Source organism: Mustela putorius, unplaced genomic scaffold, assembly GCF_011764305.1.
Source record: "Mustela putorius furo isolate JIRA1106 unplaced genomic scaffold, ASM1176430v1.1 tig00000281_pilon_pilon_pilon, whole genome shotgun sequence".
Lineage (NCBI taxonomy): Eukaryota > Metazoa > Chordata > Mammalia > Carnivora > Mustelidae > Mustela > Mustela putorius.
Window position 1 is genome coordinate 14710300 of NW_025421343.1, and position 60426 is coordinate 14770725.

Here is a 60426-nt window from a genome sequence, read left to right on the forward strand (position 1 = left end):
AGGTGCTGGGCCCATGATGAGTGCTAAATAACTGGTACCTGTTTTTTTATTTAAGTCACTGAAACATAAGAACAAATGACACCTACAGATCACAACCATCTAAGGGAGAGCAGAAGAGGGGGGTTGTCCGAAGGGATGGGGACCTCAGGAGGTGCTGAGAGGACAGATAGTAGAGCTCATGCTTCTACTCTGCAAGCCTTATCCGGCTGCTCTGAGGATGGTAGAGCTCTCTTGCAGGAGGGCATTGGGGGACCTGGGGGGCTGGCCCTCAGCATGTGAGACTGATGGGAGCTTCAGTGACAGAGCCAAGGCTGTGTGTATCTGGGACTGAGCTCTCTCAAGGTGAGATGTGTGTGAAGGGTTGTCTTTTTTAGCACTGGGAGGAAGAGATCCCTGGGTGTATGCACAATGTGTTTCTGTCAGAAATGGTTACTCTTTCTGAGAATAGAAATTGGGGGAATCAGACAGAATTGGCTGCATTCTGAGTGTAATGGGTTCTATGCTGGTTTTGAAAAAATGCAGTACGTTGTTTTCAGTATACGGTTGGTTACTGTGTTCCAGGAGCTCTTCTAGCACTTAAAAATACATATAAACTCATATATTCTTCCCAACAACCCTTTGAGGTCGGGATTATCATTACCCCCACGTCACAAGTGGGGAAACCAAGGTTTTGAGACCTGACGTCACTTGCTAGAGAACACAAGGCCAGGAAGCTGCTTTCAGAACTCTGCATTCAACCTAATCGTAGGCACTTGTGGCCTCCGTCAGTTCCTTTGGTGGAGAAACATATCTCAAGCCCGCCTTTAGGAGCAGAGTAAGTGTTGCCTGCCCCTGGTGGTCACAATATTAGGGTGGCGATGGTGGGGGGGATGTGGGAGATATTTACACACAGCCCTGGGCTGGACAGAGGGGTGGCTTCTTGCTGGTGGAAAAGAGAGACTTCTCCCCATGCCGCTGGTTGAAGAGTCATGGGGGATGTTCAAGTGTGGCATGGGTTCTTCGAATGGCAGTGTCGCAACTGGAGAAACAAACGACGATGTTCTCCGGTTTCTTTTTTCCACAAAGGGAATATGTTTTTTGTTGAATGAATGAATATTTATTCACTGAACCACCAAGCTAACTGCATGATAGAGAAGTCATTTCTCTAATTCCTGTTTCTCAGGGTCCAAAAAATGTGTCGTGGGCATCTTGCTCATGGGGAAATTTTTAGAGTCAGTGCTCGGGCTAGAAGCCGGCAAGTGAAATATGACTTGGACTTGAGTCTGCCAGCTTTGAACTGTCAGGTGCTCTTTCCGCATGTGCAGAATGAACAGTTGGATGTTTGTGGTCACCGGCAAGCCCTGAGCCTAAATTCACAGCCACCTTTCATGTTTTCAGCCTCAGCCTGCAGCTTGTTTTTCTGTTTTCTCCCTGGATCTGAGGGCCAACTCTGATGAATTCCTTTCTCTATTTAGTTCTTGTTTTTTGTTTTGTTTTGTTTTGTTTTTTAAGTAGCCTCCACGCTGAGCGTGGAGCCCAGCACAGGGCTTGAACTCACGACCCTGAGCTGAGATCAAGAGTCGGACACCCAACCAACTGAGCCACCCAGGCGCCCCCCACCATGTCGATATTTTTAATCTCCAAAATAGTGTTTACCTTTTTAGTTATGGCAAGTGAAACTTCTTTGGGGGCATGAGAAAATCAGTAAGTATTCCACCCTTTCCGAGCCTCCCCAGGGTGGCTTCCCAGCCACTCATTAGCTGTGTTGCAAGTGAAAGAGGAAAAGCCCTTTTCTTCTGTTCATGCTAGCCCGGGTTCTTTAAGATTGACCTTCCACAGCCATCCTCTCAAGTGTCTCGCATAAGCAAGCAAGATGTTCCTTGTCGCCCCTCCCAGGAAACCCAGGGACAGGCAGCCTCAGAGCCCTGGAGCCCGCTCTAAACTGGGTCTCAGTCCCTGCAGTGGCTCCTGGTTCTGTCACTGGATTGGTTTGGGGAGGAAAGGGACAAGGGCAGGACTTTGTCTCATGGGAACTTTCTTAGCTTTCACTTCTGCTTTCTCACACTTGAGGCACTTTTTCTGTTCTTTAAAAGTGTCTTGGTTTTTATAAGTGACTCTTAATCTCACAAAACAAACAGGGTTGCTAGGGGGAGGGGGGTTGGGAGAAGGGGGTGCGATTATGGACATTGGGGAGGGTATGTGCTTTGGTGAGTTCTGTGAAGTGTGTAAACCTGGTGATTCACAGACCTGTACCCCTGGGGATAAAAATATATGTTTATAAAAAATTAAAAATTAAAAAAAAAAGTGTCTTGGTTTTTAAAAGTGAAGGTTGCAAAAGGCAGTTTCAAGGCAGGGAAAGTTCTCTCTTGACCCGGTGCTGGCTATGTGAGTGTGTTCGCTTGATGATGTCTTGGAGCTGCTGTGCACTTAGGATTTGGGGACTTTTCAGTATGTATATTTTACCTCAACAAGGGTAAAGATTTTGTGATTTATTACAAGAGAAGTATCAGTGGTGTCAGGAGAGGCTAATCAGTTCTAGCTGATGGGAAAACAGGGAGTCCACAGTGAAAGTAGTGACTGGCCTAATAATTTTACATTTAGGGTTTTATCCTAAAGATATCCTAAAGGCACATACGTGCCAAAGTTTTGGCAGTGGTATTAGAGTAATGAAACACTGGAAACTGGAAAATTAAATGCTGAGTAATAAATAAAAGTTGGCACACTAAAAAATGGTGTGCTATTTTGTCATTAAAAACAATGCCATCCTAAAATTAACAAGTCAGGAAATGACAGATGCTGGTGAGGATGCGGAGAAAGGGGAACCCTCCTACACTGTTGGTGGTAATGCAAGCAACCATTCTGGAAAACAGCATGGAGGTTCCTCAAAAAGCTGAAAATAAAGCTACCCTATGACCCAGCAATTGCACTACTGGGTATTTACCTTAAAGATACAAACGTAGTGATCCGAAGGGGCACGTTCACCCGAATGTTTATAGTAGCAATGTCTACAATAGCCAAACTATGGAAAGAACCTAGATAACCGTCAACAGATGAATGGATAAAGAAGATGTGGTATATATATATATATATATATATATATATATATATATATATATATACACACACAATGGAATACTATACAGCCATCAAAAGAAATGAAATCTCGCCATTTGCAATGATGTGGATGGAACTACAGGGTATCATGCTTAGCGAAATAAGTCAATCAGAGAAAGGCAACTATCATATGATCTCCCTGATATGAGGAAGTGGAGATACAACGTGGATGGTTTGGGGAGTAGGAGAAGAATAAATGAAACAAGATGGGATTGGGAGGGAGACAAACCATAAGAGACTCTTAATCTCACAAAACAAACTGAGGGTTGCCGGGGGTAGAGAGGTAGAGACAGGGTGGTTGCGTTATGGACATTGGGGAGGGTATGTGCTATGGTGAGTGCTGTGAAGTGTGTAAACCTGGCTATTCACAGTCCTGTACCCCTGTGGCTAATAATACACTATATGTTTATTAAAAAAAAAAACACAAAAACAAAACAAAACCGATGCCATCAATGTTTTTTATTAAAGCCATTTATAAAAAGCAGAGCAATTGTATTTTTTTACAGTCAGAAGTATATACTTCACATATATGCACAGAAAATCATCAGGAAGAATGTACACCACACTATTAACAATGGATTACACCTGAGGTAAAGAATTATGGGTGATTTTTACTTCCTCATTTGAGTTTTTTCTTCCAGTGAGGACTCAATTCTTGTTCAACTCTGGACGAGAGGAAACGCACGTGTGGAAGGCAGCCGGTTTGGCTGTCCGCCTCCTCACCAGAGTGTCTCCGGTCCCAGCCCCTCATCTGCCATCGAGGGGAGGCCAGGGCCGGTGCTGGCAGCTCTGTAACCATTCTGCCTTTCCGCACCATCAGAAGTCATGATGTTCCAGGAGCACGAGCGGATACGGTGTTCAGAGGCTCAAGAGGACAGCCGTTCCACCGTGCTGATGCTCAGATCATGATTGTCACAGGGTGGTCTCTCCTCTTTCACGGGCCCCTCTGCACTGTGGGGGGCTGGGAGAGCAATTCAGCCTCCACTGGGGGAGTTCCCACAGATTGTCTTTAAAGGTGGAGTTTCTCATTTTCCAGGATTCAGCTGACCCCTTCCACTTTAGTTGAGGACTTCCCACACCATGGAGTTCCACATGTCGTTATTAAAAAAAAAAAAGTCTGATAGGATTCAACCACCTTAGAGAACTCTGTGAAAGGCAGAAGTTCTCCTAGAACCCCCTTAGGGCTGTGGGTGCAGTTGTGGGCCTAGCGCTGCTGCTCAAGAAATCACCTGTGCTCCTAGGGTTTGAGACACAGCACCCCCACACTGAGACAGACACCTCCAGAAGACCTGAATGGCTGGAAAAAGAGCCCTGAGACTTGCTGTGACTCTGCTCAAGCTGCTCCCCATCCCTGAATGTCAACCAAAGAGGTCTGGACTGCATCATGCTGAGCAAATCCCCCCTCCCACCCCAGCTCAAACCACCAGATTCTGAGAACACGGCTCGCGGTAGCCCTGGCCTTCCCACCCTTCACCCCAGTGGGAGCACACAATGGTATCAGAGCCCTTGTGGTGTACTGAAGACGTACAGTCTTGTTTTGTGTCAACCAAGGAAAACACATAAGAAGAAGTCACCCTTCCCACCCCACCCCCACAAAAATAATAATGAGAATGGATATATAAGGAAGGAAGGACTGTTGCTGTTCTCACAGAGAGAATTCTGTTCGGTCTTGTAGTGGCTGTCGCACAGGGTCCATCTCCATGTTAGACATATTTCTCTGAAGGGCTGGGCTTGCCTCCTGGTCCTCCTTGTCTGGGCATTGGCCTGAAAGAGAGGCAGATCATGATTGCAGCAAGAGCCCCCAAAGTGCGCTAACTGCCTCCATCCACATCTGGCTCGCCTGCCCCAGCCTCCTAGCCCCTGCAGGGTCTGCGAACTTGTCCCTGGAATACCAGCGGGGGACTGAGTGAATGACGTCAGAAAGTGTCAAGTGCCTTACGTTTGCCATCTTGCTGTCACAGCAACCCGGGGGCGGGGCGGGGGGGGAGGCCACTGGGAAATAGATGAGAGAACTTGCCCAAGTTCTAACATAATGAGGAGGTGATGGAGCCAGGATCAGAGTCCAGTTAGTCTGGCTTCCGGGAGCCTTTGTCAGGTGCCTGATGACCGAAGTTACCGGTTGAGCTGATTCTCGGTCCCCCAGAACGATGTGAGCAAATGACCATCATCAGCCAAGCAGAGCTACTTTATCGCACACAGACAACTCAAATTTGATGTCCTACTAAAAATGTGTGTTAATTCAGGACTGGGCTAACACCTCATGATTCATCATGAATGTCAGGTCTACGCACACCATCCTCCAAACCTCTCTGAAAGCTGAGCTGTCCTCGGTCATCACTGAGTGTGTTAACTCAGGCACGTGGGTCCCTCGGATATGTTCACTCCGCGTAGCTTTGTATTCCAAGGGCAGGGTTTTGTTCTTGGTTCATTTCAAAATGAGAATTTTCAGAGAACTTAAAGATAAGGGATGATTCTCCTGCCAAAACTCCCAACTGCACCCCAAGTACTTGCAAATGCTAAAAATCTTTTTCTGTTTTTAAAGGGTCTTCGTCCCCCTTGTTACACCATTCATAATACAGGCATTAGAATACATTATTACAATTCATTACAATATATTCATTACATTTCTGTTATTAAAAATACTGATACATATTTTTAAAAATAACATTATATGAGATATTGGAATTGTCTTCCTGCAGAGAGACACCAAGGAGTGGGAAATGCAAACCCTAGGTATAAAATTTGAAGTATTTTCATCCACTGAAAGGAACTGATTATCCTTAAACATTCCCATCCCCCAAGCAGGAAGGAGCCTGAGCTTGGATAGAGAAGTCTGAGCTCTGCTATTTGGCATCAGTGTGGCCTTAGACGAGTCACTAAATGTCCTAACCATCAGTTTCCTCTTCTGAAAAAGTGGTGATCATGGTAACTACTTGAAAGATTGTTATGAAACTCAATATTTAAAAAGAAATATATAGGGGTGCCTGGGTGGCTCAGTGGGTTAAAGCCTCTGCCTTTGGCTTGGGTCATGATCTCAGGGTCCTGGAATCAAGCCCCACATCGGGCTCTCTGCTCAGCAGGGAGCCTGCTTCTCCCCCCTACCCTCTCTCTCTCTGCCTGCCTCTCTGCCTACTTGCAATCTCTGTCGAATAAATAAAATATTTAAATAAATAAATAATAAAAATATATGTAAAACAAGGAACTGGTACTCTGTAGGCTTTTATTAAATGATGTATTATTTTGATAATCTGAGAGTCATCACATCTCTGCAGGGTTGCGTAGATTTCCTGATCTGAGCTGCTCAGCTGTGAGATGGGACTGTGGCATCTATCACATGCCGTTGCTGGAGAAGAGAGAACCTGCATGTAACCCCCATCATGGTGCAGGGCCAGAGTGGGGTCAGTTAGATGTTAGCACAGGCTGCCTCAGCCTAAGTTCAAAGGACAGAAAAGACAGACTTCTCTTCCCACTCACTGGTCTTTGTTTTTGTTTTTGTTTTTGTTTTTCCTGATCATCTCAGAATGATCACGGGTTGGAATTGGATTGGGGAGTCACTTGGGCTGCCAGATAGCTAACTGCTCCTGCCTCTGTTTCCCTTCTAGTCCTTGGTGGTAAATCAAGGCACTACACTGACACAGGGAAATTAGGAGCCTAAGCCATTGCTTATTTGGTTCTCCAATGAAAGACTGGCTCTTAAAAACACTAATCACTCAAAAATCTAGAACAAACAATAGAAAAAAAGTTTTCTTAAAAAAACAATAAAACTCAGTTGGAATCATCCAGGTAAAGAGACCTCAAGGCTGTGGAGAACTAGGACTAATAGGGGGAATCCTGTCTGGGATTTTTGGAGCCAGGTCAGAGAATATGGAGACTTACAGAAGTCGTACTGTTCTCCCCATGAGTCCAGGCCATGCCTCCCATTTCCTCACCTTTCCAGCCTTGTGCCGCTCTTTGCTCAGAAACTGTGCTGACTCCCTGCCCCCAGAATTCTCCATGGCCTCTCTCTGGGAAAGGTTCCCACCAAAGGCTGCTTGGGAAGCTAGGACCTGTGCAGAGGGCTGGCCAGTGTTAGCAGCCCTATGGGTTATAAGACTCACCTGGGACATTTGCAAACACGTCTTCTGTTCCCTGGATAAGAAAAAGAAGAAGTAAAATGACTGCCTCACCACCACCAATAGTCCGCAAATAGATTTACTTCCTCCTTCCCTTTTCCTATTTCCTTAGAACTATAACTCTTGAAAACCAAGTAAGAGCTGCTTTTCCATCCCTCTTCTCATCAATTTTAAAAGCATTGCAAATACACATGTGGGCTAAGATAGGTTAGTACAGTCACCTACAGTGGGACCCAAAGTAGTAGGGGTTCACTGAGAGGTTGCCGAGGGTAAATCTCAACAAGTCACGGTTTTGATCCAGTCTTCCTGAGCACTAGTCCGAGGGCCACAGGGGCACACTCTCTGCGGGGGGTGGGTGGGTGTAATAAGCCAGAAACTGCACTCTCTACCTCCTTCTCCTTGGCCAATGGAACACAATGCTCCTGTCCATCCTGGAATAGGGCTCTGTCTCCCTAAGAACGCCCCAGAGAGTGGAAAGAGGAGTGGGAAGGGGTTTCACGAGTTCTGTCTCCAGGAAAGAAATGGGCTGTGCCTACAGTACAGCTCAGGTTCCAGAAACCATCCTATCTCGGGGCAAGCTGCCTGGAGCAAGCCGCGCAGGAGGAAGTGGAGCAAACCCCCCCCCCCCCCCCCCCCGTCCCCTTCCCCTGCCACTCCGAGCGGCCCTAGAACTTACTATGGTTGCAGATGACGGTGATGACCAGTGACAGTAGAAGGACCGCGCAGGTCCCAGCCAGCGGTGCCCAGATGTAGATTTCACAGGCAAAGCCAAGCACACCTTTTTCCACTGAAGACACCGAAGACGCCGACGTTTAGGAACTGGCCGGGATTCTCTAATCCACACCCCCAGCTCGGGCCTGTCCCTCGGGTCCGGTCTCGGTTTCCCCACCACTTGAACAGGTTTTGGCTCTATCTCCACGATCAGGGCTGAGCCCGGTGGGGGCTCTCCCCCACCACCCCCCCGCCCCCTACCCGCACCGCCCCTGGCGGGTCCCGGTCCCGGGACCCCTGCGCGGGTCTCACCTGGCTTGCCCGCCGGCGGCCGGCAGATCCCGGGGCGCTGAGACACCGGCTGCGACGTGTTGGTGGGCGCCCTCGTGGGTAATCGCGGCGCGGGCGTAGGGGTGGGCTTGACTGCGGGAGAAACAGAGCGTGGTTGGAGTCGGACAGGGGACATCGACACTAACCCTCCGCACGGCTTCGCGCGCCTTTGCCCAACGGGGCGCCTCCTTCGCCCGCGCGGACCTCTGCACTGAGAGAGAGGAGATGGATTGGGGACCTCCAGGATGCGCGCTCTCCGCTTCGCCGCGCGCGCGGTAGCCTGCTGCGTCCCGGGCGGGGCCGAGCACACCTGGCGCCTCGGACGGGAACGCAGGAGCCCGCTCCCGGTCTCCCAGCCTCTCTCCAGGGCTCAACCTGCAGGCTTGAGGGCTTGGGTTGGTAGCCAAACGCAGGCTCACAGAATTTAAGGAACTATCCAGGGGCAGACAAGCACCTGAACTCAAGCCCAAATCCGCGGGACCTAAGAAGCCATCTTCAGCCCCTACCCAGCCGCACCTTGGCCTCAGTTCCCTTGTCTGTGAAATGGAAGCAGTATTAAGTAGTCCCCACGCCCCCCAAGGGCGCTAAGAGGCTCAAAAGCGGGGCTCCGTATGAAAAAAAAAAACGGGTTCATAGGTGAGCCCTAAACCCCACACCGAGAGGTGCCGCGCCCCGGGCGCCCGGACCTGGCAGGAAGACCGGCACGAAGGAGCTGAAGTACAGCACCGAATTGCTCAGGACGGAGCAGAAATAGTAGCCTTCGTCCTCCTTGCGGAAGCGGCGCAGGGTGAGGCTGTAGAGGGTGTCACGGATCTTCTTGCCCGAAATCTGTTCGGAGTCCAGTCCGTCGGCCAACTTGGTCCGGGTTTGGGAGAGGTACATGAGGAAGACGGGGCGGGCGGCAGGTTCGTTCTTCTGGAGGAGCCAGGAACAGCCCGGCGCCGCGGAGGGCAGCAGCACCTCGCACTGCAGCTCCACTTTCTCTCCCAGCTGTCCGACCACCTTCGCCGGCGACAAGCGGAACTGGCTCGGCCCGGCGGCCGCGACGGCATCTGCGGGCGGCAGGCATCGAGGCTGAGCCGGGAACGCCGCGCTCCTCGTCTGCCCCGTCCCCCGCCCTCCCCAAGGGTCGCTAACTCACGGAGCAGCAGGGCCAGCGGCAGGAGCAGGGGGGTCACCCAGGAGGCCATGGCGCGCTCTGCGCTGCACGACGCGTACCGACGCGCGCTGGAGCGGGTGGGATGCGGAGGGGGCAAGTCACGCCCTTGGGCCAGACGAGGAGCCAGATTTCGAGTTCGGAGGATGTGATGTCATCCGAAGCCCCGCAGGGGAGAGTCGCCCTCTTTTTCGCGGTTACCACCTTCCAGCCCAGGGAGCAGACTGGGGTCCATGATCTGGGCCTGGGCCGTCGAAGCGGGCTTCTAGGGCCGCTGGGGACGGTTAAAACTGCGGGCTTGAGGACGAAGACAGAGGCTCGCAAATGACCTTTGGAATAGGCTCTCCTGTGGGGGCTGCAGAGACAGAGGGTAAGGAGAGTTTACAAGAGGTGAAGAAGGTGAGAGTAAGCAGGAAAGCAGAGTGTCCACTTCCTTTGTAGTCACTCATAATGGCTCTAGCAAGACCGGCGCTGAGGGCTGAGGAGGGAGAGGCGTTGGTGACTTGCACACCACTCCGCAGGGTAGTCTGGGTGCTCAGCAGGAAGGAGAAGACCATGAGGCAACAGCCACCTGCCTTGTGTGGGACCGAAGGTCCTCTGGCAACCACACCCAGTCCTCCCCACTGCCACACATCACCCGACAGCCTCAAGATTTTTTCTTGGGGCTGCTGCAACAGCCTTCACATGAGTCCCTTTCTTGGCCACACCTTTAGCCACCCTGCCATGATCATTATTCTTCTAAAGGGGATCTGACAGGGTCACTCTTGCAGACTTCTATGACTTGCAAGACAGGATGGAAGCTCAAACAGGGCTTGGCTCAGAGCTTTTGGGTGCTAGCTCCTCCTAGCCTCCGCCCAGGCCCCTGGCCTTCCATTCTCACTCAACTTGAAGCTGTCTAAACTCTGGGCTCCTGTCCTTGCTGTTCCCTTTGCCTGAAATTCCGTTCTGTTTAAGGCTGGCGGCCAGCTTCTGTGCTGTAGGACACAGACGTCATTCCTCTTTATCCTTGGCTTTAGGCGCTGGCCGGGGCCCCATGTGAAGCCTGGGTGAATGCCTGGGAGCATCCTTCACTCTTCTCTCTCAGGCTCTGGCGCATCATATCCCCTTCCTGAAGCCTTCCAGCCCCAGTGGATGCCCGCCTCTCATTACTTCAGGGTGCCCTAGCCTTTCCACTTTGAATCCCAGAACAAATACACCTCACACTGTTGCTACCTGAGTCTAGAGTCAAGCCACGTGGCATTATCTGTTCCATGTGTCTGCCCCACCCATGGATTTTGCCTGGTGAGGACTGGTGAGACACCCCTCCCCGCCATGTCATAACATAACTTGGGCTGAGCTGTGTTGGTAGAACTTAAGTGGTGGATGGGTTTTAAAAAATTACTACTAGTACTTTGATTTTAATGTGTGCTCCCCAGCCTTCTCAAATCATCCGAGGCACCTACCCCTAGGTGGAACATTTAACATATTTTATTTTAGTTCCAGTGTAGTTAACATATAGCGTTATATTAATTTTCAGTGCACAGTTCAGCCCTTCCATCCATCATCCAGTATTCATCACATCCTTCATCCCCATCCCCTATTTTGTCCATTACCCTCACCCACCCCGCCTCCAGTAACCACCAGTGTATTCTCTATAAAGGAGTCTGTTTCTTGGTTCCTCTCTCTCTCTTCCTCTCTCTTTTTCTTTTGCTTATTAGTTTTGTTTCTCAAATTCCACATATGAGTGAAATCATATGGTATTTGTCTTTCTCTGATTTATTTCCCTCAGCATTATACTCTCTAGCTCCATCCATGTCATTGCAAATGGTAAGATTTCATTCCTTTTTGTGGTTGAATAATAATCCATGTATAAATGTACCACATCTTCTTTTTCCATTCATCTATTGACGGACATTGGGCTGCTTCCATAATTTGGCTATTGTTAATAACGCTGCTATAAACATAGGGGTGCATGTATCCCTTTGAATTAGTGGTTTTGTATTTTTGTATTTTTTTTTTTTTTTTTATTTTTTATTTATTTGACACACACAGAGAGATCACAAGCAGGCAGAGAGGCAGGCAGAGAGAGAGGAGCGGTTTTGTATTTTTTTAAAGTATTTTATTTACTTATTTGACAGACAGAGATGACAGGTAGGCAGAAAGGCAGGCAGAGAGAGAGGAAGGGAAGCAGGCTCCCCGTTGAGCAGAGAGCCCGATGCGGGGCTCAATCCCATGACCCTGGGATCACGACCTGAGCCGAAGGCAGAGGCTTTAACCCACTGAGCCAATCAGGACCCCCAGTGTTTTTGTATTTTTTTTTTATAAAGATTTTGCTTATTTATTTTAGAGAGAAAGAAAGCATGACTGGGCGGAGAGTCTGAAGGAGAAGGAGAGACAGAATCCCAAGCAGACTCCCCACTGAGCCTGAAGCCCAACGTGGGGCTCGATCCCAGGACCCCAAGACCATCACCTGGCTGGAAATCAAGAGTCAGAGGCTCAACTGACTGAACCACCCAGGTTCCTCTGTTTTTGTAATTTTGGGGGTAAATACTCAGTAGTTTGATTACTGGAACATAGGATAATTCTATTTTTAACTTTTTGAGGCACCTCCATACTGTTTTCCACTGTGACTATGCCAGGAATCTCCAGGAGACTCCCCCCTGAGTGCGGAGCCTGAGGCAGGGCTCTCTCTCGCAACCCTGAGATCATGACGTGAACTGAGAGCAGGAGTCGGTTGCTCAAGCAACTGACACGGGGTTGTATGACACCTGCATTTTTTGCAACCTCCCTTTCTTAGCTAATAGTAGAAGAAGGAAAGCTCTTCCTATCAGCACGTGTAGATCTATCTCATTCTTCTTAATGGGTGCATTCTCTATGGGTGTTCCAGAATTTAGTTTTCCTGCTAATGGACATTTAAGTGGGCTGCAGTAGACACAATATGTCTACACTACTGGGGACTTGCTCACTACATGTTAGATTTTCATATGGAAGACGAGGGAGACTGGGGAAAGAAAATGCTTTGTAATGATGGTTACGACTGTGACTCACAGCAGGGCATCCCTGGCATGTAGATGTACACATGTATGGTGTGTCCCTGGCTGTGTAGACACAGGGCTGTCCCTTAACCCACAGGACTGAGCGTGGCAAGGAAACAGTCAAGTCCAGGCCGGCCATCTTGGTCACCTGAAAGAGAGCTGCAGCTGGCTTGGAGGCCTTCCAGCCTTGCAGCTAAGAAAAGTGTCAGCCATGGGGGTGGCAGCCCCTTTGTACAGAGCATGACAGAGGGTGGGGGGCATGCCAAGGCAACATATGAAACCTACCAAGGAGGCTTTGTGACCCCAATGATATTTTTTACAGAATGTGGTGGATTCTCAATGCAACCACAACGACATCCGCCTTGCAGCAGGTGGGAGAGCAGATGCAATTTGGAGAATTCTGGGGATGCTTGCTTGCAGCAGGGCCAGGTGTGCAGAAGGCTGGGCGGGGCCCGCTCCTCGATGCCAGGTGAGCTCCCCAAGTACCTCAAGTACCCCAAGTACTTGAGTACCCCAAGCTGCGGCACTCACGTGGGATGGCATGAAGGCATGGGCACAACGGCAATGACTTGCACGCTGTCAAGCAAGTCCCTTATTTTTAAAAGCATCCAGAGAGAGATAAGGTAAGAGAGTCTCCAGTATCTGTGCTAAATTTAAGTTAAGTCTTTGTTTCTCTCGAAGGTGTTTGTTCTTAAAACATGGAAATAAAGTAATTTTAATTTACATGAATTGAAGGCATTCAGAGCACATTAACTGGACTGCGCACTGGTAAGAAATTCATCAGGGCTCAGTACCGTGGCTCATAAGACACTGACTGCAGGGGCGACTTGGAATCAATGGCCAGCTGCCTCCTCTTGCCAGTCTTGAACTGTGGAGAAGATACTGTCTCCTTGGAAGGGGTTAGCTTGTCTGGGGCTAGAAAGGCCTTTCTTTGAGCTCTAGAGTTAACAGGGCCTTGCTTTATCTCCATGCAAATACCTGTCAATTCCACCCACCTGTGCCACTCCCACTTTTTCTGGAGAATGTTTCAATGTACAGAAACGTGGTCATACCATATGTCTTTGAGTTGTGTTGATAAAGAGAGGCTTAGTTTTTAATTTTAAATGCTGTGTAGTGGTATTGTGAATATTCCACAGTTCAGTGGTCCTCCAACCAGAGGATTCATACCCTGGGGGGGTCAAGGAGGCTGGCTGTCTTTGGGGATACACGTAATTTTTAGGGGCTCATTTCCAGATTTTCAGTTCCCATTGATTCTCTTTTCTAAGACAGATCTGCCCAGGAGCAAATGTCTGTGTCTAGTCTTTGTGCTGATTCGCTTTCCCTGCCTCCCCTTTCATAATCTCTCTTTTCTTGCTTTAAAACAAAAAGGCAGACAGGCAGTCCTGTAGGTTACTATGGTGCAATGCCCAGTGGGGTCAAAACTCCATGCGGCAATAATCAAGGGGAAACACCCAGATAGTTTTCCTTTTACATCCATACCGTTAGCTGTGGATAAGCATTTCTCCTGGGGAAAGTTCCCAAGATCCTTGCAAAGAGGGTGTCTGGGAGAAATGCTGGAGCTAGACCACCTTATGGCCAACTCCTGGCCCTCATCACTTTACTCAACTCTCTCTGTAGAGCTAGAATGCAGAAGCCAGAGAGGTATTATGGGATGTATGCTCATTCCTAGTGTGCTCAGCAGCATTGCAAAAGGAACCACACTTCCTTTTTTGACACAAAGTCTGATTTGCTAATTGTTTTGACATTGACGACTGACTTTGCCAAAGCGGTTAGCTGGCAGAATTTTTATTTGCAATGAATCAAATGAGGTAAAACCTTAGCTCCAAAGTTTTGATGAAAACAAAGTTTAGGGCGCCTGCGTGGCTCAGTCGTTAAGCGTCTGCCTTTGGCTCAGATCATGATTCCAGGGTGGTGGGATCCCACCACCTTCCCAGGATCCCTGCTCCATGGGAAGCCTGCTTCTCCCTCTCCCACTCCCCCTTTTTGTTTTCCCTCTTTCACTGTCTCTTTCTCTGTCAAATAAAATCTTTAGGGGTGCCTAAAGGCTTAGTAGGTTAAGCCTCTGCCTTTGGCTCAGGTCATGATCTCAGGGTGTTGGGATTGAGCCCCACATCGGGCTCTCGGATTGGTGGGGAGCCTGCTTCCCCCCACCCCCCGACCCTGCCTTCCTCTCTGCCTATTTGTGATCTGTCACATAAATAAATAAAATCTTTTAAAGAATTTTTAAAAATCTTAAATAAAAACCTCACAAAGTTTAAAGTCTGATAAAATGAAAACATTAAATTAAAATATTATTTTGGCAAATTTGTGTTGAAATTAAAAATATTTCCATTTCCCCAACCCCTTCAAATTTCATCAGTGAAGGCAGTTGCTTCTAGGTGAGGTAAGAATGGTACAAGTTCATGGCTACCCAATAGACGTGGTAAAGCCTATTTGAGTCTGCTTCCAGCAACTGAGCAGTGAATAAATCTAACAATGATAATCAATCCACTTACAGGTTAGTGGTTCCCAAGTCTTTGCTTTCAACACAATTGAAAGAAGACCCACTCTAGTTGGCAGCTGTTATGGGTTGGATTGTTTGTGTCCTCCTGAAAATCGTATGTTGAAGTCCTAACCCCCAGTACTTTAGAGAGTAACCTTATTTGGAGATTGGGTTTTATCGGAGGTAAAGTCAAGTTAAGATGAGGTCATTAGGACCTTATTATGGCAGGTTGTAATCTGGTATAACTGGTGTCCTTATAAAAAAGGGAAATGTGGACACAGAGACATACCTTGGGGGAGTGTCATGCAGAAATACAGACATCAGGCTGGTGCTTCCACAAGCCAAGAACCCCAAAGATGGCTGGCAACCTGCTGGAAGGGGAGAGGCACGGCGCAGATTCTTCCTCACGGTCCTCAGAGGGAACTAACTCAGCCTTTGTCTCTGACTTCTAGCTTCCACACTGTGAGACCATACATTTCTCTTGTTACAGCAGCCCTAGTAAACTAATACAGCAACTAATAGATCACTAAGATGAATTTTTTTTTTTTTTTTTTTTTAAAGATTTTATTTATTTGTCAGAAAGAGAGACAGCACGAACAAGCAGGAAGAGCAGCAGGCAGAGGGAGAAGCAGCTTTCCTGCTGAGCAAGGAGCCTGACATGGAGCTCAATCCCAGGACCCTGACATCATGACCTGAGTAGAAGGCAGACGCTTCACTGACTGAGCCATCCGGGCACCCCTAAGGTGAACTTCTGGTGGTAGTTCACCATTGTGGTTTTTGTTTGGGGAAAGAAAAAAAAAAAAAAATATATATATATATATATATATACATATATATATATATATATATGTATATATATATATATATATTTAGTTAAAAGATTTAGTGACTCTGCTATAATAAAACCAACTATTTATAGGGACAAAATTTCTCAGTGCTTACATTGTATTTTTTTAAAAAAGGGGGTGGCATCTGGGTGGCTCATTCATTAAGCGTCTGCCTTCGGCTCAGATCATGATCTCAGGGTCCTGGGATCAAGCCCTGCATTGCATTGCTTCTCCCTCTCCCAGTCCCCCTGCTTGTGTTCCTTCTCTTGCTGTGTATCTCTCCGTTAAAAAAAGAAATAAAATCTTAAAAAAAATAAAAGTAGGAAAGTAATTGGTGTTGTACCTTTTTTAGCAATACGTAATAGTTTTCTGTGAGTTCATTAACTGGGTACTCTCCATCTCATTAAGAGCTAAAATTTCCCTCAAAGTTATTTTTTTACAAAAATTCTTATTTTGAGATAATTATAGGTTGATACTGCAGTTATAAGAAGTAATACAGAGCTCTCATACACTCTACCCAGTACCCCCCAATGGTAACATCTTGCAACTCTAGTACAATATCACCAATGACTACTTTATGTTTAATTCTTAATTTTCAATGTTCATAATTTATGTTCTCTTTGAACCATCTACACTACTCATAGCTGTAATAATGGCATAATCTAAACAACTTTTTGATACTTAGAAATTCATGGTTACAGGAAATTAAATTTTCAATTTATGCGTTTTTCTGGCCGAGAAGATCAATCAAAGATCTTCAAGCATAAAAACATATTACATTAAAATAAACTTCTAGGCAGGAAGATGGATAGAATTCACAAATTAGAGGGGAGAAAGGAATGACAAAAAATTTCCAAAAGTTAAAGAACTTGTTTTTGCTTTTAAAAACAGGTGATGGCTGAAATAAAAATCAATATATTATTTATTTACATTTTATCAGAAACAATTAAAAAGAGTGATGGAAAGGTCTTACCTTTAAACATCAATATTTACAAGACATTGGAAACTATATATTTTACAACTATTTATGATGAAAAATGCTTGACGTCAAGTTAAAATGGAGGGAAGGAGTATACCGATGGTCATAGCAACCCAACCGCCCTCCCCTCCTCCCCCACAGATGAAAGGATAAGCAAATTGGTGTAGCCACACAATGGAATATTATTCAACTTTAAAAAAGGAAGGAAGGACATTTTGACCCATACCACAACATGGATAAAGCCTGAGAACCTTATGTTGAGTGAGATAAGCCAATGACAAAAAGACAAGTCCTGTGTGATGCCATTGACATGAGGTACATTGTGTATTCGATTCACTGGACAGAAAGTAGATAGGCAGTTGCTGGAAGCTGAGGGCCAAAGAGATGGAGAGTTATTATTTAATAGGTGCAGAGTTTCAGTTTTGCAAAATAAGAGTTCTGGAGATGGAGGGTGGTGTTTGTACAACAATGTGAACGCACGTAATACCACTGAACTTTACGCTTAGAAGTGGTTAAGATGGTAGATGTTATATGTATTTTACCACAATAAAAACTTTAAAAAAAATGAGTGAAGGAGCACATCGTCTTTCATATTTGTGGGGGATACAAGAGCAATGAGATGTGATGAGAACTGCCACTGTTTATCCATTCCTTTGTTAATGCAGCTTTAGGCTGTTTCCAGTCTTTGCTCTTACAAACAACGCTATAGTGAACACCCTGGTAAGTATTTCCTATGGTCCATGTGCAAGATCTTCCCTAGGGTGTCAGCTTGGAAGGAACAGCTTCAAGAGGATATTGACCTTGAGAGCAGTGACTTACTTGGAACATGAGCTTGTCTTCAACCTCCATAGCTATTGGCAAACTTTTCTCCAAAGCGATGGTACCAGTTTATCCTCACAGCAGCTGTGCACGACTTTCCGTTTACCCACATGCTTTATGATTCTTAGTTTTGTCAGTCTTTTCGATTCTGTCACTCTGAATGTCATTTTGTTGGTGCTTAGAGAACCGGATTTATTTCTGACCAGTTGTCCGGTACTAATTTCCGCAATAAATGAGGCTTTAGCTCCTTTTTTTTGTTTGTTTGTTTCTGGACTGTCCTGGGTCCTGCTGTACTCACAGTTAAGGCTCTGACAGTCACAAAATAAACCTTAAAAAGGCTCACTTCTCCTTGTTTCCTCCCCCACCTTCTTCGATTCTCCCTTTTCCTTTCTTCCTACCTTCCTTCCTTCCCTTCTTTCTACAACTTGTTATCTGGATCCAGTGTATCCATAACAGAAACTTTAGTGTTTTTTTTTTTTTTTTGAAGATTCTAAAAACTTTATTTCAAAGAGAGAGTGAGCGCCTGAGCAGGGTAGTGGGCAGAGGGAGGAGCCGGGAGTAAAAAGTCAGGGGGAAATTTTTCTTTTCGCAAAGACGGTTCACTCTTTCTCTGGGCGCTGGTGGAGGATCCATGAAGTAACCTCAACTCAACCGGAAAGCTTTCACTCCCACGTTCTATAAACTGTGACCTTGCCGGTGGGAAGCCCCCCACCGTGCAAGTGTCTGAGGGGATCTTAGCGGTTCTCTTCACGTGCCTGCGGGGTGAGCCGTGGAAGCTGGAGGACGCAGCAATGGAAACAGTGCGAGAGAAGAGGGCGGTTGTTTCCACAGCTCGCCACCAACGCCCGAGCGCCGGCGGAAAGGGCTCCAGCTCGCCCTGCAGCCCACTGACCCAGTTAGAAGAGTGTTCTCCTCCGGGAGGAGGGGGGCCGGAGTAGTGAAGGCAGAAAAGGCGAAGCTTGGGAAGGGAAGAAAAGACGGAGAAACCCAAGGCTTTGCCCTCCTCCTCCTCCAGCCCTCCAGCTCCTCCTCCCTCTGTTTCGGTGGGGGCGGGATGAAGGGGTTAGAGGGCTTTCCAGGGTGGTTTGCTCCTTCTCAGCTCAGCAGGAATGAAAGAAATGAGCTGCCTCTCCACACCTCAGACACCAGCTGAGCTGTCCATCAGGAATGTTCCTACAGGTGCCCAGAGGCAGAACCTGGAAAGAGGACTCCCCGCACCCCACCCCCCGCCCCGGCCTCAGCTTCTCCCTTGGACTGGGGACAATGTGAATGTGTCCATGGCGGTGGAGAGGAGCTACATGGAGCTGGGGTGTGGGTGGGGTGTGCAGTTGGTGTCCTGCTTCAGGGGACCTCTTCCAGTTCTGAGGGTCCCCATGCTGAGAGACACACCAGCAGTGGGGACAGGCAAGGAAACACGTGACTCCTGATGACGGGGGTGCCAGGATGTGGTGGGTGCAGCGAGGACAGGAGCTTAGCCCAAGTCACCACCTTTAGCAGGGGGCGGAGGGAGGCTGGGGGAGGGCGGGCGACCAGGGAGACCTGCACTGCTGCTGTGCCTGAACCCAGCTAAAGGAGGCCAGGTGCAGAGCTGGGGAGCCAGGCTGAAGGCACAAATTGTTGCAAAGGAACCATGGCTAGAAGTGTGTTTGGGGAACACGCAACAGCCAGGTCCCTGGAGACAGAGTTGATGGAGAGGTGGTGGGGTCATTGTGAGGACAACAAATCGTCCACTCCCCCCACCCACCCCTACTCCCTTCTCAGTTGCTCATTCAGCACCATTTCTGGGTTAACCCGGGCAGAAGTCTAAAATATCCATCCTGGTTGATCCAGAGCCTGAAGCCTTCCCACCATCTCCCACAGAATTCATTTTTCTCTGCATAGCAAGCCCCTTAACAGGGTAGCCAGCACACTTCCCACTCTTACCCCAAGAAACAGTGGGCCCTTTAGAAGGTCAGGGTCTCATTTTCTTAGACCACATACAAAAATAAACTCAAAATGGATGAAAGACCTCTCAGCGTGAGACAGGAGTCCATCAAAATCCTGGAGGAGAACACAGGCAGCAACGTCTGTGACCTCAGCCACAGCAACTTCTTGCTAGACACGTCTCCAAAGACAAGGGACACAAAAGTGAAAATGAACTATTGGGACTTCATCAAGATAAAATGTTTTTGCACAGCAAAGGAAACAGTCGACAAAACCAACAGACAGCCGACACAATGGGAGAAGATATTTGTAAATGTCTTATCAGATAAAGGGTTAGTATCTAAGATCTATAAGGAACTTACCAACTCAACACCCAAAAAGCCCAAATAATCCAGTCCAGAAATGGGCAGACGACATGAGCAGACATTTCTCCAAAGAAGACATCCAAATGGCCAATAGACACATAAGAAAAGTGCTGAACATCACTTATCATCAGGGAAATACAAATCAAAACCACAATGAGATACCACCTCACGCCAGTCAGAATGGCTAAAATTAACAAGTCGGGAAATGACAGATGCTTTCAAGATGTGGAGAAAGGGGAACCCTCATACACTGTTGGTGGGAATGCAAGCTGGTACAGCCACTCTGAAAAACAACATGGAGGTTCCTCAAAAAGTTGAAAATAGAGCTACCCCGTGACCCACGAATTGCTCCACTGGGTTTTTACCCCAAAGATACAGATGTAGTGATCCGAAGGGGCCCCTGCACTCCAATGTTTATAGAAGCAATGTTCACAATAACCAAACTATGGAAAGTGCCCAGATGTCCATTGACAGATGAATGGATAAAGAAGATGTGGTATATACATACATATATACACAATGGAACATTATTTGGCCATCAAAAAACAAAGGGAATCTTGCCATTTGCAATGATGTGGCTGGAACTAGGGGGTATTATGCTAAGCAAAATAAGTCAGTTAGAGAAAGACAAGTACCATATGATTTCACTCATATGTGGAATTTAAGAAACAAAACAGATGAGCATAAGAGAAGGAAGGGAAAAATAAAATAAGATGAAAATCAAGAGGGAGGCAAACCGTTAAGTAAGAGATGCTGAACTCCAGGAAGCAAACTGAGGGTTCTTGGAAGGGAGGTGGGTGGAGGAGTGGGGTAACTGGGTGGTGGGCATTAAGGAAGGCACATGATGTAATGAGCACTGGGTGTTCTATACAACTGATGAATCACTAAATTCTACTTCTGAAACTAATAATATATGTTAATTAATTGAATATATTATATGTTAATTAATTAAAAAAAAAAAAAATAATGGTCGGGTCCTGGCCTCATGCCCCTGCCCCTGTAGGGCACAGAGCTCAGCGCAGCACAGAAGCTGAAACTGGGTTGCCATAGTGGGGTGGACAGGACCACAAGGTGGGGGTGGGGAGCGCGCTCAGGGCCTCCGGCAGGGGAAGCAGAGAGGAAGGATCTAGAAGGTAGAGCTGGAGATGAACTCAGAAAAGACCTAGTCGAAAGCATTTATGTTACAGAAGTTCCAGAAGGGTGCGCATTTTACTACAAGTCCCTCAGGGAGGCCCTCCCTGAGCGGGGATTAACCTGCGACTCACTCCCCACTAGGCCCACCGGTTTCCCACCTTGAATGAAAGCTCAAGGTCACTGGGTCCAGCAGGGGGCGATGTTGCTCTAGTTTCCACCCGGTTGGGGGGGTTGGGGTGGGGCTGGGGCTGGGGTTGGGGGTGGGGGGAGGGGTGAGGGGAGGGGTGGGAGGAGGGGGGTAATCCGAAATCAGTCGGCGCTGGACCACTAACAAAACTGAAGCAGGTGCCAAGTTCCTGCCCAGCCACGCGGTGCCCGCGCCCGTTGAACCTCGCCACCCAGCCCCAGTAATCCCGCGGCTGTAGCTCCCGCCCCTGCCTTTCTCAAGATCGCCACCCCGACTCCCAAGTCCTCTTACAGGCTCCTTCCAGCCCCACTTTTCTTTGGTGACCCGGATTACTACAGGAGAGCGGGGGGGGGGGTTGGGGGGGTGGAGGGCGGGATCTGCCTTTTTACAGCGGACCAAACGACTAGTTAAAGATGGAATTTCTGGGGGCACCTGGGTCGCTCAGTGGGTTAAAGCCTCTGCCTTCAGCTCAGGTCATGATCTCAGGGTCTTGGGATCGAGCCCCACATCGGGCTCTCTGCTCAGCAGGGAATCTGCTTCCTCCTCTCTCTCTGCCTGCCTCTCTGCCTACTTGTCATCTCTGTCTGTCAAATAAATAAATAAAATCTTTAAAAAAAAAAAAAGATGGCATTTCTGGCCTTTTGTTGGGCGGGGAGATACCTGGGTAGACTGTTAATCGCCTCCAGTGCTTGCCACCTTTAGTCTTAAGCCATCTGTGCAATGCCTCGTCCCTAGAAATAGCTAGAATGTCAACGTTTCAAAGGAGGGTAGGAATCACCAATTTGAGAACCCCTCTTCTTTGGGCCAGGCTAGGATTTCTCCCCATTCTCCATCCTGAAAAGGGACCGACTGAAGATCCTGGTGGGCCGGACCGGAGATCCTGGGCCCTTCCAGGAGCCAGGAGGCCCAGCCGGGGGATGGTGGTCTGGTCGCGGCCCGGGGGTCCCCCGGAGGGGACGGCATGGCCGAGGCGCGGAGAAGCCGCGGGCGGGGATCCTCTCGCTCTCTCCTTGGGACATGCAGCCCCGAGAGGAGGTCTGGACCGGTGGGTGGGGGGAAGAGTAGGAAGAGGGCAGCATAGGGCAGGAAGTGGATGGGGTCTGTGGAGCGGGGAGGTGTGTTGGCGGGGGGTGGGGGGGGTGCTCGGGGAGTCCTGGGGCAGATGGAGCATCCGGTCCCCGGCCTCCCGTGCGGGACGCAGAGGTCGCTGTGCGGAGATGGGACCCCGCGGCAGGTGCAGGCTGGCACCACCGGGCTCGGGCGGGTGTGGGAGTGGGAGAAACCTCGGAGCACTAAGGTGGGAGGTTCCTTTGGCCTTTCCATTGATTTCATTCCGCGTTCGGTTTTAGCTAACTTGGAAGGCGGTGCTTGGAGCCCAGCCCCATGGTCAAAATGCGTCATGCTGTCAGCCACTAACACGTCACTAGGCCCAGTCTGTTACTTCTGGTGACAGGAATCCTCGTTTATTGTTATTCGCGTGGATCCAGAGCTGATTAGACCCGGGGGACAGGGGCTGCAGTGTGTCTGTGGTGGGCTGGGGGGGGGGGGGGCGTGTCCTGCTGCACGAAATTTGTGGATTGGCAGATCCCTAAATCTCTCTTTACCACAGATGTATACAATCAATATTTAACCTAAAAAGTTTTGCCTTCTTTTCCAGGCTACAAATATTTTGCAAAATAGAAAATAGAAAAGGGAAGGAAAAATAATCACCCATCGTGCCAATATGGAACTATAATCACTCTCAATAGTTGCTCCTCCTCCTCCTCCTCCTCCTCCTCTTCTTCTTCTTCTTCTTCTTCTTCTTCTTCTTCTTCTTCTTCTTCTTCTTCTTCTTCTTCTTTTGGTATTATTTTTTGTCTTTTTGTGTTCTAAGCCTGTACTGATGTGTCTTTTAAATTTTCCCCCCATCATTTTCATCCTATTTTCTATTCAGATTTCTAGCCTGCTTTTAAAAATCTTATGCCATACACATTTCTTTTATAACATGATTGTCATGAATCTCACCTGATACCGGCATAAAAGTCTGCTCATATTTTGCCCAATTAGTCCCCAATTAGTTGGACATTTAGGGTGTGTCTATTTTGTTCATTATGATACAGTGATTTCTAAATAGCATGTAATTTTCTTTTTTTTTTTTAAAGATTTTATTTATTCATTTGACAGAGAGAGATCACAAGTAGGCATAGAGGCAGGCAGAGAGAGAGAGAGAGAGAGAGAGAGAGGAGGAAGCAGGCTCCCTGCTGAGCAGAGAGCCCAATGCGGGACTCGATCCCAGGACCCTGAGATCATGACCTGAGCTGAAGGCAGCAGCTTAACCCACTGAGCCACCCAGGTGCCCGTAATTTCTTTTTTTAATTCTTTCTTTTTTCTAAATAGTATGTAATCTCAATTTTTATTTCTTAATTACCCTGAGAGTTCTTAAAAAGGGTTAACAATTTTTTAAGTGGATAGATTCATTTTAAATTTTATTTTTAAATTTATTTTTATTTATTTTTAATTTTAAGTGGTCTGAGAATGTGGCCCCTATTTAAGTTTCCTGGAATTTTTTGAGCTTTTGATTGGTGATTGATTTTGTAAATTACTTTAAGCATGGTGTTGAATGAATGATTGGGTACAAAATTCTTATACATTAGGTGAAGCTTCATCAAATGTTATCCATAACTACTATGTCCTTTATTTTTATCTATTTGATCTGCTACTTTCTGAAAGAACTATAAGTTGTCAAACTATGTGGATTTAATATTTCCTTTTTATATTCCTAATAGTTTGTGCTTTATATATTTTACTTATTTATTAAAATGTTTTCCAGCTTTATTGAGATATAATTGACATGTAACATTGTATAAGTTTAAGGTGTCCAATATGATGATTTGATATGTGTATTGTGAAATGGTTATCACAATAAGAAGAGTTAACACAGCCATCACTTCACATAGTTACATTTTCTTCTGTGCAAGTTGAGAACATTTAAGATTTACTCTTAGCAACTTTCAAACGTACAACAGTATTGTTGATTATGGTCGCCATGCAGTATATTACATTACCCAGAACTTATTTATCTGATAACTGGATGTTTATATCTTTTAATCATTTTATTTCCATATTTTAAAGTGATGCTGTATAGTGTGAAAAGCACATGGCTCTTACAATGGCAAACAGACAAATTGGCATATGTATCTTTTTTGGCTTTTAAATTATTTTCCTTGGGGAGGGGGGCATCTGAATGGCTCAGTGGGTTGAAGCCTCTGCCTTTGGCTCAGGTCATGATCCCAGGGTCCTGGGATCAAGCCCTGCATTGGGCTTTCTGCTCAGCAGGGAGCCTGCTTCCCTTTCTCTCCTTGCCTACTTGTGATCTCTGTCAAATAAAATTTTTAAAATTTAAAAAAAAATCTTAAAAAAAAAATTATTTTCCTGCGGTGCTGGGTGGCTCAGTTGGTGGAGCGTCTGCCTTCACCTCAGTCATGATCTCCTGGCCCTGGGATTGAGCCCTGAGTCAGGCTTCCTGCTCAGTGTGGAGTCTGCTTGAGATTCTCTCTCTCTCTCCCTCTGTCCCTCCCCACCGCTTTTTTTTTTTTTTTCCTCTCTCTCTCTCAAATGAATAAAGTCTTCAAAAAAAAAAAAAAAATAAAAGAAGAAATTATTTTCTTGGTCTGAATTTTGGAGGGAAATGGCATCAAAAGTCAAATTGGCCTCTAAAGGACTTGACAAACACTCATGGTTGGCTGCCACATGGGAGTGCTTGCTTCACTGAACTTCACTGAACTCCACAGCAGGTGTCAAATTAACAAAGCCAAAAGCAGGACAGTTTTATTTTTAAGATAAGAAATGGGATACTGCAGGGGTGCCTGGGTGGCTCAGTGGGTTAAACTTCTGCCCTTGGCTCAGGTCATGATCTCAGGGATGGAGCCCCACATCAGCAGGGAGCCTGCTTCCCAATGCCCCTCCCCCGCCATCCCTGCCCCGCCTGCCTCTCTGCCTACTTGTTATCTCTGTGAAATAAATAAATAAATATCTTTAAAAAAAAAAAAGAAGCAGGATACTGTGAAAAAATTTGCTTTTTTTGAGGTTGCTTTTCTGCCTGCAACTACGATGACTATTGTCTTTGTTGTATGTGGGTAGTTTGTACTTGTCCTTTTGTACTTCTGTTTTCTGACTTGTAACGTGAAGAGGTTAATCTCTTTCAAGTCTTACATTCTAGGAATTATGCTTATGTTTATGCTACGGCAAAACACCTTATTGACAAAAAAAAAAAAAATAAAAATCCAGCCCATCAAACCAGATACCACAAATTCTCCCTCTCTGCTGCCTGTGGTCCTAAGCAGAACTTTCAGTGTGGCACACAAACCAGGTAGAGGTACTGTGGAGCCTCAGGCTTATACAACTGAGGTGGTGTGTGTGTGTGTGTGTGTGTGTGTGTGTGCTGCTTAAAAAGCATTTTTTAGATTGGTGAGATCTTAGGGTAATTGGGCTGAAATATGGGGGAAAGTGATGCCCAGTGAGATTACATGATTTTTCTGGAATTGATAGATTCTTCTTTCATTGTCCTTAAGGTAACGAAAGTTTGGTGGAGATAGAGGGGAAGTAAGATATAGGAAGCTGAACTCATTGCTTTTTTCCGGGATTATTAAGAAGATGAGGGATGGTCCAGTCTGTCATACGCAAGTGGCCCCATCCATTTATAATATACCTTCAGTATCTTTTATGGTCCACGTGATCAGTAGAGATAACCCTTCTTTCATTTCTGGTATTAGTAATCAGTGTCTTCTCCCTTTCTTTCTTGATAAGCCTGGCTAGCGATTTATCAATTTTATTGATCTTTCCTAAAGACCACCTTTTAACTTTATTGATTTTCTCTATTGTTTCCCTGTTTTCCATTTTATTGATTTCTGCTCTCATTTTTCTTTTCTTCTGCTTGTTTTAGGCTTAAATTGCTCTTCTTTCATTTCTTAAGGTGGAAGCTTAAATTATTGATTTTAGATCTTCCTTCCTTTTTAAGACCCGTATTTAATGCTGTAGATTTCCCTCAAAGCACAGCTTTTGCTCCATCCCACACATTTTGATAAGCTGTATTTTCATTTTCATTTCATTCAAAATTAGTTTTAAATTTCTTTTGAGATTTATTCTTTGACTCACGTGTTTGTTGTTTAATCTCCAAATATTCACAAATATTTAGGGATTTTCCAGATATCTTTCTGTTACTGATTTGTAGCTTAATTTCATTATAGTCTGAGACCATGCTTTGTATTATTTCTATTCTTTTAAATTTGTTAAATGTGCATTATGGCTCAGAATGTGGTCTGTTTTGGGAAATATTCTGTGTGAACTTGGGAACATTTTGTATTCTGCTATTGTTTGATAGGGTATTCTATAAATGTCAGCTAAATCAATCAAGTTGTTAATAGTACTGTTCATGTTGATTAACTCATTACTGATTTTCCCCCTGCTGGACCTATCAATTGCTTATCAAAGATTCGAAATATCCAACAATGGTGGATTTGTCTTTTTGCCGTCAGATCAGTTTTTATCTCACAGATTTTGACAATCTGTTGTTAGGTGCATACATGTTAGATTTTTAAGTCTTCGACATTATGTAATGCCCCTTTTTAATCCTGAGACTTTTTCTTATTCTGAAGTCTGCCCTATCTGAAGTTAATATAACTCTAAAAGAAACAGCTTTCTTTTGGTAAGTATTAGCATGATACAGCTTTTCCCATGGTTTTGCAACCTATCTGGACTTTACCTTTAGGCTTCTTGTAGACAGTATATGCTTGCATCTTGTTTTTTATATACTGACACTCTGTCTTTTAGTTGGTATATTTAGACCATTCCCACTGAAAGTGACTACGGATGTGGTTGGATTAATATCTATCACATATGTAACTGTTTTTATTTGTTGCCCCGTGGCATCCAGTAACTATTTCTCAATGTTTTTCCAGCATGTGCCTGAATAACACTGAAGTGAGTGAACCATACCTTTGGTGATCCACAGTGATCCCTGGGCCAGAGATGCCAGAACAGCCATGTCTCTGAGCACTTTCCAGTTCCAGCGCTGCCTTTTCCCCCAGCCTCTTGGACTTGGGGCAAATTTACTAAAGGTGGACACTCTGTAGGTCACAGGGACAGGGGACACCGCTCACCAGGGCAGAGCTAGAGTCTCTTACCTAGAGTCTGACTCACCTAGAGTCAGAGCTAGGACTTGGGATGGGGGCGAGGAGCTGGAACACACTGAGGGGAGGGGGAGGGATTCTGGTAAAAATGGGAAAGATCCACTCACATTGACCTGCATATCTTGCTGCTGATCCTCAGGGACCCTGGGGCCAAGCAGCTGTGGTGAGGTCACAGTGTGGCTGTACTTTGCAGGTGGGCATCATGAGGCGGGGATTACTGAAATGCCTTCTCTTTGGGGCCCTGCACAGGATAGGAGGGCCCAGTACATGCCCTGAATTGGCAACAGGCTGTGAGTTACTTGCTAAGAACAATGGATGATTTACTCTGTGACTCAGTTGACCAGTTCCATGTTGTGTCAACTTACAGAGAAGGAGCCAGGACTGTAGCACTCCACAAGCCTAGGGCACCTAAGAGGATCCACCCTCAACTAATTTAGGAGCCTGAAGCCAGAAGAGGCAGTTTCTGTTTCTTCTGAATTCTCCTCAAAAGGAGGAAATCACACACACTGAATCACTTATTGTAATTATGCTGCCAAAATAAGCAAGTTCATCTCGTTTGGGAAAGGAGGCGTCATCGTGGGTTTCATCCCATAGTTAGTCAAGGTGAATTTCAGTAGCGTGTGACTTGCAGTTTAGTTCCCTGACGTTTGGGATTGAAGGTGCAAGGGTGTGTATGTGCAAGAGACATCCTCATCCCTTTTTAAAAAAAAAATTTTTTTTTAAAGTCTTATTTATTTGACAGAAAAGAGAGAGAGAGAGAGAAAGAGAGCATACGTGGAGGAGGGGTAGAGGGAGAAGCAGGCTTCCCAAGGAGCAAGGAGCCCGATGTGGGACTTGATCCCAGGACTCGAGGATCATGACCCAAGCCAAAGACAGACGCTTAGCCAACTGAGCCACCCAGGTTGTCCCAACACTTCATCATGCTTTTAAAATTTCTCCCACCTGAGTTGTGAGGTGGGTTGGTCTTGTCATCTCAGGTTGGAAGACAAGCGAGTCTGTCCCTGACATCAATGAACTTGTTCTGACAAAAACTTCCTCTCAGAGATAAACCATATTAGATATGAAGACACAGCTTCAAGATATCAGTGTTCCCAGCTAATATGCAGAGTCTGTGTACTCTGAAGGTCTACTAGATATTAACAGACTGATTATAAACATCTAGTGGAAGTCTAAAGGGGCAAAAAAAGTTAAGGTAATTTCATTGATGGGTAAGGGGAGAACTTGCTTTTCCAAATATCAGGATTTATAAACTATAGTAATTTTAATAGTAATAAAGTGATAGAAGAGAGTAGAGGACCCAGAAAAAATATATATGAGAATGTTCGAGTTGGTTGTACCCATCGGTAGTCATGTTGCTGTGACTATTGGCTTTCCTTGGGAAAAATATAAAATTTGACCTCTATCTCCAATCATTCGCAAAAGTATATCCCTGATGGAGAGAGGCGAAATGTGAAAATAAGTGCTTTAAAATTTTTGAAGAACAATATTTTTTAATGACATAGGATAAGGGCAAGATTTGCTGATCCAGACATAAAAACAAAACCCATAAAGGTCTGATGATATATCACATCAAAATTTAAAAAAAGAATGTAGGACAAAAACTAGTAAGTACAAAGTTCAAGGACAGATCTCAGATTAAGGAAAGATAATTGCAATGCATAGAAGCAACAGAAGATCATGATCCATTATATATAAGATGATTACAAATTGAAAAGAGAAAGACGTGTGGCTCAATTAAAAATGAACTAAGTACGGGGTGCCTGGGTGGCTCAGTGGGTTAAAGCCTCTGCCTTCCACTCAGGTCGTGGTCCCAGGGAGCCTGCTTCCTCCTCTCTCTTTGCCTGCCTCTCTGCCTACTTGTGATCTCTGTCTGTTAAATAAATAAAATCTTTAAAAAAAAAAAAAAAGAAGAACTAAGTACATGAGCCAACCGGTATCCATATAAAAAGATACTAAACCTTAAGTGGATAAGGAAAATGCAAATTAAAACAACCAATATCACTTTATACCCAGATTAGCAAAAATTAACAAGACTATTCATATCCAGTATGAGGAGAGGACCCAAGAGCTCATAGGCAGTGTTGATGGGAATGTGAATTGGTGCTTCCACTTTGGAGTTGATTCGGCAAAACCTAGCAAAATTGAAGCTTCTCACGATTTTCCCTCAATCCACCCTCCCTCTCCAATCCCAACACCTGTGCTTTCAGGTTCATTCCTCAGAGAAACTGTGAAGTATAAGAATGTTCACAAAAATAACAAAGAACAGAAACTGGAAATTTATAATAAAAAAAATTGGAATTAATTTAAATATCGAATAATAAAGGAATGGACAAATAAATCGTGATAAGTTAAATAACAAAGTGAGCGAACTGGGTCCACAGACATCAGCACAGATATATCTCAAAACGCGCCGTTCTAAGAAAAGAAGCGAATTTTCAAAGTGTATGTACAATATGGCATCATTTATAAAACATAAAATCACATGCCAAATAATGGTCTGCATTATTTCTTCTCATTATTGTTTATAAATAGATACTATAGAAGAAAGGTATTGTGAGCATAAAAATACAAAAGCCTGAGTGGGGTCAGGTGAGTCCACAAACTTGGGGTGAGGATTCCTTCGGTGACGAGCGGTAATGGAGGGCGGAAGGGGGTAAAGTATTAACATTTTACATCTTGAGATAAAAAACTGAAAATTTGGTGAAATGTTAAACTGTGTAAATCTGACAAGGCTAAACTGTATCCTGGGCATCGACTATAGGACTTTCAGTGCTTTTCTTTATATTCGAAGTATTTAATAATTTAAAACAAAGTACTTGAAAATTCTGTCCTCTTTAGAAGGTTAATAGACTAATCATGTAATGAACATCTGCTATGTTCGAGGCTCTGTTTAAAGTACTAGAATTTCCAGAAAATAAAAAATAAATAAAATAAAGTACTAGAATTTCCAAGGTTAATGAAACAGACTTCTCTGGCCTTGAGTGAGGGTAAACTTTAGGCGATTTGAAATCAGCCAGGCAAACCATCTATCTGAGAAGGGGCTAGAATCCAAAAAATATAAAGAACTCATACAACTCAATAGTGAAAAAACAAACAATCCTGTTTAAAAATGGGCAGAGAATAGAATAGACATTTTCCCGAAGAAGACATTTGGGTGGCCAATAGTTACATGAAAAGGCGCTCAACATCACTAATCCTTAGGGAAACGCAGATCAAAAATGAAATATCACCTAGCACTTGTTAGAATGGTGCTGATCAGAAAGACAAAGATAAAAATGCTACTGAAGATGTGGGGAAGGGGAACCTTTGTGTACTGTTGGTGGGAATATAAATTGGTGAAGCCAGTATGGATAACAATATAATGATTCCTCAAAAAATTAAAAATAGAACTACCATATGACCCAGCAACTCCACTTCTGGGTGTATATATATATATATATATATATATATATATATATATATGTTTGGTATAATATTTATATTTAGCATATGCTTCTGTATACACACACACACACACACGTATGTATATATACACCAAAGAAAATTAAATCACTATCTTGAAATGGTATCGACATTCCCACATTCAATGCAGCATTGTTTAAAATAGCCAAGATATGGAAACAATCTAAGTGTCAATGGGTGAATGGAGATATATCTATAGATATAGATATAGATTAGATACAGACATAGATATAGACATATCTACATATATATATATCACAGTGAAATATTTAGCCATTTAAAAGAAGGAAATCCTGGGGTACCTGGGTGGCTCAGTGGGTTAAAGCCGCTGCCTTCGGCTCAGAGTCATGATCTCAGGGTCCTTGGATGGAGCCCGCATCGGGCTCTTTGCTCAGCAGGGAGCCTGCTTCCTCCTCTCTCTCTGCCTGCCTCTGCCTCTCTGCCTACTTGTGATCTCTGTCTGTCAAATAAATAAATAAAATCTTTTAAAAAAATTTAAAAAAATAAAAGAAGGAAATCCTGCCATTTGTGATAACATGGATCGACCTTGAAGGCATTATGCTAAGTGAAATAAGGCAAATGTAGAAAGACAAATACTGTATGAGGTGGTGAAATGGGTTGGTGGTATTTTTTCTATTTATTCACAAGGGTACAAACCCATATATCAAAAGACACAAACTTCCAGTTGTAAGATAAATAAGTTCCGGGGACACAATGTACACAAGGGCAGCTATAATTGACAATACCGTGTTGTATGTTTGAAAGTTGTTAAGAGAATAGATCTTGAAAGTTCTTATCACAAGAAAATAATTTATAATTATGTGAGATGATGTGTGCTAACTAGAGTTACTGTGCTGCTCATTTCATGATATATACAAATACCAAATCATTATGTCGTACCCTTGGAATTAATAGAATGTTGTATATCAATTATATCTCAGCAACACGGGGAAAAACAGTAGACAGGGTCACTTGCCTGAGATCAGGTAGGATCCCAGGATGCTAGGCTTTGCCCTAAGCATTGAACCAGGCGGTCTTGTCCCCAGGACTCTGGATTCCTCCCTCCAGCCTCACCCCTTCCCCTGAAACATTCTGTATAGCTGGGTTTACCTGATTTGAAAGGGCTTACCTTTTTTTTTCCCTCAAATAATCCAAAAACTCAGACTTTTTATCAGGTTACACACTTATTCCCCCAAGTGTTTCTCCAAACGCATGGGCTTGCTGTTCCTCAATGTCTAGAGGAACAGCTCTGTGATGCCCAGCAAGCTTGGGGAGTAGGTAAGGTGTTGGATTCAGGCTGCCCTGGGGGTTGAATCCTAGTTCTGCGACTTCGTAAAAGCTGTGTGACTTCCATCGTGCTGCTGAGCCTCTCTGGGCCTCAGTTTCCTAACCTGTTAGAGGGGTCAGTTACTACCATTCACCCTGTTAGCCTGTCAGGAAAGTAAGCCAGAAAGGGAACGCACCTCTCACGACCCGGTGCCGGTGCCTGGGAGCCCTCAGCGTGGGACGGCATTATTATTCTTGCTTGTCTTGTGCTGAGGCAGCAGATGGAGTCTCGTCCTGTCAGGCATGCCTGAGTTATGACATAAGGGGCCCTCGCACCCTGGCCCAGGCTGGGATACTGGACGTGTTGGGGCCATTGTAGCAGGACCTTCGTCGCAGAAAGCAGGTGGGGGGATTATTTTTAAGCCAGCGTGGACCTTCAAGTGGAACATCTTCCCTCCCAGGGCAAACCCCTTTAGAACTCTTGGAAAATTACAGTTTCACTTTTAGCAAAACCCCGCCACAGTGTGGGGAGGCCCCCACAGCACCCAGTCCTCTCTAAAAGGTGGTCCTCCTGGCAGGGCTGCACACTGCTCTCTTGCCTTCCCACCACCTAGTTCCCTAGCTCCATCCTGTCCTGCCTTCTTTATCCTTTGGGGTTTTCCAGCCCTGCTCCTCTCACACTTTGGAGGGCTGGTGGAGCCTTGGCCCTCCTCGTGGATTCTGGACAGTATGTGTGCCGTGGCCTTGATGAGGAGCCTCTCCCCAGCAGCCTTGAGTGCCCCTGCATGGCTCCGTGTTGAATTGGGCTTCGGTTACTGCTTCCGAGCAGTCTGCCCTGATTTGCCGCCAAGCACAGGTGGAAATGAACCAGGTACCCTGTCTAGGGTTTGGAGTTCCTGCCCTGTTTACAGCATAAGCTCTCTACTTCAGCTCTGTCACACAGCAGGCAGGTCTGCACACTACAAGGAAAGATGTTCCCCTTGGGAAACACAGAGTTTTAAAATGCAACATTCTTCTAAGGTGTGACCCATGAAAGAAAGAATTGATAAGCTGGATTTCATTACGATTAAACACCTCTGCTCAGCTAAAACAACACCAAGAGAGTGATTAGACAAAGACACGGTCTGGGAGAAAATATTTGCAAAAGGCATAACTGAGAAAAGGCTGTTACAAAACACTCTTAAAATTCAACAATAAGAAAACAAATGACTCAGTAAAAGGGGCCCAAATCTTAGCTAACACTTCACCAACCAACATATCCAGATGGCAAGGAAGCAAAAGAAACAACACTCTGCATCCTATGTCATCAGGGACATATGCATATTAAAACAAGACACCACTACACACCAACTAGAATGTCCAAAGTCCAGAACACTGACAACACCAAATGCTGATGAGGGTGTGGGACAGAGGAGCTCTCAAGCATTGTTGGTGGGAATGCAAGATGGCATGGCCACTTTGGAAGACAATTCAACAGGGTCCTACAAAACTAAACACATTCTCATGCCTTGGTATTTACCCTAAGAAGTTGAAAAGTCATGTCTACACAAACACCTGCATAGATATTTACAGAAGCTTTGCCAGAACTTGGAGGCAACCAAGATGTCTTTCAGTAGGCAAACGGATCAATAACTGTTGGTATGTGTGGGCATGTATCAAGCCATGGAGAGGCATGCAGGAACCCTAGAGGCACACTACCAAGTGAAAGCAGCCCACCTGGAAAGGCCACATACTCCCTGATTCCAGTTATGAAACATTCAGAAAAGGTGAAACTATGGAGATGGTCAAGGGTAATGGTTGCCAGGGTCTAGGGAGCAGGAAGGGATGAACAGCACTGGGGTTCTGAGGGTAGCAAACTACTCTGTAGGACGCTGTAATGCTGGAGACATGTCATCACACATTTGTCCAAACCCAGAGCATGCACACCAGGAGTGAACCTGAACACAGACCGTGGACTCCGAGTGATAACCGTATGCCTGTGGCGGTCGATCAGTTGTACCAAATGTAGCCTCTGGTGGGGATGTTGATCATGGGGGGCTGTGCACGTGTGGGGGCAGGAGGTGTATGGGAAATCCCTGTACCTTCCTTTCAATATTGCTGTGAACCCAAAACCACGCTAAAAAAGAAAGTCTTAAAAAAAATGTAGTAATCTTCCAACACAAGGTTACCATACAATGCTGAAAAAATATTTCCCACCTATAGCCTGGCAGGAAAAAAAAAAAGGTGATACATGTTGTGGGTGAACGTGGGGTGAAACCAGGACATGCTGGTGGTCTGGAAAAAAATTTTAAAGCTATAAAATGTTTATACCCACGTGCTCAGTAATTCTAGTCTGGAACATTTCTCCAGTAGATATCAATATTTGATTCAGTACAATAGGGTATGAACAGAGATGTTAAATGTTGGAAACAATTGAAATCCTTGAAGTAACAGATTACTTAAGTAAAGTATGATAATCCACTTAGCAATTTTAAACATTAAAGATTTGAAGTATTATAATTATGAGAACTTTATAGGAACAAGAAAAATGGCTTAGAAGAGACTTTATGAGAACATACATTCTATGTGATTACAACTATGTAAGTAATATCTAAAAAAAGTTAGAAGAAAATGCATCAAGATTCCTTTCCCTTGCTCTTTTTGCTAATGTCTTAATTCTTGTAATGGGTAGCACCGCAGATCTATTACTTTTACAAATGGAAGGCTTAAAAATAACTCACTTCCCTTCTGGGGGACTGATGCTCAGGGCAAAGCACAACCACTTTTTAAAGCTCTTTGAGGATAAGGACCAAGGCCCTGAATCATTCTCATTTCAGACGTACTGTTTATTTGCTCATTTATTTAGTTTGTATTGTGCTGGGGGGTGGTTAAGCAATGCTCAAGAGACACGTGTATTCTCCGAGGCTGACAGCGTGGTGGGACAGAGGTAACAGGGCAATCAGAGAGGAAGGAACAGCAGAGTGTGAGGACTGGGGACTGGGAACCCCATGGGGTCTTCTGAATGAGTGGGGGAATGAGCTGGGAGGAATTGCAAGGAGGAGCCCTGGGGGTCCAGGGAGAAAGAAGGGGAGGGGCCTTCCATAGTGCGTGTGTGTGTGTGTGTGTGTGTGTGTGTGTGTGTGTGCGCGCGCGCGCGCGCGCGCGCGTGCCTGAGCACAGGGGCCTGTGGTGACTGGGGAGCCAGTCGGAGTGTATCCTAGGTGTGGTGGGGAGCTGGAAGGGATCCCGCACACCCTGAGAGGAGGAAGGGAGCACGCAGCCAACATGCCAATACCTCACGCTAGCCACTGACGGCCACGCTCTTTATGCACATGACCTCCTGGGCCGGGGACGCCGAGAAGCCCCGTTCCTCCAACACGGCGCTCAGGGCAGCCTCTCTCAGGGCTGCTGGCAGCTGAATGGGCACGGCCCATGCCCGCGTCTACCACTCGGGTCTATGTCTTTGTTCGCGGTTGCCATAGAGCTGTGTGTACAGTGTCTGCTGAACGGCAGGAGGGCGATTGTCATCTCCAATTTGCAGAAGTGGAGACTGAGGCCTGGGAGCAAGAAGCCATCGCCCAAGGTCTTGGAGCAAGGAAGAGAATGAGGAGGGAGCCTGTCACCGAATGAGCAAACAGGAAGAGAGAAACGTCTGACTCCATCCCTCCCTCCCCCAAATTCCCTCGCAGGGGCCTGAAGAAGGGGCCCAGCGAAGGGAGAGAGAGACCTGTGGGTGTTGGCAAGAGCAAAGGGGGGAGCAGAGGCCCCCACAGATGATGACAAGAAGATTCTGGTCTCTCCAGAGCATGCTCGAATGTGCTTTCTTGTGCTTCTTTCCCGACCCTTGTGTTGACCTGACTTCCTGCAAATGCAATGTTACGTCCTGTTTTTCCTTGATTATTTGCATAAACAGTCTGAGTCTTTTACGAAATCTTTATAAGCTCCATTTCTGAGCTTGGAATAATCATCTACCAAGTAAACGAACCACAATTTATGAAAATTGCCTCTTACTATCAATCATTTAGGTTGCTTTCGGTATTTCTGAAATACACAAATAATAATATTGAATAGTGTGGATAACATGAGCATCTTATTTCCTGAGGATTAATCTGCAGCCTGGGTTTCCAAGGTCTGAGAAGTTTCTTTGGGTCCTATTGGTGTTGACCTTCCACAGAGCTTAAGGTGGCTGTGGGCAGGCGGAGGAGTCCAGGGACAGAGCCGGGATGACACTGCGTCTGTGTTTGTAAATGAACTTGCTCTTTCAGGCCCAAACAGTGGGGTGGGGAGAAGCAGGGGTGCGGGGGGCACTGCTGGAGCCGAGAGGGGCTGCCCTACATAGCATCCCCACATAAAAGGGCAGGTGTGCAGGTGGGACCTGGGGTGATGGCAGTTCTGCCTGACTCCCCAGCAGAGCTTGTTGGGAGGCAGGGATCACCCACATCAACTCCTCTCAGGCCCTTCCTTGGTCTATTCCCTTTGACTCCCTCAGGAAAATGTCCCACATTCCGGGATTCTCTGTGCATTTCAACCTGACCCCATTTGAAGCAGAGCCCCGGCGTCTGTAACTGTCACAGCAAACCCCAGGCACGCACAAACAGAGGCTTGTGGCTGACTTGCGGTTGCTGTGATCACACCAGACTCAGAGAACCCCTCCTCGGGCGGGCGTCACCCAGCACATCCCAAGTGGGAAGAGCCCCGCGCCGGGTGGATGTCCCAAGGATGTCTCTGAGAGAGACCCCAGCCCTGGGAGCCTGGGCTTCAGCCAACTTGGCCTCCTATTGGTTGATTCCTTGGGGGCCAAACACCTCTGGAAGGAAACCAACGAAATTCATGCAGAAGCAACGCGGGAGAAGAAAAGTGCTGTGTCCTGCTCTTGCCTGCCTCCTCCAAGTCTGCATGGTCAGCAGACCGGACCATAAACAGAGGGGTGGGAGCATCCCCGAGAAGGCCTCTCCCTTCCTAGGGGCTTACCTCCAGCCCATCCATCCCTGCCCTTTACCACCATTACCTGACTCTATCAGGCTGGGTGACTCAGCATGTGTGTGCCAGCCATCCCCAAAGACACACACACCGTGGAGAGCAGCTGCAGCCCCTGTCCTCAAGGAAGGGACACCGGGCACAATTCAATCATGAATAGGAGCCACATACCTGAATGTGTGGATACTGATGGCTGGAGTTTTGGGAAAAAACATCCAAGACAGCTCCTCCAAGCTTTGATAACTCTGTAGGCCAAGCCGACTCAGACACCTGCGTTTTTAGGTGGTTTTTTTAAGAAAGTCTCATGTATGTTATATTATTGTACCCCCGAAAGACTGAAAGGAAGTGTGGTCTTGTGGGGGAGCGCTGTGCAGGCAGCACCAGGCAGCAAGACCTGTTGTCTTCTTAGCTCTGCCCCTTGTTGTCAGAGGAGTCCATCTGCGTCTTGGGAATGAAGGCAGGTCACACCTGCCCCTTTGGTTAGCCAGCGACACCTCCCCAGTTGGGGGGCAGGGTGATGGAGTTAGAAAGCCAAATTGCTCCTTCCAATAAACAAAGTAAAACAAGACAAGGAGCAGTTCTAGAATAGTGACTTTCTTGCAAACAATGAAATATTCTGAGAATCTGTGATATCTGTGGGTTTGTAAATGAAGAGGAAACAGGAACCGCTGATCGTAATGATACCATTAAAAGTGGTGCTGGTTCTGGGCCAGGGGGCAGCAACAGACATTCTGGGAAAGCAGATGACCCAGGAAGAGAGGCATTCCCTGTCATACCTTCTTAAACTTCTCTGTATGGATATGTTACTTCGTCACTGCTGGCTGTGAATGTAGCAATTAGAAATAACCCACTTCCTTAAAATAAGTGGAGCAGGTTCAAGGCTATTCCTATAAAATAGAGTGTCATCTGCTTACTTGTATCTGGTAGGTTTCCTCAAGTGGGCTAGAAAGGGATGGAGTGACAGTTGAGAACTGGCCACGGAAATGGTCACACGTGGATATCTTTTTGAATTTTGTGGCAGCAAAAGGCTCATCTTGGTACACTAGTGACTCAAAACTGCAGTCGTGTAAGCCATTGAGTAGACTTGCTTTAGGAGGGGTTCTTGGAAGCTTTCAGGGACTTCCTTTGAGAAAAACACTTCCTGGTAGAATTAGAGAATGTGAGATTCATTAATTTAAATGTGGGGAGGACGAGCCCGTGGCAGGGCTGCCCTAGAGGGTCTTCAAGTATTATTTTGGAAGCTGAATGAGACTAAGTTCTTTTCCCAACATAGAGATCTGAATTCTAAAGGATCAGATTTTACCAGTCACAAAAAATTTTTCGTATTTTTCATTTCGGTTGCAGTTTGCTGCTGCTTCTGTTACAACCAGAGTAAAGAAAGAGCCCACAGCATGGCTATTTTGAAACAATCATGAGCTCTGGGGCTTCATATGGTGGTAAGACTAGTTGAGCTTCTGCAGGACCTAGGATTAAATTGCCCTTTCTTTTGTCCCCACGGCTTCAGGTGTGGTCACAGGACATCTCACTAGGTATCCCTGGGTGGCGGGACTCAGAAGAGTCCTATCCCCGACATTTGCTTTATAGCCTGGTTGCTTGGTGATGCTTAGACTTGGCATCCCGCTTGCACAGTGGCAAGAGTGCACACGTGCATAAGGGCTTAACTGAGAGAAGGCAGGTAAAACCATATGTTAATGAGCACTTAACAAGCCTTTGAGAAATAGCGGTGGTGGCTGGCAAGTGAGAGCAAACGTTAATGAACAATGTGTGAACATATGGGTCATCTGGTCACTTAAAACTTCTGGTGAGACTGGATGTAGGCTACCCTCTTCTGGGAACAAGTAGAAACGTGTGCAACATGGGTGCGTGTATGGTCAGACCCATAGACAACTTTTGACAATAGATAAACAAAGTAGATCATCTCATCTAGATTTTGGAAATTTAAAATTTATGTTTATCGTTTGTTATTTGATGATTGTTTTGCTCACCTCATTGGAGATTTTGCAGCTTCAGGAGATGCTCTGGATGAGCTCGCCTCTGAAGGTTAAGATGCCTTTTGAAGGGCCCTGAACTCACAGTGAAAGCCCCAGAGCAGCCGAAGATGATGAGCCTGTGATATTCGGCAGGTCATAGATGACTTTTACTTTCGTGTTCATGCGTGTGGATTACTCGCATCTCTGTGTTACATGTACAGCCAGACAAAACTATAAAGCAGTTTCAATTTTGAAAAAAAAAATATATATGAGGAGAATGTGACAAGGAAGGAATTACTGTTTTAAAAAAGTTATGGGTGGGGCACCTGGGTGGCTCAGTGGGTTAAGCCTCTGCCTTCAGCTCAGGTCACGGTCTCGGGGTCCCGGGATCGAGCCCCACACTGGGCTCTCTGCTCAGCAGGGAACATGCTTCCTCCTCTCTCTCTGCTTCCCTCTCTGCCTACTTGTGTTCTCTCTCTGTCAAGTAAATAAATAAAATCTTTTAAAAAATCTTAAAAAAGTTATAGGCACCTGGGTGCCTCAGTTGGTTATGCTTCCAACTCTTGACTTAGGCTCAGGTCATCATCTCGGGGTCATGAGATCGAGCCCCGAATTTTTGTCGCTATAATTCTGTTGCACACTCATAGTAACCTTTCCACGATAGATTGATAGAAGAGGATTTACTGGGTCAAAAAAGAGTCGTAACTCTAAGGCTTTTGATACCTGTTTCTAAATTGCCCTTTGCAATGGTGGCACCATTATCAGTACTCTCATCTATCTGAAATATTATATTTGGGATAATCTATCTGGTAGATTGCCTTTTTAAAAATGCATTCTTTTTAAAAATTTGTTGTTTAAACAGTTCTGATCTGTATTAGAAACAAGTTCATATTTATTTTTATTAGTTTATTATTCACTCAATTACTGACCTCCTAGTATCTTGCTTTCAGTATATTTTTTTAAAGTATTCACTTATTTAAGACACCTAGACTCTCTTTCCACGTAAGATGTGAAGTGTGAAAACTTAATTTTTTTTTCAAGTAGCTAACCAGTAATCGCTTTATTATGTTAATCCTTTATTATATAATCCATTATTTCCCCTTGTATGTAAATGCTACTGGTGTCATGCACTCCAAATATTCTAGTGGGTTCTATTCTCATTTTAATTATTAGAATTAATGATTGTAAATTGGTCCATATGTGTCTAGTAGCTGATAACCTTTTTGGGAGGAAGAGGCTTTTGCCTTTGAGAAAGAAAACCTTGATTCCAAAAAGCTGGATCAGTCACATTCCTCTATCTCTGCATTTTTTCCCTCTGCTAGGACCTAAGGATGGGAAACACAGGACATTACTGTGAGGACAGAGGAATCCAGAATTCAAAACCTTGGTGACCAGTAACAAAGCCTGTGGGAAAACTGCAGCTCTCCTTCCCTTGCTGGGTGGGGTGCGGGGGGAGGGCTTGGGGCGGAAGGGACGGGTGTGGGGGGAGGAGAAGAGAGCAGCAGGAGGGGGTCACAGTAAAAACTGAAGATCCGCTTCTGGGATTCTGACGCTTTGAGAAACCAGCCAAGTTCTAGGACCCTGAGAAAAAAATTAAAAACCAAGAGTCTGGGGAGAAGAAGGAAATATTATCTCGTGCTTTTCAAGAAATTAGTTAAATAACAAACAAATAAATAAAATGATCCACAGGGTCATGCCCAAGTAAATCAATGACCTCATTGTACCTATGCTTGAAATGCTACTTTTTTGAAGTGTAGGAATGGACAATAGGTCTAGCTACTGTACAAATTCTACCTCTGTGAAAAAAAAAGTCTGAACGAGTGGCAATTGCGTGCTCTCACATAACCGACCAGGCAGCCAGGTGGTGACACACGAACCCACAGCCAGAGCAGCACAGTGGCTCTGGGGTGGTGAGTGGCAATTTTAGGCAAATAGAGAGGAGAAAATAAATTACCTGGAGTGACTGGAAAACTAAAAATAGAAAGAGGTGATAACACATCAAGCAAGGTGAAGGGCATGGTACCATCAAGTCTTCATGTGGTACCTACCAATGGCTCAGCTAGAGTAGGAAATGTGTGTTGAACACTGACAGGTGCTGACGCCACCCGGATGCCACCGCTTTGTCCCCACTCCCCCGTTCCATTGCTGCTTTGTCTTCTTGTACTGTTCCCTTTGTGTGTGTAGCTGTGTCACGTGCCCCAAGTCCCTTTTGAAATTAGGGAGTGTGCAAATGAATAAAAATATTGATTCTTAGGTGCTTTTCAGAGTATTATAAAATTGAACTTTAGCAATCAAGTTAATGAATAGGAAAAAAAGGAGGAATTCTTTTGTTTCGATATATCCTTACTTCAGGAAAACTGGTTCCTTTTCCAGGGGAATATTTGCTGCCCAGCGCTCATGCCCAGTATGGGCGGTGAGACGCATCTCCTTCTACGGTGACATCTGCATGATCATAGGCTCGGGTACCCTCAGCCCGAGACATGTACATGGTTTTCCGTGGGTGATCACTTGCTTTACAAAAAATAGGCTCATGTTTCAAATTCTGCTTTGAAGGAGAATTTTCGTCCTTTTCCACCTTTTCCTCCCTAGGGATTCCTGGCAATCTCACGAAATCATTGTCTTGAGTCATTCTTTTGATGGCCATGTGATGTTATTTTAGGGCATGTACAGATCACATTTTATTTGGTAATTGCGTATCGATGAACTGGGGGTTGTTTCCAGTTTTTATGTGTCTCAAGAGAAATGTATAAGTATATAAACGTGTAAGTATACTTACTCTTTTGCAATAATTACTTTATGGGGGTGTATTCCCTGGATTGTTGGGGTAGAATATATGATTTATATTAGACGTTACTAGATACTTCCAAACCATTTTTCCAAAAGGGAAACAGCTGTAGTGTCTTGTGATACCACCAGCAACCCCCGTGAGTGCCCTTGTCCACGTCCTCTCCGCACTGAGGGCTGTCACTCTGACTGTTTTCACCTACCCAGGGACATCTGGATGCAAATGACAGATTTCCATTTTCCTGGAAAATGTAATCTTAACCTTGACCTAGTCACCACCCATTGTCTGGAGATGAAACTGGTGTAGAGGTCATGGCAGGACAGATGAGACCTTGTGAATCAACTGTCCTCTCTTGAACACGCAGACACACTCAGAGGGCTTCATTTATCTCAGGGCAGAGAGGAGAGTGAGGAGGTTTGGAGTTAACATCAGCCGTGGCTGTCCAGGCTCAACTGTGGGACAGCTGTCCCCTGAAAGGCCCTGTGGGGCACAATAATCAGGAACCGTCTACGAGGCAAACACACAGGGGCTCACTCCTTCTGAAGAGGCACAGATTAAATCCCAACAGTGTCACCCTCTTCCACTGCTAAGCTCCACAGCGGCCCGAGAAGATGTGGAGAACGGTTAGCAAGCTCTGGCTCCCATCAGAGCCCCAGTGAGCCTGCCTTCTCTCCTCCTTCAACCCCAATACCTCAAGGTCGGCCATGAGAGAAGGGAGGCTGAGTTTCTGGCCAGGTGGGCTCTGAGTGTGCCCTAGGGAAGGGTTTCCACGAAGGCCTGCTTGCCCTGTGAAAGTCGTCCTCTGTCCCCGTCCCAAACCAGAAGTGTTAGCGTGGCGGTGGGGAAAATGGTGGGCTAGAAGGAAGGCCCATCTCACCCCCAACTTGTCCTGCCCTGCTTACCCAGAGGCTTGGCCAGTCCTCTCATTTGTGCTGGGCGAGCCTCCCATGGCTCTCTGCTCCTTAGGCCTCCCTGGCTCCCCAGGCATGGCAGAACCCCAGGTTGGAGTGAGGGTAGAGGGCAGAGGAACAGGAGCCACGGCCTCCCTTTGGCCTGGCCTAGCCCCTTCAGCATCCTGTGGGCCAAAAGCTGGCCCGAGGCTAGACCTAGACAGCAAGTCTAGCCAGGCAACCAGCTTTTGGCCCACAGGATGCTGACGGGGGGCTGTGGAGGGCTGTGTTGGGGAAGATGGGCCTCCGCCTCCCCACCAACACTTCAAATCTTCCCCTCTTAACTTTGTCCCCACCCAACCGCAGAGACCTCCACAAAATCTACTGTGAAAGGCCTCATACTCTGCCCCCAGCCGAGTACTTTTTGTCGGGTGGCAACTCATGCCTTCTGCTTGTGTTAACATCACATGGGTATTTGCCTGTTCACCCGTTTACCATCCGTCCAGGACTGGCACAAGGTTGGGTCGGCGAGGGCACTCGCACTTGGAGTCACACAAGTGCTGGGCCTGTGTCTATGTCCCCCACGATGCTTTGTGCCTATGGAGTTAGGGGTAGTGTCTGTTGAACGCATCGTTGGTGCCAAGAACTCTATAGGTGCTCAGTTAGTCACTAGTTTGTCGGGCATATGGTCTCCAAGGTGTTGGTTGACTGTACCTGTCAAAGCAAACACTGAGAAGTGTGGCTAAGTCTAGTCCTCACAACCTCAGGGCCCAGATAGGCTGGGTGGGGGAGCCGGCGGAGAGGGCTGAGGGGGTGCCAAGGGTAGGCTGTGTTCCTAGCTCAACAAGTGGGCTTCTTGCTTCCTCTTTTATTCATCTAGATTCTGGTTTCGAGGCTCAGGAATGCTGACTGTGTATGTGGGAGGCAGGATGGGGCCAAAGGTCTCCCACAGGCCTTGGTCCCCCCCAGAAGATCAGGGACTGGCCAGTAAGGAGGGACCCAGGAGGCCAGGCTGTGTCTGTTCTGGTTCCCCCGGTCCCAGCTCAGGGCCAGCAGGACACACAGAAGGTGCCCAGAATAAATACCTTCGAACTGTCATGGAGAAGCCTGAAGAAGACGAGGACTAACCTCGGAGAGCAGGCAGGTGATGAGCTCGCTTGTCAAAGGGGACAGTCTGCAATTAAAAATATATGAAAAGGAACACCTGGATGTCTCAGGCAGTTAAGCATCTTCCTTTGGCTCAGGTCATGATTCTGGGGTCCTGGGATCGAGTCCCACATCGGACTTTTTGCTCAGCCAGGACTCTGCCTCTCCCTTTGCCCGTCCACTGCGCATGCTCTCAATCGCAAATAAATAAATAAAATCTTAAAAATATATATATATATATATATGAAAGGAAACATGGACTTTTTTTTCAAATTCTGAAGCCCAAGCTAAGCTCAAGATGGGTACTTGCACATAAAAGGTATTTAACGAGGGGGAGAAAACAGGATCCAGGAAAGCCCACGAAACTGTGCAGGAATAGAGTCCTTTTTCAGCCCTTAGGCGTTCAGCATAACAAGAACCACCCCCCCAGCCCCGCTCCGGGGGCAGGGGACAGGCATGTGTCTGTGAATCCCAAACTGATTTGGTGTTGGGGGACGTGGCTTCCTTCTGTTTGGGCTGAGGCACCCAGTTAGATAGCCCGCGGGTCTCCAGGAACCCGTGAGTCACAGTCAGCTAGGAGTGTGAGTGACGCATCTGGGGAGGTTTCCCAAGAAGTGGTGGAGGAAATCTCTTTGGTCCTCCACACCTGGAAAGGCCTCTGAAGACAGGGCTCTTTCTCTCTTTTCCTTTGACTGGGTGGTAGATTCGATCAGCTCTGCAGCCCACACAGGACCGGGGATCACTTTGTGAAAACAAGTTGCCCACTTCCTACAGGTAGAGAGACACAAGCTGTGGGGGCCGGGGTGGGGATGAGTAAGGATGAAAGGGAGGGGGTGGTGGAGGAGCCCCCTTCTTCCTTTGAACTTGTGCTGTTGGGTGCTGCACCTGCAGGCTGGCACCCAGAATTGGCTACCCTTGCTTCCCGCTGAGAGGAGGGCCGACTGGGGCAACCAGCACTGGTCTCAGACCGTCCTATCTGCATGCCCCACAGTAAGGCAGAGAGACAGAGACTGCTGCTGCACAGGACGGAGCTGAGGCCCGCAGATGTTACGGGAGCTTGCTCACGTGTGCATGACTGGAGACTTAGGCCCTGCTGTCCAGCAGCCCCCACATGCATCACATGATTTCCATTGCTCAGATTTTTAAAAATCATGACTTATGAACAAATCTCTCATTGATGGCTACTGGAGCGGATTCCAATTTTTTAATATTATGATGATCAGAGCCTCTTTTTAAAAAGAGACTGTTTCTTTTTTTCCAAATTATTTTTACCCCCAATTATAAAAGTCACACGATTGCTGTAAAAATTCACACAACACAGAAATGTACAAGGCAGAAGTGGAAATTCCCCAGAGTCACTACCATTAACAGCTTGGAGTATACCCTTCCAGACCTTCTTCTATGCATATACAAATATGTTTAGAGGCATTGATATATTACTAGAGAAAAAAAATCAAATTTGCAGAATAATAAGATTTGATTTTTTTTATATTCTATATCTTAGGTATTACGTATTACATTTTATAAGATTTTGACTTCTGTTTAAAAGAACACATGCAGGAAAAAATCTGGGAGGGCAAGAAAATTTTAATGCCAATTTTGCATATTTCCGCAATGTTCTGTACTTAGATATACAAAACATGTCTTTGTTGGAGTATAATCTCTATCTATTTCCATTCGTACATATGAGAGTTGGCATACCATGAGCATACAGCTCAGTGATTTCCACAAACTGAACACACGCATGGAAGCAGCCCCCAGACAGGGGACAGGACACGGCACCCCGCCAAACTTCATACTCCTTCCTACTGAGCAACCTTGCAATAAGGGTAACCATATCCTGACTTTAATGTGTATTTGCTTTGCCTGCTTTTACTGTGCTTGAATTTTAATGGTGGCCATATATTGCATTTAAAATGAGGATAATCAATACAGATGTTCAAGCACATGCAGGTGTAGTAAGTGTCACGGAAAGCCAGGATGCATGGGTCTCACTCATTCCCTAACAGCTGCATGGATTCCCTTGTATCACAACTGATCTGTCTTTTTCTTTCTTTTATTGATCTTTTTCTGATGGACATTTGGATTACTTCCAATTTTTGGCTAATAAGTAGGACGACAAAAACTAATCTGATGGGTATTTGTGCATGTAACTTTGAGGGGTATATGTGTGTGTGTGTGTGTTAAAGATAATTGCCTAGAGATGAAATTACTAGTCAAAAGATAGCTAGGTTTAAAAATTCTTTAAAAAAATATTTTGCCATGATGGACCTCTAGAAAGTAGTAGATGCTCAGTTCCTTTTTCAAAACAAAAGTCAGGTGCCGGGTGCAGACCTCTTCACCGCAACCCCTGCTGCTGGCAGCCAAGCCTGCTCTAGCTCTCTGGGCAGACCAAGCTGTAGCAGGTGCCTGCGGCACAGAAAAGAGACGGAGGTGCGCCCCCCTTGCCCCCCTTCCCCGGCCCTGGTCCCCCAACCTTACCCCCATGTGAATCTGCAAACAACTAAATGTGATCGCAAAGACAGCAATAGGGAGATGCTGCTATATAGCCGAGACAGAAGCGGGGAGAGGGGCCTGGAGGCCTGTTCTTACTTCCGCTGTGGCCTGGGTGTGAGCCTGTAGGGAAGGCAGGCTGCGCCTCTGGGCTTAGTTTCTATCTTTTTTTAAAAAAATATTTTATTTATTTATATTAGAGAGAGAGAGAATGTGTGAGGGACAGAGAGAGGAAGCCAGCCTGAGCAAGGAAGGGGCAGGAACAGGGGCAGGGAGAAGCAGACTCCCTGATGAGCAGGGGGATGGGCTGCATCCTAGGACTCAGGATCAAGACCTGAGTTGAAGGCAGATACTTAACCGACTGAGCCGCCCAGACACCCCTGGGCTTTAGTCTCTTATCACTAAATGGAATGTCTCAGAGCAAGAAGCCCACCTTAAACATGAACCTGAGAGGAGTCTGGCCGGGGCCGCTTGGGCTCCTTCCCCTCTCCCTGGGAACCTGGCAGGCAGCTTGTCCAGTCGTCCTCAGAGCTGATGGGCAGAGAGCATTTGCTTTTCTCAAGAACCTCTTGCACCAACACCTTCTAACTCCCACCCACCACGCCTAGTTCTGCACCCTTCACTCCACAGGCAGCATCTCAGATGCCCCCTCCCCTCGACCCATCTTTCCTTTCCTGTTTTCTGTGGCTGCCAGAACTTCTGAGCAGAGCCTGGTTTGCCACTGCCCTTCATCAAGGTCCCCTCCCAGCAGACCAGGAAAAGCACATGGGGGCTCTGTTCTCCCTTGGCCTGATGCTTCTGTTAACTCAGCCTAAGGCTGCACTCATTTTTGGCTCAGTAGCTTTTACACTGTGAAAGCCCAGGGAGGGGAACTAAGATCAGGTCCCCACCCCGGGCTTTTTCAGAAAGCACGAGATCTGATCCTCGTCTCAACTCCCTCTTCCAGCTCAGCATTTTCCCCTAGCATTTGCTTTCCCCATCAAAGCTGAGAGAGAGACCCTATGCCTCTCACCTTTTCTTTAGTACAAGGTCAGCAGTCTGTGGCTAGGACTCCCTAGGGTTCCACTCAGTAGAACCAAACAGGTATAGTGAAGGTGGCTTGGAACGGCCAGAGGTCAGCCCTGGGGCCCCTACTGCTTGGCGCTGGGTGCTGGGGTGCTTCCCAACCTGTGAGACTCTCCTTGAGCCTACAACACGGACGACAGCATGTCACAGGGGCAAATGAGCATGGGCACATTTTATCCTTGTTATTTCTTTTCAGCTGAGTGTCAAGATCTTTACCGTACAGATGGGCTTTGTGCTTTTCCATCACAGGACTCATTTGCATCTTTTATTCAGGGCTTTATTTTTACAACCAAGACGTTTTCATAAAAAGAACAGAAAGTGACAGAGAAATTTACAAGCCATGGGAGGGCAGAAGTGAAAGGGGGGGGATTCCTGATAGGAGATAAAGTGACTTCCCATTCTCAAAGCCACAAGTCCTCAGACCCAAAAGAACATCCCCGGAGGCTGGAGTAACCGCAGGAGTCAGGTCCACCTTTCACAGAAAGCTGGTTTCCAAGCTGGGTCTGGTCTCTGGGGCTCTCAATGAGGACAGTCAGCCCCAGCCTGGCAAGGCCAAGGAGGAGCCATCCTGGGCCATCCCATGAGAGACTCAGGACTCCATGTCACTGCCCCTTTGGGGCAAAGCAACTGGAGAGAAGGGAGCCAACATAAAGGCCCCAGCCCAGCCCAGGGGAGTTTGGGAGCTGGAAGTGGTGTCATGGCGGCATTTTCTACTCCATCCTCCAGGGTGCCCCCCAACTCCGAGTTGCAGGAAGCTTTTGGGGGGGCTCTGAAGCCTTCTCTCTGTGACTCCCGATGACCAACTAACAAGTTGCTCCCATGCGTGAGGCCCACAGAGAGCGCTTGCAATAGTTAAAAGCAGGTAACTTCAGCAGGTCCGTGAAATCTCCACAGTGGAGTGAGTTGAACGTGGCCCTTCTCTCTCATTTTTCCAGATGTCGCTTCTTACTGACCAATGCATTTTTGTAGCAGGACCCCAAAAGCAAATTTTTTGCTTATTTATAAAACCTGAAAACAACAGCAAGTTGAGACACCACTTATTTTTAGGGAAATGATATGCATTTCTTGTAACAAAGACAAATGACAGGTGAGGATCCAGGGCTGTATTTCCAGTAAGGAGCCCAGGCCAGGAGTTTTCCGTTAATCTGTTCTTAGGGTCCAACTTAGTCATTAAAAAAAATGTTAAGAAGCTCAAAAAACAAAGCCCAAAGCCTTCTAGCTTTGAATAGTGTTACTTCCTGCAGGACCTTCTAAGAGAAGCTAGTCACAAATGTACACTCAGGGGCCAGAAGAATATGGCTTGCTGATGGGAAGATTTTCCAGACTCAGCTTCGGGCTGGGGAGCGTCTGCTCCAAATCGAAGTTTGAGTTCAGAAGAGCTGATCTGTGGGGCCCATGGACTCCTTTGCCCACACCTGGATCATGGTAGCAAAACTAGACGTGATTTCCAAACTTTGTTTTAGCCACAAACCCTTTTGTTCAAATGATTTCTCTTACGCAAGTGTAACTACAGGTGGTCCATGAGGCAGTACTGTGAGCAGAGGGTGAGGGAGCTCGCAGCCCCCCATGACCACCCCCAGCTCCTTCCCCACCTCGGTGGATCCTCAGCACCCCTGGGTTTGCCAGAGCATGAAATCCCATAAAACTGGCATCAAATCACCAGGGAACAAGTTAAAATAAAGGGCTAAGGGGCGCCTGGGTGGCTCAGTGGGTTGAAGCCTCTGCCTTCAGCTCAGGTCATGATCTCAGGGTCCTGGGATCGAGCCCCACGTCGGGCTCTGCTTAGCAGGGAGCCTGCTTCCTCCTCTCTCTCTCTGCCTGCCTCTCTGCCTACTTGTGATCTAGTGCTTTTTAGCTTCCATGTCTGTGTGACTCAGCCTTTCATTCTGCCAACTCTAGGGACCCAGGCTGCCCGGACGCCCCACACCAGTAAGGAAGGAAGCAGTGAACTGCCTTGGCCTCCAATCCAGTCCTGCTCTTTCCTAACCCAAATGCTCTGAGCAAGTCGTTCAACTAGTCTGTAACAATAACTCTCCTATATCCTTGCAGGACCAAGTCAAATGAAATGCTGCGTGGGCAAGGGTTTGGGGTATCCTCCTGCATTCTATGCTTGCAAGAGTTGACTGTGATCATTTCTAAGAGCTAAGTTCGTGCTTGAAATACCCAGAATGTTCATTTGTTCAGATGATCTCTCTTCCTGAACTCTACGGCTCCCTCGATTTATACAGTCTAAGATTTTTTTGCAGGTGGGGTCGGGGTCTGGCTTTGGCTCCTGCAGGTAGAGGCTGTGGCAACAGCAGGGGCCGATACCATACCCAGGGCCGCATCACCGGCACTTTTCTGGGGCCCTAAGTACTTACTGTTTCAGGAGACGAAGCCGGGCTCTCCTCCGCAGGCCTGGAAGAAGAAGAAAACAAGAACGCGGGTTGGTGTGGGCTGTGGGGTGCTGACACCCAGCCTCAGAGAGCGAGGAGGGAGAGGAGGGGGGAAAACAGCACCTCAGACCTCTTTTCTGGCGCCAGGCTCACAGCAAACCTGTGACGACTCCTCTTAGTTTCTCCACTGGGTATATGGGGAAACTGAGTACCAGAGCATGCATGGCACAGAGTTACTTGCCCAAAGTTTTGCAGCTAGTAAGCAGTAAAGCCAGAATTTGAACTCAGTGAATCTACTCCAGCCTGTGTGCTCTTAAACATGCTAGTTTGTCCTTTGCAGCAGGTTGGGAATGGAGAGCTGTGCAGACAGGTGGTCTCGAGCTAGAGGAATCACAACTTTTCCCACCAGGATGCGGGAAAGAAGTGAGGGCATGTCTATCTACAGGTCTATCTCATCTTTTATTACTTTTCAGTTACGAAACACATTTAATAACATACTTACTATATGAAATAAAGACACCTATTTGCAGTTAGAGTTTAAGAGTTAACTTCCGGTCTATTTGCAGCTGGGGTTCATAATTTAACAAGTTTTTATTAACAAGATCCTTGATGGAGGGGCGCCTGGGTGGCTCAGTGGGTTAAGCCGCTGCCTTCGGCTCAGGTCGTGATCTCAGGGTCCTGGGATCGAGCCCCGCATCGGGCTCTCTGCTCAGCAGGGAGCCTGCTTCCTCCTCTCTCTCTGCCTGCCTCTCTGCCTGCTTGTGATCTCTGTCTGTCAAATAAATAAATAAAATCTTAAAAAAAAAAAAAAAAGATCCTTGATGGAAAAGTTTTGCAGACCACTGAACTTTAATGGGGACACATGGATCCTTCCGTGAATGGCAATGTTACATAAAAATGTTCACATGACACATTTTTTTGGGGAGAGGGTCTGTGCTTGCTATCACAAGTTTAAAGGGGTCTATGACCTATAAAAGAGTCACTGATCAAGTCGAGGCCCCAGCGAGCCACCCTCCCCTATTTTATAGAAGCCCAGAGAGGGTCAGTGAGTTGCTCGTGGTGACACAGGTGAGCAGAAAGGCCAGGGGTAGGGTCCGGGGCTCTTGGGCTGCCATGTGGGCTTTCCCTGCAGCTCCCCCTTTTCTGCTAAAGCCTGGGAGCCCAGAGCAGGAGATGATCTCGTCTCCAGAGTGGCCGAGAGACAGTCATCTTCAGTCTCCCTGCAGTCTCACAAAGGAGGAGGAGTCCGAGCTTCTGGGAACATAACCCAAACCCCAGTGCCATGTCTTCTGTGTTCTGATTCCATCCTGAGTGTTCATGGGAGTTCCCACTGACTGAGCTTATACCCCAGGTTGGGACCTCTGGGCAGGACTTTACCAACAGCAACCCTGGAAGGTGAGTAACATTGTTACTCCTGAATGGGGTAGTTGAGGCTCAGAGAGGCCAGGGCACACGCCCAAGGCCCCTAGATCGGCAAATAGTGGGGTTGGCTTCAAGCCCAGGTCTGACTCCAGAGACGGCATGGTCTCTGATCCCTGCAGCGTGGCATCAGGCCACAAATCACCTCCGCGGCTTCCATGGGTTGGGGATGGGTATAAACTTCTGCTATCTGTCTCCCTTCCCTAGAGAAGGAAGGATGCTTAGGGACATCTCCAACAGCAAAAGCTTGGACCACAGTGGTCCAAGAGGGTACAACTTACGGTGTAGGTGGATGGCCACTCCCAAGGACACCAGCAGAAGCAGGACTCCGGCCACCAGGAGCCCGAGGGTGACAGGGCCACAGGACGGGCCTGGAAAAGACACACTCACTGAACATCTGAGGCGAGCACATAAAAATACAAAGAGGGAAAAATCAACCAGAAATCCCACCTCCCAGGGAATGCCACTTTTTTTTTTTTTTTTTTGCATATTCTTCTCGTCTTTCTTTCTAGGTACTTGAAACACACTGAGATAATTTTACACGGAAAATGTTGTGTCCTACATCACTCTTTTAAAAAATTAATTAAGCTCAGGAGCTACTTATGTTCAAAGGAGATAATTTTCATGCCTGGTAAAGAGATTTTTACTATTTATTTTTAAAGCTCTTATTTTAACTACACAAGAGACAGCTGAATATATTTTCATTGTAAAAGATTTGAGTATATGGCTAGAGAGCTCCTTGGCAAACTAGACCCCTCACAGGAAAAAAACAGAAACAAACATGCTATGGTTAATTTGGTACCTTTCTCTTTGTGTTTACACATGCATCATTTACACAGACACATACAGGCTTTTTTTGTTTTTTTTTTTTTTAAAGCACACAGTGACTTATATTGTACAAATTATTTGGCAAACCATTTTTTTCTTCACTTAAATAGATTGGGGGCCCCCCAGGTGGGGCAGTCAGTTGAGTGTCTGACTCTTGGTTTCAGCTCAGGCCGGGGTCATGACAATGAGACCCGCAGCAGGCTCTACGCTCAGCGCAGAGCCTGCTGGAGACGCTCTCTCCCTCTTGCTCTGCCCCTCCCTCCACCTCTCTCTAAAAATAAATAAGAGAAATCTTTTCAAATAATACCTCAGCACATACTTTTTCTAGCAGAGTAACCTTTGCAGTTTGGATGTATCATGGATTACTTGGTCCTCGGATGGGCATTTTGTTTGCTTCCTATGTTTTGCTTTTACGAAAAACCCCAGAGAAGCCCCTGGTACATTCTTCCTAAAGTAGGAGCCTGCCCGAGGCAGATATTGAAAACAGGAATGGCCAGGGACACCTGGGTGGTTCAGTTGGTTAAGCGGCTGCCTTCGGCTCAGGTCATGATCCCGGCGTCCTGGGATCGAGTCCCATATCGGGCTCCTTGCTCAGCAGGGAGCCTGCTTCTCCCTCTGCCTCTGCCTGCCTCTCTGTCTGCCTGTGCTCGCTCGCTCTCCCTCTATCCCTGACAAGTAAATAAATAAAATCTTTAAAAAAAAAAAAAGAAAGAAAGAAAAAAGAAAACAGGAATGGCCAAACTATTGCCTATGTCCGCCTAAAGTTGCCAGACCCTCTGAAGTGCCTTCCAAAAAGCCATCACCGATTTGCCCTCCTAACTACCAGCTGTGCACCTGGCCGACCCTCGATATTATCAAAGTGTTTGATTTTCACTAGTGTCGTGGTTTAACATGATACGTCACTTCCAGTCCTTGATGATTTGTTAGCGTCACCCTATTTTCATGTGTTGGCTACTTGTAGGATCTGGCCTGACTTTTCTTGCCTTGCTCGGTTTTCACAGTCCCCTGAAGCCTAGAGGTCACCAGCCGTTCCTCTCAGTGCCATCTCAAGGGACAGCCCAAAGCCTTCTGGAGCAGGCCCTTCCCCAGGGTGGCCATGTGGTTTCATTCATGATGACAAACTTTGAGCTCCAGCTGGGTGCCCCCCTCAAGATGAGTGCCTTATGTACAACACCTCATTCAATCATGCCAGGAAAACATCCTGATGTTACAGATGAAGAAAGAGGTTCAGAGAGGCTGAGTCATCTGCCCAAGGGCACACAGTACAGACAGTGGCAGACAGGGACCCACACCTAAGTCTGGCTGACTTACCACTGGGGTACCCTGTCCCACGGCCCCCATCCCCAAAAGCAACCCCACCTACTTCTCTCCCAGCCCCCACTTGGCCACCTTCACACTCATCCTGGTTATTCTTAATAACCTACTAATGCTGGACTTGCATATTTGCCCTGGGACTTAACTGAGGATCCATGTAAGAAATGATGTAAGAACTTCAAAGAGCTTTGTCCTCATCACTTACAGAAGTGGTTTTTTTTTTTTAAGATTTTATTTATTTATTTGACAAAGAGAGAGAGAGAGATCACAAGTAGGCAGAGAGGCAGGCATAGAGAGAGGGGGAAGCAGGCTCCCTGCTGAGTAGAGAGCCCAATGCAGGGCTTGATCCCAGGACCATGAGACCATGACCTGAGCCGAAGACAGACACTTAACCCACTGAGCCACCCAGGTGCCCCAAGAGAAGTGTTAGAGAATTCAGTATTGCTCAGCAGTCCTTAGAGAAGGATGAACAGAGCGGCTTTCCTCTAGAATTTAACCGGGATGAAGGCTCTGGAACCCAGCGCCTGGGGTAGTTTCTTCATGCCGCCATAGAGGGGCAGGGGTTTGTGCAAGTTATCTGGTTTTGTGCAAGTGTTCCCTCTGGTGCAGCTGGCTTCCCTGCTTCTCTAGAGTCACCCTCAACTTCGTGGCCCTGATGTTTGCCTTTGTGTCATTTTCTGTTATGAACTACCCAAAATCCTTTAGGTAAAGTTGTGGGGCATAGATGCTTTATACAATGAGGTCATTCTATCTCCACCTTTATGCTCCCCAAGACTGTGCCCTTCTGTGTCCGGGTTCTGACTTCCTTTATTACTGTGACCCCATGGGGTGGCTTCCTGGGCTCATCGCCTGAATCCCACTAGATGCCTGTCCTCGGGCTCCTTCTGTTACTTAACATATTTAAGACCGGGAAACCCCAGGAGCGCCAGGCAGCTCTAGTGTGGTGGTTTCCCTGCCATTCGTCCTATGTGTAGGAGCAGATGACACCTTCTGTTTGTCATCAGTATCTTTTGTGGGACAGAGGTTAAGTATTTTTCCAGAAACACAGTTGGGCTGATGGTTCAAGGGAAGTGTGTGCACGCGTGTGTGTGTGTGCGTGTGGCATGCAAGCATGCACGTCTCCATCTGCCGCGTCTGGTGCTTACAGCACAGACACACAGCTTGTTCACTCATTAACAAACATATATTAGCACGTGCTGTGTGTTAGGTCCTCTGGTAAGCATCAGAACTGAGAAAGTTTGAAGTTCTGGTCCTTCTGGTTCGGTATTTTTGGTTGCTAACAGCTTTACTGAGATGGATTTTACATAGAGAGTTCGCCTGCTCCAAGTGTGTAATTTAATGGTTTTTTGTATATTCACAGAGTTGTGCAACCATCAGTCGCCACAATCTAATTTTAGAACATTTTCATCTCACCCCCCAAAAAATCCTGGACCCTTTCACGATCACTCCCCATTCCTTTCCAACCCCCCAGTTTTAGGCAACCACTAACCTACTTTCCGTCTCTTTGAAATGTCATATTCTGGGATCCCATAATACAGGATCTTTTGCATCTGGCTTCTTTCACTGTGTAATATTTTCAAGGTTCATCCATCCTGCTGCTTGCATCAGTAACGCACTGTCTATTATGGCCAAATAGTACTCCATTGTATGGATATTCAAAATTTAACTCATCTATGCATCAGCTGGTGGACTTCTGAGTTCCGACTTTTTGACCATTATGAATAATGCTGCTAGGCATATGGTGTGCAGGTTTTTGGGGGGACACAGGCTTTGCCCTGTGATGATTTGTAAGCGTGTCCCCTACTAGACTGTGAGCTGCTGGAGGGCAGCACTGTGGTCATACTCGGCTTCCCTTCTGAGCCCAGCTTGGCTGGAGCCAGAGAAACGGGCCAGAGTCCACACATGGAAAGGGCTTATGGAAGGAAGGAAAGAAGGGAAGGGAGGAAGGCAGGCATCCTGCTGTGCTTCTGGTGGTCCAGGAAGCTGGGAGAACTCACCCTTCTGGGTCACTGGCCTTGGGGGCCGGCACCTTTTCTTCGTGGTGGTCTTCTTGGTGGGCTGGGCAGTGGTGGGAAGGACATCAACTACAGAAAGTAAGCAAGACACATGTTAAAATCTCATGTCTTCCCTCCAGGTGCTAAAGCCCCTGTGACTGTTCCCTGGGTTGCTGCAGGGCTCCAAGCTTACAGAGCAATAGAATTTTCTAGGTGTTTCCCCAACTCTCAGACCTATCTGAGAGCCTAGGCAGGGGGCTGCTTTGGTGTCCAGAAAAGAGAGGGGCTCTGCATCTACATGGTCCTGAACAGAGCCCCAGCAGTCCTGATTAACTGCTGTGTGACTTGGAGCAACTCCTATCACTTTTCTGTGCCTCGGTTTCCCCATCTGTTGAAATAAAGATGACTCCCAGTTCCTTCTCGGGAGTGTCATGAGAATTAAAGAAGACAGCAGGCCCAGTGAATTGCGCTCCCCCTGGCCACAGCAGGCTTCCCCTGGCTGAAGACCTTGAGGGGAAGCCAGAGTCCCCGAAACCTTGACAAGACCAGCCCCTCAGCCAACCTGCCAACTCCTAAGTGTATGGAGGAAGCTCATAGAATGGAAGTGGGTGCCCTTTCCCATATGTACAACACTGGGCAGGTTGCAGTGGGGATTTTCTTTCCTTGATAAGTGTCTTTACAAATCATCTAGTACCGGAGCTGGAAGGACCTCTAGTCTCAACCTTTAATTTCAAAGATGAACAGCAGCGATGTGAGGGGCTGGCCCTGAAGCCCCACAGTACAAAGAACCTGCCTGGACCCCCGACCCCTCTCCTGATTCTTGGGTGGGCCACTCCTCTCTTTCGTTCTAATCCAGGGTCACACTCTGATGCATGGGGGCAGGGCAGGGGGACAAGCACACAGAGCCAAAGGAGGTACTGGAGGCTTTGGGGTGCCAGGAATGGTGTGAGCACTAGATGCTGCTGAATCCATCCCTTGTCTCTGGGAAGTGAGCAAAGATGTTTCACTGCCATGACTTTCTGTAAAATGGTAGGAGGGGGAAGATGGTGATCCCATAAATTTAAACTCTAGCATCAAGGTGATAGGGAGAGGCCACCCGCAAAATGGTCATTTCAGGGCTGGCCAATCTTCCATATAAAAAGTGGACAGTCTGGACCCTCGCTGGCCTGAGTGTCCCCCAGAAAGTGGAGATAACATGCTCTCCTCTGCTGGCTTCGTGAGGTTTCTGGGAAGAACCAGCTCACCAGAATGGGCCCCTGCTAAATCCCACCACGTGTTAGGGGCACAGCCAAGTGCTGCGGCTTATGTTTATTGAAACCAACAACTTTGGGTCAGGCACTAGTACCCCCGTCTTATCCCCGAGGAGGCCTAGGCTCAGAGAACTGAAATAGTGCGTCCAAAGTTCAGAAAGCCTTGGGGCGCCTGGGTGGCTCAGTGGGTTAAAGCCTCTGCCTTCGGCACGGGTCATGATTCCAGGGTCCTGGGATGGAGTCCCACATCCGGCTCTCTGCTCGGCGCGGAGCCTGCTTCCTCCTCTCTCTCTCTCTGCCTGCCTCTCTGCCTGCTTGTGATCTCTGTCAAATAAATAAATAAAATCTTTAAAAAAATTAAAAAAGTTCAGAAAGCCTTAAACAGCACTGCCAGGATCTGAGCCAAGAGACCCCGACTCTGGGCTCTCACGCCGCTGCCCTGACTCAGGTGCCAGTGCCTTCTGACAAAAAGTTAGGCACATCAGGTCAAGGCCCTCGGCCATGGGAATGCTGAGGGAAACTAAGGTAAGAGGGAAAAGGACACCAGCTACGGTGCTCCCAGGGTGGGCCAGTATGTTTCCTCTGTTCCTCCTGATGGCCCTGGAAGGGTCCGTTCCCTTTACTTCATACACAAGGAGGCACAGAGGTCTCTCGGTCAGCGGGAAGCCTCCAGGGGAGCCAACTCTCTAAGGCCTGGCATGTCTTGGCTGGGTTCAGGGGCCTGGGTCTGATGAGAGGTTTGTGGGGAGTCTCGTTCCATTTTAATTTCCTCTTGCCCAGAGCTGGATCCCCTTGATGACTCCTGACTCCCCTTGCCCACCCCCATTCAAATCTCCCCACTTCTCTCCTCTTTGAAAAGGAGAGGACTTTTGAGCCCATGGTATGGTTAAGCGGCACCCCAAAGGCCCTATCTTTCTCCAGATACTTTCTTTACTACTCGACCTTCCTCCTTCAGTATGTGCTGGCCTCCGGCAGGAGGGGCAGGGTGTGGCTCTGGACACCCGAATTCTGGCCAGATGACACAGTTGCGGGCACATGTTTTGGGAAGGGTCTGCTATTCTCAGAGAGCTGGGCAGCATGAAGGGTTTGGAAATATCAAAGCCAGGCATGAGTGGGTGGTGGTGGAGGTGGAGGGGAAGCTTCTAGAAGCCCGTTTTGTTTATTTCATCATCTATCTTTCCTAGACCCCAAAATCTCACGAGTGGGAAAATGTGGGTAAATTTGTGGGAAAATTTGTAGAGACAAAAACAATAAACTAAACCAAAACCCCAAACCCCCCAAAGCCCAATTTTCAGTACAGGAATCAGCTGACACCCTGCTGAGGATGCCTGGGCTTCTCGCCCCAAGGGCTAACCCTCACCCCTACCTCCTGACTGAAGACGCAAAACTGGTGAGAAGGGACAGCAGCAGCAGCTTCCCTCTGTTTCTGTCTTCCTAATTGTGCTGCTGTTCCAGCTGTCCCTGTGTCTTCCCATTCTGAGTGGTCCAATTCCCGGGGGAGGGGGGTGTCCCCTTGTCACTCTTCAGTCCCCAGCCTAAGAAGAACCCAGGTGAGAGGGAAGCAGGACAGTGGGAGGAGCACAGGGGGTCAGCCGGCCAGGGCTAACATGGGGAAAGGGCTAAAGCCAGGTGCAGGTCTTTGAGAATTTCTGCCACGATTCCCTGACCTCCCCAGAGCTTACTCCTCACTGTCCAAGAGTGCGACCACCTGCCCCTGTGCCACTGGCCAGTCTCACTGGAGGGTTGCCGTGTGTAAGAAACACATTGAACACTGAGTATGCAAAATATTTCAGTAATAATTTTTAAATGGATTACAAGTTAAAATGATGATCTTGTTGATAAATCGGTTAATAATGTAGTATTTAAATTAATTCTGCTGGTTTCTTTTTACTTTTTAAACATGGCATTAGGAACTTTTAAAGCACATCTGTGACTTATCACCTATTTCTATGGGGTGTGCTGAACTTAATTCTCAGAACTGCAGCTTCTTGGGGTTGGAGGGTGTTGTGGAGGCCAACGGCAGCCCCATGAAACAGACGGGAAACCTGAGGCCCAGGGAGCAGAGGGACCAGCAGAATTTGCAGCTAGGCCTGGGGTCCAGTCTCCTTCCTCCCTGTACCTCTGGGCATAAGTTTGAGCCACAGGCCCCTCCATTCAGTATGTAAGAGCATCTGCCAGCCCTAGAAATGCTCTCACTGGGCATGTCCAGGGAGCGAGGACCTTCTTTTGCTGGTGTGCACTCTTGGTGGGAATTTCTGAGACCACTGTCAGGTTTGGGAACTGAGCCCAATCTAGGCAGAGCCTCATGTAGGCCTGGTGTGGCTGAAGGACAGCACTGCCTTGTCCCCAAAAGAAACAGCAATGCTTCTAAGCAACCCACCTGCAATAGGTATCTGCTTCTTACCTCCCAGAGTAAAGGGCAGTGGGAAGTGAAATGACTCTGTAAAACCCCTGCTTCTGCTTGGCCCTGGGTAAGTGTACTCCTACCAGCTATGGGCTACTGCTCCTGGCTGACATCCTCTCTGGCAGAGTGGGGCTTGCCGAGAGCAGAGGCAGCTCCCTCGCCTGGCACGCACCCAGCACCCAACACCCAACACCCAGCAGGTGTTCCACGCTCATCAGTAGCATTGAGCTAGATTCTTACCCACGCTCAGCTGAGTTCCCTTCCCGAAGTTCAGCTCAGGGCTCCCGATGGTCATGCAGAAGTAGATACCACTGTCTGCAGGCTCCACGCTAGTTAGTTTGAGAATGGACCGGCCGGCATCCAGAAACACAGTCAGCTTCTCTTGCTTCACCTTTTGGCCATACACAATCCCTTTTCGGGAATCCCAGACGGCCAGGAACTCATAGTGACTGTCTGGGCTTGGAGCCTGGCGCTGTCTCAGCCAGAAGATGCCCGTGCTAGTGCGGGAGGTTGTGGCTTCACAGGACATTGTCACCGTCTTGTCGGTCTGAATCATTAAGGACGGCGGGGTCTGCAGCAGCACTGAGCTGCCATGGAGAACTAGGAGAAGCAGAAGGCACAGAGATCATAAGCATGTTTGCCCAGCCACTCCAGTTGCAGGAGCCAGGGGCTATGATAAATGCCGCTGGTGGCTCCCGGACTCAGAGCTCGAGTACCTACATCCCAGGGGACCATCTGCAAGGCAGGTGTTTCTTATGGCCAGTTTGACCGAGGGGATGGGGAGAGAGCTCCCATGTATTGCTTGCATGCTTATATGCCTGATTTTTTGTGTGAATGATCTTAATCCAACCTGAAACTTATTTGGGGATTTCCCCCCCCCATGACACAGATGAGGAAACTGAGGCATGGAGTTACTTGTTTCAAGTCCCACCAACAGTTAGTAAGTGACCTGGGATTCAAACTCAAAGATTCCAGGTCTGAAGTCAAAGCCAGCTGTCTTTCACCTTGTCCTGCTGCCACTCTCTGGACAGACCTTTACAGGCTCTAAGCAGGTAGAGAAGACTCAGGCAGCCCGGAGGATCCCCAAATAGAGGCAGAGCCTGGGGACTGGCCTGGCCAATCTAAAAGAGGGCCAGCCACCCTTTCTGTAAGACCTGCTCAAGCAAGAGGAACTCACTATTGCCACAGGTGCCGCTCAATTCTCAGCCTACCATGTGCTAGGTCACTGGATCCCCATTCCCAAAGGGAAGGACAGACACCCCAGAACAGTCCTGGGATTTCATTTTAGTCTCAAGATGGGAAGCACTGATGAAGAGGGCCTTGTTCATGGAGAACCGGACCAGAACTCTAAGACCCAGTCCTGAACCCAGCTCTGCCCCCCGCCAGCGGAGGGATTGCAGGAATTCAAGGAGTCCGCCTCTGCCCTTTAAGATCAGGGCAGCTGGGAGCCACTGTCCTGCTTGCCTGAGAGGGTGAGGATGTCCAAGAAAATGCACTGCAAACTGTAAAG

The 60426-nt window shown here is 47.0% G+C and overlaps 2 protein-coding genes across 3 annotated transcripts in view; both read right to left on the reverse strand.

The window, feature by feature from the left end:
* Positions 1-3537: 3537 nt before the first annotated feature.
* On the reverse strand, positions 3538-37243 carry CD8A (CD8a molecule). 2 transcript variants are annotated; one of them, XM_004742367.3, is made up of 7 exons: positions 37155-37243; positions 9388-9757; positions 8933-9298; positions 8229-8339; positions 7882-7992; positions 7191-7221; positions 3538-4857 (listed from the first exon to the last, which is right to left on the reverse strand). In XM_004742367.3, the coding sequence occupies exons 2-7, from the start codon at positions 9434-9436 to the stop codon at positions 4797-4799; spliced, it is 729 nt and encodes a 242-aa protein (XP_004742424.1). In that variant the 5' UTR covers positions 9437-9757; positions 37155-37243; the 3' UTR covers positions 3538-4796. The 2 variants fall into 2 exon arrangements, with proteins under 2 accessions (XP_004742424.1, XP_044935057.1); XM_045079122.1 differs by lacking the exons at positions 3538-4857; positions 37155-37243 and adding an exon at positions 6297-6436 and having other exon boundaries at positions 9388-9966.
* A 10352-nt stretch (positions 37244-47595) lies between these two features.
* Positions 47596-60426, reverse strand: part of CD8B (CD8b molecule) — a 15234-nt gene continuing 2403 nt past the window's right edge. The window contains exons 2-6 of the mRNA XM_004742369.3: positions 59157-59516; positions 55266-55352; positions 51408-51497; positions 49693-49729; positions 47596-48340 (exon numbers count right to left, since the gene is read on the reverse strand). Coding sequence (XP_004742426.1) covers positions 48328-48340; positions 49693-49729; positions 51408-51497; positions 55266-55352; positions 59157-59516 — 587 coding nt within the window. The 3' untranslated portion in view covers positions 47596-48327. The remainder of the gene's footprint in view (positions 48341-49692; positions 49730-51407; positions 51498-55265; positions 55353-59156; positions 59517-60426) is intronic.

Excerpts from the sequence above, each read along its gene's own strand:
- CD8A (XM_004742367.3), bottom strand. The coding sequence starts at position 9,436 with ATGGCCTCCTGGGTGACCCCCCTGCTCCTGCCGCTGGCCCTGCTGCTC. Across the intron at positions 8,340-8,932 it reads CGTGCCGGTCTTCCTGCCAG|TCAAGCCCACCCCTACGCCC; the intron begins GTCCGGGCGCCC and ends TTTCTCCCGCAG. Across the intron at positions 4,858-7,190 it reads CGTGTTTGCAAATGTCCCAG|GCCAATGCCCAGACAAGGAG; the intron begins GTGAGTCTTATA and ends CCTCTCTTTCAG.